The sequence below is a fragment of the Carcharhinus amblyrhynchos genome, chromosome 9 (assembly GCF_965287045.1).
Source record: "Carcharhinus amblyrhynchos chromosome 9, sCarAmb.v2.hapA, whole genome shotgun sequence".
In the NCBI taxonomy this organism is placed as follows: domain Eukaryota; kingdom Metazoa; phylum Chordata; class Chondrichthyes; order Carcharhiniformes; family Carcharhinidae; genus Carcharhinus; species Carcharhinus amblyrhynchos.
In genome coordinates, this window is record NC_137332.1 from 97,070,183 (window position 1) to 97,142,271 (window position 72,089).

At 42.0% G+C, this 72,089-nt stretch overlaps 2 protein-coding genes and 3 non-coding genes across 8 annotated transcripts; 4 read left to right on the forward strand and 1 right to left on the reverse strand.

Moving 5' to 3' along the window:
• Positions 1-8,932: 8,932 nt before the first annotated feature.
• On the reverse strand, positions 8,933-25,022 carry LOC145348126 (uncharacterized). 2 transcript variants are annotated; one of them, XM_080196272.1, is made up of 2 exons: positions 24,929-25,022; positions 8,933-10,061 (listed from the first exon to the last, which is right to left on the reverse strand). In XM_080196272.1, exon 2 carries the CDS (start codon positions 9,721-9,723, stop codon positions 9,049-9,051), a length of 675 nt encoding a protein of 224 aa, XP_080052398.1. In that variant the 5' UTR covers positions 9,724-10,061; positions 24,929-25,022; the 3' UTR covers positions 8,933-9,048. The 2 variants fall into 2 exon arrangements, with proteins under 2 accessions (XP_080052398.1, XP_080052399.1); XM_080196273.1 differs by having other exon boundaries at positions 24,824-24,933.
• Positions 24,978-39,149, forward strand: LOC145348127 (uncharacterized). 3 transcript variants are annotated; one of them, XM_080196274.1, is made up of 2 exons: positions 24,978-25,062; positions 34,503-39,149. In XM_080196274.1, exon 2 carries the CDS (start codon positions 34,863-34,865, stop codon positions 35,490-35,492), a length of 630 nt encoding a protein of 209 aa, XP_080052400.1. In that variant the 5' UTR covers positions 24,978-25,062; positions 34,503-34,862; the 3' UTR covers positions 35,493-39,149. The 3 variants fall into 3 exon arrangements, with proteins under 3 accessions (XP_080052400.1, XP_080052401.1, XP_080052403.1); XM_080196275.1 differs by lacking the exon at positions 24,978-25,062 and adding an exon at positions 32,139-32,221; XM_080196277.1 differs by lacking the exon at positions 24,978-25,062 and adding an exon at positions 34,210-34,243.
• Positions 39,150-43,047: 3,898 nt separating this feature from the next.
• trnas-aga (transfer RNA serine (anticodon AGA)) lies at positions 43,048-43,129 on the forward strand. Its single transcript has one exon. It is a non-coding gene; the product is annotated as a tRNA-Ser (tRNA).
• A 20,619-nt stretch (positions 43,130-63,748) lies between these two features.
• On the forward strand, positions 63,749-63,822 carry trnan-guu (transfer RNA asparagine (anticodon GUU)). The gene has a single exon. It is a non-coding gene; the product is annotated as a tRNA-Asn (tRNA).
• Positions 63,823-66,632: 2,810 nt separating this feature from the next.
• On the forward strand, positions 66,633-66,704 carry trnae-cuc (transfer RNA glutamic acid (anticodon CUC)). Its single transcript has one exon. It is a non-coding gene; the product is annotated as a tRNA-Glu (tRNA).
• Positions 66,705-72,089: the final 5,385 nt, after the last annotated feature.

Genomic DNA, 72,089 nt, shown 5'->3' on the forward strand with positions numbered 1-72,089 from the left:
CGATCTTCCGGCACTTCCCCGGAATCCAGCAAAGTTTGGCAAATAATCACTAAGGCATCCACTGTCATCTCTGCCATTTCCCTCAGAACCCTGGGATGCATTCCATCCGGTCCTGGGGACTTGTCCACCATTAGTTCCGCTAGTTGATCAAGCACCACCTCTCTAGTGATAGTAATCGCATTCAGGCCGTCAACTCCTACCATCCTTCTATCTTTAATATCCGGCAAACTATTCGCGTCCTCCTCCGTGAAGACCGAGGCAAAAAACTTATTTAAGGCCTCAGCCATTTCCTCATCTCCCACCACTAAATCCCCCTCTCATCCTCTAAGAGTCTAACATTCACTCTAGCCAGCCTCCTCCTCTTTATATATCTGTAAAAACTCTTACTGTCCTTTTTTATATTTTGCTAGTGTAGCTTCATAGCCTATCCTTTCTTTACCAACTTCTTAGTCATTCTTTGTCGATTTTTAAACCTCTCCCAATCTTCTACTCGCCCAATACTTTTAGTCACTCTAAACACTTCAGCTTTTAATTTAACACTCTCCTTTCTTTCCTTCGATAACAATGGCTGATTATCCCTTCTCCCGCATTCCTTCTTTACCACCGGAATATATTTCTGCTGAGCACCGAAAAACATTTCAATGTTTTTTTTAAAGAAAAGCACCATCGCGTTCATTCTGAATGCTTTTCGCATGACTCAAAACATCTCCTGAATCTCTCATTTTCCGACATTATGTTTATTGTCTCATTTATCCGCCATTCAATTCACTTGCACTTTTCAACAAATAAGATGAGCTGGACAATGCTCGATTTTATTTTCCAACCCAGGTTTCAGCGAATCGCTCCTGAATCCCAGCTGGCAACCTCCGGGTGCCATACAACATCTATCATGCAAGTTAATACTGACATACGAAGTTATGGGAAATACATTTCATGATTGACATCATGTGGAAGTTAGGAAAACTGGCAGAAAATATATCAAATAATGTTGATATTTTCTTTCCGATATTGTGTTTCATCCAGATAATGGTCGTTTTTCAGGATTAATTATGTCCGACTTGCTGCAAATTTTTTCAATCTAATTATATTGCAGCTTTCAGAATAAACGAAACATTCCGCATAATTGTGGAACTAAAATGCTGGAATGCTGTCCCTGGTTCCATAGGGCGCATGCCTTCTTGAAGATGTGTTCCCGTCAAATTCTGAACTGAATCCGGTTCAGAGTGAAACAAGCACATATAGATTGAAGACCGCCGGCAAATTCAACCCCATTTTAATAATTCACAATGGAAATGTTACTTAGTTAGTGGACAGGTGAACCTAAAGGGATTGCTGAACTGAGTTATTTTGCCTCTTTTCCTCTCGCTTCTGTACCTTCAATTATATACTTTATGAGTTGAACTGTAAAACGGTTGGAGATGTCATAAGAACATAAGAAATAGGAGCAGGAGTAGGCCATCTAGCCCTTCGACCCTGCCCCGCCATTCAATAAGATCATGGCTGATCTGTCGTGGCTCAGTTCCACATTCCCGCCCTCTCCCCATAACCTTTAATCCCCTCGCTTATCAAAAACCCATCAACCCGCGTCTTAAAAATATTTAGCGAGGCAGCCTCCACCACTTCAACGGGCAGAGAATTCCAGAGATTCACCACCCTTTGAGTGAAGAAGTTCCTCCTCAACTCCGTTCTAAACCGCCCCCCCCCCCTTTATCTTGAGGCTGTGCCCCCTAGTCCTACTGTCCTTTCTGAGCGGGAAGAGTCTCTCAACCTCTATCCTATCCATCCCATTCATCATCTTATACGTCTCAATGAGATCTCCCCTCATTCTTCTAAACTCTAACGAGTACAAGCCTAGTTTATTCAGCCTCTCCTCATAGCTCAACCCCCTCAGCTCCGGTATCAGCCTAGTAAACCTCCTCCACTGATACCGAAAAAAACATCAAACACAGCAGCTGACTCACAGAGAACCCAGCAGAATGAAAGAATCTGCTATTGTAATGCAGATTGTTCAATAACAAGAAAACAGATAAATCTTTCCGCTGTTCTTGAAAAGGCAGTTTGGAGATATTACATCTTCAGTCGAAGAAGGACGTTGGGTTCTTCCTGGAGCCTGATACCTCCAACCGACCAACATTCACTATTCACTGCTCTGAGTACCTGGCTCCGTTTTGCTGTCAAACACTAAAGTGAGACCACAGAGAACCGTCTGCTCTCTTTGCGTCGAAGCTGCTGTTTTCTGTTCGCAATTCCAAATATCCTTTGTCTGAATCACTTCGAACAAATTTGATTAATACTGACCCTCGCTCAAAATAATGCGGTGAACTGCGCGAAAGGCTTCATGTGCTATCGGGGAACCACTTGAATCCACTCGGGGTTCGAGTGGATCGAAACAAATATTATCTTCCAGTCGGTTAATTAAAAGTCGGTCACCGATCTGCTGGATGTTTCTAGTGTTTGCTGTGTCCATGGCAACGCGCCAAATACCTAACGGCTGCATTTCTTTCCTTGAGTCGTTATCTCACACAACAACATTCCTTGCATTTTCACACATCCACTTTAATATTTCTCTTTCCAGTGCATGTGTCACTGTGTTCACTGTAAAAGCTTTTCGCATGACAGAAAACTAAATCTCTTCTAAATCTCTCATTTCTTCCTGATTGCATTCTTTTTTTTCGTTCATCTGCCATTCAGCTCACTTGTCCAATTGAACAGATGAGATGATCTTAGAGCAGGTTCGACTTTGCTCACCTTTCCAATTTTAATCCAGTCACGCATAACCCCGATCATCTGAATGCTAAACACCACCTATTTTGCAAGCATAATGCAACTGTAATGTAAATTCCGCATTGCAATAAATGCAAAATAATGTGGGTGGTGGAAATCTGAAATGTAAAGAAAGTCAGTTCTGGGCACATGAGACTCGAAACAGTAGCTCGGTCTCTCTTCAGATTTTCTCAAAACAATATGTTGTTGCAGTACTTTGTCAGTCATTCGCGTTGACTGCATTAATATGTTACCAGTAAATTGATGTGATTGGCAGTGCACCGAGGTGCTTCCAGAACTTTGGCTATGAATCACAAAGATCGAAATGTTTCTCTTGCAGTCATTTGAAAGCACGCATCTACGTCAGTGTGAAAGGGCCGGTGTAACTCTGGAAACGGAGAAGGCAGCCAAAAAATTCCATGGTGTTAGTGAAAATGTGAGATATTGCATCGTCACAGGAACGTGAGGTTGAATAGAGGCAACGAACTAAAGGAGACCTGTGATTGTGCAAAGTGACGAGAGCTGCGTTTGAATTCTGGGGTTTCAGAGAGATTTTAAGGACAAGAAGGGAATATATATGCGATTGATTGAACGTTTCATCATCAAAATATGTTTCCGTCACAAAAGATTCTCTTCTGTTAATTAATGTCCATTGCATTGTTAGGGCATGAGCCGCAGGTAACCAAACATTTCAACTAGTCATTATTCCGACTCGATTTGAACAGAGGCTGCTGAGGTTACAAAACAGACAAATAATCATTTCATGATCACAGCGTCACCAGTGGCATGGTGCACCATTTGTTGTCTGATTAAAGTATTATGCCCACCCAGACCAGCAACTCAAGGACAACATTCTTTCGATCGGCCAGGTTATCACAATGGAATCGTTTCAGCTTTCAAACCGTTAGCTGCTGACTGACAGTTCGTCTTCCGAATGACCTGTTCGGATTGAATGCCATGTTTTTTTTTCTAACTCTCCACAAATCCTTTTAGGATTGTTTTGTTCTTGGAACAAAATCTGTTCTTATTGCATGTGACACACGACGTGGTTTTCATGTTCATTGCTTGCGGACCTCAGAGATAAAATTGTGTGTGTGTGCGCGTGTGTGTGTGGGGTGGCGGGCGTGGGGGGCGGGGAGGAACTAAATGTAGTTTACACTCACTTGTTTTGGCGATGTCACAAGACTGTAAGGTTTTAGTGGAAAGTGTAATTACTTCACTCTTTCCAATTTGGCATGTCCACTACGTGACTCACAACTTTTGCAGATGAACCATAGGAAGTACTCTTTCTTGTTGTATCACAGCTTGGAATGGCTTCTTCTCTGTCCAAGACTGCAAGAAACTACAAAATGTTATGAACGAAGCCCAGTCAATCACGCAAACCAGCCTCCCATTCATTGATGCTGTCTACACTTCCCGCTGCCTCGGAAAAGCAGCCAGCATAATGAAGGACCCCACTCACCTTGGACATTCTCTCTTCCCTTTTCTTCCGTTGGGAAAAAAATGGAGAAGTCTGAGGTCATGCACTAATTGATTCTTGAACAGTTCCTTCCCTACTGCCAAAGGACTTTTGAATGGCTTTATCTCCTTTTAAGTTATCTTTCTCTACACCCTAGCTAGCACCACCCGTCTTTACTGTAATGCTACGGGAACAATTGGGTTATATTTGCAAAATCGATGGTGCTTGACACTCAGAGGTTGTCAGCTGGGGTTCATGAACGATGGCCTGAAACCAAAACTGCTCAAAAGTGCTACTGAACTGAATGGCAAATTATTGAAACAATAAATAGAGTGACAGGAAGTGAGAAATTTTGAACAGGTTTTGCATTATGAGAAAAGACTTCAGAATGAACATTCCACCCAGCCCTGCAACTACTGGTGAACGTTTCAACCTGTTGGCCGGGTAACAACAGAATAATAGTTTGGTCTACAAACAGAGCGCTGCTGACTGAAATCCCGAATCAATTATGATCCGTTGAATTGGAGGCTTTTTTTTTAACTTTTCACATATACTTTCACAATTGTTCAGTACTTCCAGCATATTCTGTACATGTTACACATGAAGGGGTTTTTCTGTTCCCTGCCTGCCGACCTCAGCGCACAGAATTGAGTGAAGCATATCGTATTTTATAATTACGTACGTAAGTGATGCGAATAATTCTGCCTTTCCTGCATCCTTGTTATTAAGCTGGATGTTCAAAGTCCTTGGATCCGAGTCGGATTTCTCTCCCCATCCCCGCCCCCACGCCCCCGTGACCCCCCCCCCCCCTCAAAAAAATGTCATTTATCTTCCAGCTTAATTGGCACAATCTAATAAAGCACCGCAGATGTTGAAAATCTGAAATGAAAACAGAGACTGTTGAGGTGGACTGAAAGCCTGGCAGCAGATTTCGAAAGAGGAACAGCTTTCAGGAATTCCCTGACAACCAAGTTATTCGCCGCTTAACCACGAAGCCTTTCTTTTCACCAAGGAATCAGACTCAGATTTGTCTGTGATGTTAGCAAAAAAGGAAATCATCACCAATCGCCGTATCATCCATAGCATCCGGTGCTCAAATTCAAGACTGGTTTGAAAATGGAAGGGAGAGAAAAAGCAGGAAACAACGGGTCACCTAGACTAAAGTCTAGCATAAGGGGAATATTAGCAATCGTTACTTCGAAGTGTTATAGCGGAACACTTGCAAACGTTCAAGGCTAGCATGCCTTTTGTGAAAGTAGAAACATGTTTGACCAATTTATTGTCGTTACAGTTTCTGGAGATTAAGGGAATCTGTTGGATGTACCTTAGATTTCCAGAAGTCTTTTGATATAGCTTGTGGGTTGCGAGAAGTGCTCTAGGTAAACCTTATGGGGAAATGCATTTTATGGTAGGCGTCCTGCTGAAGTTCGCGGAAATGAAAGGTCAATAAAATGTGATGGCGATCGCTGCTGCCAAACGGCTTCATTTCCTTTCTGGAGTATTGATCTCTTAAAAGAGTATTCCGTACATTTTCTTACACTCCTGTTAATGTTTATCTTTCGAAAAACCACATCGTGCTCTGTTAGCGGGGTTTTCCATGACATGACAATTAGTTTCAGGAAACCAGCGGCACACTACAAAGCTAAAAAAATTATTAAAATCAATGATCAATGGGAGAACCCGGACCTCTTGGACAAATTCTGAAGTTATCAGTAAAAGTACGGAAGTTACGTATTTTCTTGATCAGATATTCCGTCCGTCATTAGTTTAAAATTAATTTCATCAATGCACACATCAATATTAATCTCTGTCAAGTACCTCAGCTAATTTCATTCACTCTCCAGCATGATGGTTTCTCGTGTATACTTTAAACTCGGATATTAACTCTCTTTTGGGGTAAAGCTACTTGCCCCTGGCTTGGTTACGGTGCATGCTACAGGGTCCAAGTGGATGTTCCCACCAGCTTGCTTCCAAGCTAAATAGACATGTGTTCCTGCATCCAGGGTCATATGTATTGTGTCCGGGCAGCGACTGAATCTATTCATCACTCCACCGAAATTTGCATTAGTAAAGAGGTAGCACTCGAAAAATTAATTGGATAAAAAGTTGACAAATCCAATTGACTAGATGGATCCACTGAGCATCCCAGAAAGTGAAAGTTTTGACTATAGAGATAATGGATGCTTTGGTGCTTTCCTTTCAAAATTCTGCAGATATTGGAAAGTTTCATGCAGACTCGAAAATAGCTAATTAACTCCTACTATTACAGAAGGAAGGGATCAATAACATTTAGATCTGTAGCCCTATCAGTTTGACGTTAGAAGTGGGTAAAAATTTCGTGTTTCTTATACAGGATGTGATTATCTGAACATAACTGGAACAATAATGATATGATTAGGCAGAGGCTACGTGTACTTACAAAAGGGAAATCATTTTTACAAACCAGTTAGTGCTGTTTGAAGATGTTACTTCTTGCGCAGATATAAGCTAACAAGTGGTTGCGGCATATTTGAACTGTCAAAAGACATTCGAAAATGTAGTACACAGCAAGTTGGTAAACAAATTCGCACAGGTTCCATTGGAATGAACATGCAATCTGACAGAACTCGAGCCCAACAGATCTAATTGACCCTATTTTATTGAATTGTGTAATCTTGTGCATTCCAACAAACAAATTCAGAGGGAACAAAGGATCAATTTGGGCAAGATTAAAATCAGTCGTTCAATAACAACTTTCAACTATTGAGAAATTTGGGCTAACCTTACAAATTAAGTAGCTGCAAGAGCAATACCACCTAGGATTTCTGTGGTAACTTACCTCCTGACTCCCCAAAGTCTGTTCACAATCCACAAGTCAGAAGGAAGAAATGTGGCAAACATACTCTAATTACCCTGATAATTGCAACTCCAGCAACAGCTATAGAAGTTCAAAGCATCCAGGACAAAGAGCCAATTTGAACATCTCATGCAATAATTTAATCTTTCATTGCCTCCAATGCAGCACTCGCTGGCACTATGTACACCATCTAAAAGATGCACTGCAGTAACTCAGCAAGGAGCAGGAAGGACATGTTCAGAAGTACCTGAAGTAATGAAATGCCTGCTGAGCTCAGGCACATCAGAAGATCCTACAGTGAAGGGAAACCTAGTGCCCATTCTGACCTGATTTGTTTCGCCTGTAGTGACCAGCACCACCTTCACCCCTCATATACAAATTGAATTTCAGCCTGATTGTTACATGTCATATCAACAACAGGGTGGAGAGAGTAATAATTGAAACTGACATGCTTATGTGATCAGCTCAGTTTTGAAATGACTGACACACACCTTTTTTAAAATTTGTGTCAGGTAATTCAAGATAGAGAGGGCTGTGTTAAAATTAAAAATCTGCATGCAGATTCTCTAATAGAAGAAACTGGTCAGTTTGCAACCCTGAAAGGCTGGGGGTGGGGGGCCGGTGGGGGCGGTGGATGAAATTGGCTCGGAATCTGAAAGACAGCCCTGGAAACTATTGAGAAAAGAGTCCTGGAATCCATGTTTTGTGCACTCAGGAACTTAGGTCACCCATTTTCCCTGATCAAGATGAGTCTCTACTCAGTTTGAAGTCACTGCCTTGTCCACAAATGAGATAAACTAGCAAAGGGAATCACACCTGCAGCAAAAGATGACTTGATTGTTTTAATATTCTTTTACGAGGGAAGAAATGTTCACAGAGGAAATTCCAAAGGATGGCGTCTCAGCAACTAAAGAGACAATCACGAATGGTGGAACAATTATAAATAAATTGTACACAAGGCCAGAATTCGGGATATTTGATGTCTGTGGCAAAGAAGGTTGCAGAGATAAGAACAGTTTAGTTTACCGATTTTCTGGATGTGGGCATCACTGCCTAGGTCAGCATTCATTATTCACTCCTGGTTGCCTTTCAAAAGATGATGATGAGCCGTCTTGTTCACAACAGCAATCACTGATATGTAGGTGGAGACAGCACAGTGGTTAGCACTGCTGACTCACAGCACCAAGGACTCAGGTTCGATTCTGGCCTTGAATGACTATCTGTGGAGAGTTTGCATATTCTCTTCCTGTCAGGTCCATAATGGGCACATTACCTGAATTGGCTGTGATAAATGCACAGGGTTAGGTGGATAGGATGTGATGGGTAAATTGTTCTTCTTTAAGAGTCGGTTCAGACTTGATGGGACGAAAGCCTCCTTCTACACTGTAGATTTTCTGTGCTTCTATGTATATCCACAGTGCTATAAGGGAGGAATTTCCAGGATTTTGACTCAGCAACAGTAAAGGAAAGTCAACATATTTCCAAGTCAGGAAGTAAGGACATGGCAGCAGTTGAAAACATGGGTGAAAATTTGAAACATGAGGTGCTGCTCAACTGCAGACGTGTTGGAAGTTTGCCTTGGGTGAAGTTTGACACACAAGTTAGGCAACTTGCAACTCTAAAATAGAAATGAAAATCAGCTAGAAATCCAAAAGAAGCAAATTTTCAATTTACTAAAGGAAGAGTCAGAGAATTAATGTAATTAGTATCTTTATAATTTTATCCACTCAATGAATTTAGATGACTGACCTTCTCCCGTAAACATGCATTTGGCTCTGATGGCTTTGCGTTTGTGAAATGAAATTTCCTGAATGAATAAAAGAAACCTGATTGTTTGATTAAACATTTATTTAAAATTATAAATGCAAGTCTAATCACAGGGGTTATTGATATCTGCAGACACAAAATATAAATGACAAAATTAACATGGTTCAGTCCTTTTTTGATTGTAATTAATAGCAACCACAACAACAAAGTCCAATCCCTGCTTTCACTTATGGATTTGTTGGTGTTTTAATAGGTTGGATGACTGGGTAAATCCCTTCCCACACAGCGAACAAGTGAATGGCCTCTCCCCAGTGTGAACTCGCTGGTGCGTCTTCAGGTTGGATAAGCGAGCAAAGCTTTTCACACAGTCAGAGCACTTGAAAGGTCTCTCCTTGGTATGAACTCGCTGATGTGTCAGCAGATGGAAGGACTGAGAGAATCCCTTCCCACACACAGAGCAGGTAAATGGCTTCTCCCCAGTGTGAACCCGCTGGTGTGTCAGTAGGTTAGAAGACTGACTGAATCCCTTCCGACAAACACAGCAAGTGAATGGCCTCTCCCCAGTGTGAACACGCTGGTGTTTCAGAAGGTTGGATGAACGGGTAAATGTCTTCATACAGTGAGAGCAACTGTATGGCCTCTCCCCAGTATGCATTCGTTGGTGTGTCAGCAGATGAGAGGACTGAGTAAATCCCTTCTCACACATGGAACAAGTAAACGGCTTCTCCCCAGTGTGAAGTTGCTGGTGTTTCTGCAGATTGGATGATTCCCTGAAAGCTTTCCCACATTGCGAGCAACTGAATGGTCTTTCCCCGGTGTGACTACGCTGATGAATCTCAAGCTGAGATGGGTAATTGAATCCCTTCCCACAGTCCCCACACTTCCACGGTTTCTCCATGTTAACCTTGTGACTCTCCAGGTTGGATGATCACAATGGAACTTTTGTCTCCTTGTTATAAATAATGTGATTTGTTTTAGGTTGTGGAACTGATGAAAGCTGGTTAAATTTGGTGAACTGGAAAGCTCTCCTAGTCTCACTTGGGTGCTTGTATCTCCATTCTTTTACATTCACATTGGTGCTTGTAACCTTTTCCCACAGACAGAGCAAACCAACATATCTCCTTTCACATTGAAAAGCTGATGATATTCGGGTGTTGGTGAATCAAGAGGATCTGTCAGATCTGGAAGTGATGGTCAGCTTGATTGTCCGGCATTCAAATCCTTCCTTTCAAGTACCTGTAAAAGGAGTTTATAGAAGTTATTGCACAAAAATCTGGGTAGAAATTTGGAATAGACAATTCTAGTTTCTAAGGAACATTCTTGTTCTCTTCCTTCTCCAAAGCAGCACAACCACACATTGTCCCTCCTTACCATGCCGATATCCAAACCCATCACAACATTTACATCAAGGGTTACAAACTGTGGGTTCATGATGGACTTCCAGAGTGTCTGCAGAGATGACAGTCACCATGGGATTGACAAACATAGTTTCGTAAGGAGCAACTGATCAATTTTGATAATAATTACAGCAACAAAATGGGCCAAATAGAGCAGCGCCTCTTGGAGCACTGGATGCTGATAGGCTAGTCAGCTGATCTCTCCATGGAGTGAAGTTGTTCTTCTCTGATTGGGCACTTCATTTATTCCATTTTATTGTTGTGGCAGAAGAGCCTGCGGGCAAGAGCAAGGCAAAATTTGATGGCGACAAGTGAGAGCAGAGTGCAGAGGGCTTGGCAGTGGCATGGAGATGTAGCAGAGAGGCCTTGGAGAGAGGTGAGTATATATGAGAGTAAGGGGATGTGCACGTGAGGGAGAGGGCAGGTGTGTGTGTGAGAAAGAAAGATATGAGAGTGAGGGATGAAAGTGGGTGAGAGAGTGTGCATGAATATCACAATGAGACATTATTATCTATGTGAGGAATAGAGATATGTCCAACATGAGAATCAGCTTCCCACCACGCTTTCACCCATTAAAATTTTCAAAAGATACAATTTAAAATTCTGTGAATCAGGTAACTTTTTAATTATTACCAGAATACCCACCACTAAAGAGGATACTATTTCCAGGGGTAAATATTAAGCAGCCATGGCAGGGTGACTTTGCCAGGAGTTAATGTGAGTGGACCATGGTGCTGGCAATTTATTTCTGATTATATGTTTCCTGCTAATTCTTAATATATGCATAGACATAGTTAGAAAGTGCTTGCTTACATTTGATTTCTGTGTTTGCAGCTTTTTGTGCCAAAAAAGATATGTCAACTTTGAGAATATTTGGATTCCCTTATGCTCTTAGGTGGTCTCTAGGATTCTGCAGTTTGAAAAGTTGAGGGAAATCGAAAGGATTCATTTCCTCCACTTCCACTTTAATTCCCCCTAATCTAGCCAGATTTATTTATCTGACCCATGTTGCGAAGTGAGAATAAAAACAATGACTTTCTCTGCTGCTCACTGGCAACCTGAAGCCCTACCTACTCTCTGCTCCATCAGCAAGGTGATTGTGTGTCTCCATGGCCTTATCCAGTCCAAAATGAAGCCAGTGACTCTACTCATCCCAAATTGTCACCATGCGACAACACGGGACTTGTGGGTGCTTTCTGGGGCCTCATGCCAACCCCAGCTGTTTACTCCTCATATTGTCCCCCTTATCTTTTACCCAAATGCTCACTTGTCAGTCCCCTTAACTTGATAGCTGCTTTAGCAACACTTTTTCGTCAATCATGTAAACCTGTCATAATCTGGTACAAGTCTGTCAAATGTCCGTTCAGTCTCCTTTGTTCCAGGGAGAGCAATTGCAGATGCTCCAGCAAAACCTTTCTGATAAATCTCATCTGCACCACCTCTCCAAATCTGTGAGGATACAAACTGGATACAAGACTCTAGTTGTGGTCACATTGGAGTTTTATGAATGTTTCGCATAGTTTTTGCACCCAATACCTTGATTTATGAAGTCAAAATCTCATATGCTTTTCTAACTAATTTCTCAATATGATGTCTTTAAAGATCCACCTCCATGAACCCTCAGTTACCTGGACCCATGAACACATTTCAGTACTGTGCCATTTAGTCTATATTGCCTCACCCTATCCCTTCTGGCACAATATATTGTCTCAAAGCTCTCTACGTTTCATGCCATCGACTAAATGTCCGTCCATGCCATTTACCTATTGATGCCCTCCTGCAGTTGATATCACCCTCACTGTCTGCCATATCTGAGTTAAAAGCAGTATTTTGAACACTGAGCTTTGCTATATACTGCTGGCTATCATCACCCAGGGTGAGAAGCAACTACCCAGCATAACATGCTGTCTTCAGTTCTTAGACAAATCTTTCACCCAGGCTAACACCAGCCATCCTATTGCATTTTTGTTAAGCAGCATACTACCTGATATTTGGATAATTATTTGTTTAATGTCCACATTGACATCTCCACTGTATTCCCTTATCAAACAATTAATACTTCACCAAAAAATTCAATGAGATCCGTCAGATAGGATCTGCTTTGCCAAAAACCAATATTGGTACTTTTTAATTAACTCAAACCTCTATTTGCTGAAGTCTTTTGAAAACATAACAGAAAAAGTTGATAAGGGAAATGCTGTCATTGTGGTGTATGTGCTTTCCAAAAGACATTCGATACACAAAGATTTGCTACACAACAAGCTTTCCAGGAAAATTTCAGCTCATGGAAAGTAGGCATTTGGATAAGTAAGTAATTGGCTGGTGGCAGGAAAGAGAGTGGTGCTAAATATTGTTTCTCAGAATGGAGGCAGGTTTGTCGTGGAAATTCCAGGGGCCAGTGCTGGGACTCTTGCTCTTCCTGATTTATGTTAATCACCAAGACAGTGGTGTGCAAGGCGTCATATCAAAATCTGCAGATGACACAAAGAATGGGAGTGTCAGCTGCGATGAAGATAGCCTTGAACTTCATAAGGACAATCATATTTGTGGATTGGGCAGTAAAGTGCTGGATGAAATTGAATGCAAAGAATTGTGAGGTGATTCGTTTTGGCAGGAAGAGCATGGAGAGATGGTACAAAGTAAAGAGAGAAACTCTGTGTACATGTACATAAGATACTGAAGGTTGAAAAGGAGATTCACCTGACTAATTACTGGGATAAGAGAGCTGTTCTATCAAGAGAGGCTAAATAGTCTGGGTCAGTATTCTTTGAGAGTTTAAAAGAGTGAGGGGTGATCTTATTCAAACATAAAGGACCCTGAGGTGGTTTGACAGGATCAAAGGTGAGATGTTTTCAATAGGGGAATTTTGAACAAGATAAAGGGCCAGTCATTTAGAACTGAGGCGTGTAGAAATTTCTTCTTGCAGAAAATGGTGAATCTCTGGAAATCTCTGCTCTAAAAGGGTGGTGGAGGCTGGATCATTAGAATTATTCAAAGCAGAGTTGGATAAATATTTGGTTGATCAAGGATTAAAGTGCAATGGGGAAATGGCACAGAAAAGGAGTTGAGGTTGGCTTAGAACAGCCATGATCACATTGAATGTTGGGGCAGGCTTAAACGGCCTTGTAGCCTACTCCTACTTCTATTTCTTGTGATACCAAGAAGTTACATAAACACTGTACAATACTTCCTCTGTTGCTTGCTTCCCTAAGAAGTCTGTCTCCCTTTCTTTTTTATGGATTTTCCTTAAAAACCTTTTCTTTGACCAAGCTTTTGGATATTGATCAGAATATCTCTTTTAGTGCCTTAGTATCAAAATTTAGTTCATGATGTTCCTGTGAAAATCTTTTTAAATTTAATATATTAAAGGGGCTATATAAATAGAAAGTGCTCCAGTCAACAATATTGTCATTCTTCATCAGCACTGTGTGAAAATTCTGAAACTCACGAGCTAACAGCAAACTGGAAGAATCTTCACCACATGGACTCTGAGCTTCAAGACAGCAAACCAGCACTTTTTTTAATTGTTCATGGGATGCAGGTGCTGCTGGCCAAATCAGCATTTATTGCCCATCCCTAATTGCCTCTGAGAAGGCTGTGGTGAACTGCAGTCAGTACACGCACAGTGCTGGAATTGTTACCTAATGACTGTGAAGGAATGCAATCTATTTCCTTGACATTCAGTGGCATTACCATTGCTGAATCCTCTAGTCAACATCCTGGGGCTTATCTTTGACCAGGAACTGAACAGCACTAACCCAAGTGCAAACTAATGTGACGGGAGAAGTTAAAAGGCTAGGAATTTTGTGGCAAGTAACTCACATTCTGACTCACCAAAGGCTGTCTACCATTTACAAGACACAAGTCAGTAGTTAATGGAATACTGTTCATATGCCTGGTTGAATGCAGCTCCAACAACAGTTATTTGGAGAATAACTTGCATGTTCTCATGCACCTACTACTCTCTTCCACTTAGTTGGCAGAGGGCACAGGATTGCAAGGTGTTACTGAAGGAGCATTGGTGAGCTGCTACAATTAATCTTGCAGGTGGTATATATGACTGCTACTGCATGTTGATGATGGAAGGAGCGAATGTTTAAGATAGTGAGAGGAGTGCCGATCCAATGGGCTGTTTATTCCCAGATGGTGTTGGGTTTTGAGCATTATTTGAACTTCACTCACTCAGGCAAATGGAAAGTATTCCATCTGTTAGACTTTGTTCGCTGAAGGTGGTGAGGGAACCAGCAAGAGGGGAAAAAAAACATGCTTAATCTAATCCAATCTTAATGCTTAATCTTAATCTAATCTGCACCAAGCAGCCTGACACAGATGTATCTGTCTATGACAGCATCATTAGGAATGACCACATCACAGTCCTTCGTGAGATATGGTCCTGCCTTGAGGATACCCTTCCCTGTTCTGCGGAACTATCACCATGCTAAATGGAATCGATTTCAAATAGATTTAGCAACTCAAGATTGGGAAACCATGAAGCAGTGTGGGCCATCATCATCAGCAGCAGAATTGTGGTCAAGCACAATGTGCATCTTCATGGCCTGTCATATCCCCAACTCCAACATTAAGATCAAGCCAGACGATCATGCCTGGTTCAATAAAGAGTGCAAGAGGGTGCACAAAGAGCAATGCCAGGCATTCATAAAAATGAGGTGTCAACCTGATGAAGTTGTAGCAGAATAAAATTTGCAAACCTTACAACACAACCAGCAAGCGACCACACAATGAAAGGAACCGATTTAAGCTCTGTAGACATCCCATACCAAGTTGTCAATAGTGTTGGAAACATAAACAAGTTGCTGGAGGAGGACCATCCACAAATATTTTCATCCTAATGATGGAAGATCACTGCAAACAATGCAAAAGATAAGACTACATCAATTAAAACAATTTTCAACTAGGAGTGCTGAGTGGGAAATCTAACTTGTCCTCCTCAATGTCTCCAGCATCACAGATACCAGTCTTCAGCCAATTAAATTCACCTCATGTGATGTCAAGAAACTGTTCAAGGCACTGAATACTATAACGGCTATGGGCTATGATGATATTCCAGCAACAGTTCAGAAAGCATTGGCTACAAAATATGATTCACCTCTTCTAAACTCTTCCAGTACAGGTCTAACACTGGCATCTGCTTGGAAACGTGGAAATTTGTCCAATATGTCCTATACACCAAAAGCAAGACTAATCCAACTTGGCTAAATTATCACTCTATTAGTCTACTCTCAGTCATCAGCAAAGGGATACCAGGGGTCATCAACAGTGATGTCAGGTGGCACATGTTTAGCAATAAGCTGAACATGTTCACGTTGAGTTCAGTCAGTATCACTCTGCTCTCAACCTCAGTACAACCTCACTTGAAACATGAACAAAACATCCAAATTCTGGAGACGAGATATATTGTGTTGTCTGTGGCTGGAGTGATGCAGAGATCAGTCCGATCCAATTGGTCCACAAGATTTGATAAAAATAGCAGGAGACTTTGTCATTAGTATGCATTAGGTAGACTCCCATCCCCAACTGTCAGTAGCCTGTGGAGGCCTTGATGATGTCATAGTGTGATCATGTGACCATTGTCTTAAAGGTACCATGCCACACAACAAGGTGAGATTGACTGCCCTTGGCATCAAGGCAGCTTTTGACCACATCACCTGTCCCATCAAGGAGCCCTAGCAAAACTGGAGTCAACAGGAACTGTTTGGATTCATAACTAGCACAAATGATGTTGGCTGTTTATTAGATGTCAGTCAACTCAGTTCCAGTACAAGGAGTTCCTCATGGTAGCGTCCAAAGTGCACGTTCAGGTGCTTCATCAGTGTCCTGCCATAACATCAGAAGTGGGGATGTTCACTGATGATTTCACAATGTTCAGCACATTCACAACTCCTCAGATGCTGAAGTAGTCCTTGTCCAAGTTCAGCAAGATCTGAACAACATCCAGGCTTGCACTGACAAGTGGGAAGTAGCATCCATACAACACAAGTGTCAGGTAAAGACAATTTCCAAAAAGAGAGAATTTAAGCATCAGCCCTTAACATTCAAAGGTATTTCTATGTTATCAACATCCTTGGGGAGTGCTGGGAGAGTTACTATTGAGCAGAACTGGAACAACCAGATAAGTACTGTGGTAGCAAGAGCAACTCAAAGGCTAGGAACCTTGCAGCAAGTAACTAACCTCCTGATTCCCTATGGCTTGTCCACTATCTACAAGTACAAGTCAGGCCTCTGATGGAATACACTCCACTTGTCTGGACAAGTGCATCTTCAATACTCGATGAGCTTGACACCATCCATGACAAAGCAGACCGCTTGATTGACACCTTATCCAGATACATTAATTCCCTCTACCACTGATGCACAATGGCAGCTGTGTGAACCATTCACAAAATAGTGCAGGAACTCACCAAGGATGGTTAAACAGTATTTTTAAACCCATGATCATCTGAAAGGTTAAATACAGCTGACACATCAGGGCTCGACCTCAAAGTTCCTTTTAAGCCTCTCACTATCCGGACTTGGAAATATATCACCGTTGTTTCACTGTTGCTGAGTCAAAATGCTGCAATTGCCTCTTTAGCATCACTTTGGATGTACCTATAACCACATAAAACTTAGTGACTCAAGAAGGCAGCTCACGTCCACCTCCTCAAGGTCAATTAGGGATGAGCAATAAATTACCATCTCTCCAGTGATGCCCACATCCTATGAATAAATAAAAACTCCTGACCTTGGGGACGGTGAACAAGTAGTGGGGAGTAATCTTGTTACAGAAGGTCTGGCTTCTGATCTACTTTTTCAGCAGGGTATTTAATGGGAATCTTTTTATGGTCAATTGGGCATTGGCAAAATATTCTGTACTTGCTAGTGATGCTTACAGCCCAAAAATGAAACAATAAAAAGAAACTCAATACACAAAGTAAACTTAAAGACTCCAAAGAAACCCTGGTTCCGAGGCATTACTAGTGTACGCTGCACGGTCAGTGCATGTTTCACAGACAAATGACCTCTAGAATCTAACTTCCTTTATTTGTTTGTTTATGGGATGTGAGAATTGTTGGCTTTCACAACATTTATTGCGATGTGGTTGGCTCTTAACTACCCTCTCAGATGGCTGAGCAAGCCACTCAGTTGTGTCAATCACTGCAAAGTCTCAAACAAGGAAATGAAACTGGCTCTGTTGACCCTGCAAAGTCTTCCTTACTAACATCTGGGGGCTAGTGCCAAAATTGGGAGAGCTGTCTCACAGGCGAGTCAAGCAACAGCCTGACATAATCATTCTCATACCTTACAGATAACACCCTAGTCTCCACCAGTACCGTCTTTGTGAAACGTCCTGTTCCACCAGCAGGACAGACCCAACAGAGGTGGCGGCACAGTGGTATACAGTCAGAAGGTAGTTGCCCTGGGAGTCCTTAACATTGACTCTGGACCCCAGTCTCAGGGTTTCAAGTTAAACGTGGGCAAGGAAACCTCTTACTAATTACCACTTACTATCCTCCTTTGGTGCATAAATCAGCATTCCGTGTTGAACAACACTTGGAGGAAGCACTGAGGGTGGCAAGGGTGCAAAATGTATTTGGGGTGTCGGATTTCAATATCCAGCACCAAGAGTAGCGTGCAGCAGCACTATTGATCAGGCCTTCGAGGATATAATGGGAATCTTCTTACGGCAGTGAAGCAACTAACAAGAGCGAAAAACATATTTTACTTCATCCTTAACAATCTGCTGGCTGCAGACGCATCTGTTCATGACAGTATCAATAAGAGTGACCACCATTCAGTCCTGTGGAGACGAAATCCCGGCTTCACATTGAGAATAAACTCCATTATGTTGTATGGCACTATCAATGTGCTAAGTGGGGCAGATTTAGAACCGATCTGGCAACTCAAGACTGGGCATCCATGAGGCGCTAAAGGCAGCACTGTACTCCTGTACAATCTGCAACATCATGGCCTGGCATATCCCTCACTCAACCATGACCATCAAGCCAGGGAATTCAATGAGAATACAGGAGGCATGACAGGAGCAGCACCAGACATATCTAAAAATGAGGTGTCAACCTGGTGACACTACTAAACAGGACATCTTGCATGCCAAATGGCAAAAAACGGCAAGTGATAGACAGAGCTGAGAAATCCCACAACCAACCGATCAGATCCAAATCTGCAATCCTCCCACATCCAGGCGTGACTGGTGGTGGACAGTTAAACAATTCACTGGAGGAGAAGGCTTCACCAATATCCCAATCCTCAATTATGGAGGAGCCAAGCACATAAAATGAAAAGATAAGGCTGAAGCATTTGCAGCAATCTTCAGTGAGAAGTGCCGAATGGATGATCCACCTCGGCTTCCTCCAATGGTCTCCAGCATCTCAGATACCAGTCTTCAGCTAATTCGATTCAGCTCACGTGATATCAAGACAAGTTTGGAGGCACTGGATACTGCAAAGGCAATGGACCCTGATAATATTCTGGCAATAGTACTGAAGACTTGTGCTCCAGAACTTGCTGCTCCCCTAGCCAAGCCTTCCAGCACAGCGACAGTACCTGCATGTTAGCTTTTTGTCATACTTCTATGATAACACAAATGTATTGTTGAATGTCAATATTCACAAGTTTCAAGTCTTTTAACAATATCTTGCTTTTCTATTGTTACAACCAAAGCAGAAGCTTTGACTTTTCCGCATTATACTCCTGCTATCTTATTGCCCAGTCACGTAACTGTCTACATATTTTTGCAGCCTCTGTGTTTTCTTCAGAGGTTGTATTCCACCTAACTCTAAACTTAAATCGATTACTGCATCTTTGTCTAAGATAATAGGATGTCAGCATTGATCATTGTGGCATTCAATAGTCACAGAATGCAGATTTGAAAATATTAAACTGATCCCTATTTTCTGCAATCTACACGTTAACCAATCTTCTGTACCTGCCAATATATCGCACTCAACTTCATGAATTCTTATCTTTCCTGATAGTTTTTTGTGTAGTGCCAAATAAAATGCTTTCTGTAAATCCCAGTATACAACATCTACTTGTTTTCCTTTGTCTAGCCTAACTATACCTTCAAGAAATTCAATCAAACCTGTCAAGTACAATTTCCCTTCCCAAAAACCATGTTGATTTGCTCTAATCATACTATATTTTCGACGTGCACTTTTTAATGTTCGATTCCAGCATTTTCGTGATGACTGATGTTAGGCTAACTCATCTGTAGTTTCGTGATTTCTCACCACCCCCTTCCTTTCCAGCAATGTTACATTTATTAACTGCTGTGGTCCTTTCAAAATCTCAGGAAATTTAGGCAGTCAAATAGCCAGTGTCCCTGCAGCTATGTAGAACCACACGATGCAGGCCATCAGAGCAAGGGATTTGTTGGATTTATTCCCTCGAGTTTCTTCACTACATATTCTCTGTCTATATTAATTATCTTAATCTCCTCACTCTTATTATCCCCTGACTAACCTTTTTCCTTGTAACTTTTGACTTCACCTGTGTCCAATATATGACCAATGCCAATTTATTTATTCTGCATGATAATTTTTCCTAACTCTGACTTTCAGAACAGACATTACATTAGATGCTGGCCTTCATAGCGAGGGGGATTGAATATAAGAGTAGGGAGGTCTTGCTGCAGCTGGAGTACTGTGTGCAGTTTTGGGCGCCACACCTGCGCAAAGATATTTTGGCCTTGGAGGGAGTGCAGAGGAGGTTTACTAGGCTGATACCGGAGTTGAGGGGGTTGAGCTATGAGGAGAGGCTGAATAAACAAGGCTTGTACTCGTTAGAGTTTAGAAGAATGAGGGGAGATCTCATTGAGACGTATAAGATGATGAATGGGATGGATAGGATAGCGGTGGAGAGACTCTTCCCGCTCAAAAAAGACAGTAGGACTAGGGGGCACAGCCTCAAGATGGAGGGGGGGGGGGGGGGGCGGCGGTTTAGAATGGAGTTGAGGAGGAACTTCTTCACTCAAAGGGTGGTGAATCTCTGGAATTCTCTGCCCGTTGAAGTCGTGGAGGCTGCCTCGCTAAATATTTTTAAGACGCGGGTTGATGGGTTTTTGACAAGAGAGGGGATTAAGGGTTATGGGGAGAGGGCGGGAAAGTGGAACTGAGCCACGACAGATCAGCCGTTATCTTATTGAATGGCGGGGCAGGCTCGAAGGGCTAGATGGCCTACTCCGGCTCCTATTTCTTATGTTTCTTATGTTCTTATGTTCTATTATCTTCTTTTTCATATGCTGGTAATATCTCTCAAATTTATTTCTACATTCTTGGCTAGTTTACTCATATATACTTTTTTTTCCTTTTTGGTGGCCATTTGTTTGTTTCTCAAACTTCACTCCAAAACTTCAGCTTTTACTGCTTTTTCCAACTAAGACTCTTTTAATCTCATGCTATACTTGAACACTCTCTTAAGCCATGGATGGATCTCTTCCTGAGAGTTTTTGTTTTGCTGCAGAGTGTATTTTTATTGAATACTGTTGAGATGTTTATCACAAACTTTAATTAAATGCTACAGCTTTAAGTCCATTTCCCAACTGTCAATAGTCAGCTCACCCTTATACCAATGGAATTGTCTCATTTCAATTTATGATTCCCGTTTGTAATTGGAGTCTGTCATTTCAAACTGAATGTGGACTTTAATCGTATGATGATCACTATTGGTCTCAGGGTCTTTTCCTTTTAATAATCCTAATAAACCTTCTTTCACTGCTTGATGCTCTACCCAAAGTAGCTTTACCATAGTTGATTGCACAACATATGTCACAGGAAACAGTCAAGAAAGCATTCTATAAAAATTAATCTTCCTGATCACCTTTGCCAACTTGACTGGTGCAGTCAATATGAAGATAGGATTTTGCACAATGAATACAATGCTTTTGTTACAATTCCATTGATTCTTGTTTAATGTTCTGTCAAATGGTAAACTCCAGGAAGGAGAAAATAAAATACACCCGCCAGAATTTTCTGGGTCCTTGCCACTCCTAAACTGGACTGATTTTAATTCCTGAATTTTGGAGTCACCATATTTCTCCCTGATGTCCTTGTAAAACCCTTCATTATCAGAGCTATCCTTAATCAATTTCTGTTTTGCCTGTATTTTCAATATAGTATATGGTTACATAACCTAGGTCACCGTGTAACCATGTTTCTGTAATGATGATCAGATCCATTTATCACTATGTGTGACATTTTATCTCCCTTATTATGGATATTCTGATATTCTGCACATTCAGGCAAACAGAATTTAAATTTGATTTTATGTCAATAATCTATGCATGGACCTTACTCTCTGGTGCAACAATACATTAAACCATCTAACGTTTCCTATCACACATGACTTTTTGTATTTAACACATCATTATACTTTCCAACTGTTTCAAATTTTACCTGCAAATCATTACGTCTCCCTTCTCCAGAAATCTCCTTTCCCTCTGTTAGTTTAGAGCCATTTTTCCCTTACTCTGATCATGTTTTAAGGACCACCCTTCCAGTCATATTCTAACTGCCACCACCTGCATTACTTATCCTGCCACTGACTTGTAACTTCTCTGAATTTCTAAATCTCCCCTAAGGTGAACCTTTAACCCCACTACTTAGTTTAAAGCACCGTCAACATCAATAATTATCATAGAAACCCACAGAAAACCTGCCATGCAGAAGAAGGCCGATCAGCCCATCAAGTCTGCACCAATAACAATCCCACCTAAGTGCCATCCCGTAAACCCACATATCTACCCCACTAATCCCTCCAACTGGTGTATCCTGGGACACAAAGGGGCAATTTAACATGGCCAATACACATAACTTGCACACCTTTGGATTGTGGGAGGAAACAGCAGTACCTGGAGGCAACACACACAGACAAGGGGAGAACATGCAAACTCCTCAGAGACAGCAACCCAAGCCAGGAATTGAACCCAGGCTCCTGGAGCTGTGAGGCAGCAGTGCTAACCATTGTGCCACCATGCTGCCCAGGTGCCGTTATTCAACTTGCCAGGACCTTGGAACTCACATGGTTCAAATGAAGAGAGTTCCCATGGTGCAGCTACCTCTTTCCCCAGAACTGGTACCTGTGTGCCCCTACTTCTCCACAAGTAATCTTTGTGGGGAAAGAAAAGCCTTGACCTTGTGATGTACTGGCATGATGTAGGAGCTAGTGCAACCCACTGTGGTTCGTGAACACTTCTGTATTAAGTGTTGGGTGCTTGAGCATTACAGTTGATGAGCTGGAATCCAAGTTCCAGATGCTGCAACACATTGGGGGGCGGGGATGGGATTATCTGCATGCCAATTTTCAGGAGGCAGTCACACCCCTTAGATTAACTAGCTTCAATTTGGCCACTGGTCAGGGACAGGAGGGTGTGACTGTGAGGTACATGGACCGATCCAGGAGGTAGGCTTGTAGGAGCCTCAATCCTGGTCCAACACACCTTGGTCCTTCTGTGAACAAGAGCAGGGTTTCAAGGGATGATGAGCAAACAGACCACAGCAGCATGATATAAGGAGCCATTAACATGGGAGAAAGTAATTGGGGATAATGTAGTTAGGGGCCTACACATTGTTCTCTGCAACCAGGATCTAGAGTCCTGTAGGTTGTGTTGCCTGCCTGGTACGAGGGTTTGGATATCTCATTTGGGCTACAAAGAAACTTTGAGTGGGAGAGTCAAGATTCAGTTGTGGTGATCCACGTAAGTCGCAGTGATATAGATTGAACAAGGAAAGAGGTAATTCTGAGAGATATGAGCAGCTAGGAGCCAAATTAAAAATCAGGTCCAAAAATGTAAACTCAAGATTACTACCTGAGCCATGGGCTTAGGGTCAATAAGATTAAAGAAGTAAACTTTGAGAGAAATGTGCTCGATTTCATGGATATTGGCACCAATACTGGGAAGAAGGGTGCTTTGTGATTGGAGAGGTCTTCACCACACTCATGCTGGGACCAGACCAGTGAATAACATACCTAGGGTTGTCAGTAGGGTTTCAAATTAAGTAGGGGGAAGAGAGAGAGTTCAGTTGTTTGGAAAATTTAAAAATCAAAATTAAAAGGAATGCAGCTCAGTGATGAGGTGAAATATCAAAATGCAATCCATCAGAGTCAGCTTGGTTTCCTGAAAGGTAAATCATGTTCAACAGTTTTGTAAAGATATTATGAGTAGAAAATGGTAATCCCATAGATGTACTATATCTGAACTTCAGGAAGGCATTTCTTAAGGTGAGAAAGATCACATGGGGTTGGGGGAATTTATTAGCTTGGATAGAAGACTAGCTACCTGACACAAGGCAGAGACTTGGGTAAAATGGGTCTTTTTCTGCTTGGCAAGATGTAATAGTGAGGTGTTACAAGGTTTTGTCTTGGACTCCAACTATACAATCTTGGATACTATAACAACTTGGATAGAGAGATAGAAAACACTATAGCCACATTTACAGATGACACTAAAATAAGTGGGACAGTAAATTGCAAAGAGGAAAGTAAGAAATTAACAACAGGTTATGGAAAGGTTCGGTGTTGGCCCAAAATGTGGCAGATGGTGATTAATGTAGATAATTGTGATGTTATCCATTTTGGTTGGAAAAAAGAAAAAACAGCTTATGATCTAACGGAGGGAGACTTCAGAGTGCTTCGGTGCAGGGGGATTTTGGTATCCTCATGCATGAGTTCAGTAAACTGGTAATAAGGCAATCAAATAGAATTTTGTCATTTCTCGCAAAAGGAATGGAATGTAAAGTAAGAAACTGTTGCTGCAACTATTCAAGGTTTTGGGAAATAGTACGTTATTTGAGCAAGGATGTAATGCCTTATCAAGGGAGATTGAGCAGTTTAGGCCTATACTCTGTGGAGTTTAGAAAAATAAGAGATACCGTCGACGTACAGATAATGATAAAAGGTATTAACAAAGTAGATGCACAGCCAATGCATACTCCTGTGGGGCAATCTAGAACAAGAGGTTATAGTTTTATCATAAGGGATAGCAGACTTAAAACAGAGATGAAGATAAACTACTTCTCTCAAAAGGTCATAACTCTGTGGAATTCAATGGCAGTTGGATGCGGGAACACTGAGTAAATTTAAGGAGGAGATGGATAGGCTTTTAATTAGTAGTAGGTTCCAGGGTTACGGAGAAGGGGTAGGAAAGTGGAATTGAGGCCGAGATGAGTTCAGCCAGTTTTATTGAATTACAGAACTGACTTGAGGGGCTGAATCGTCTACTCCTGCCCCTAGTCCTTATTTATTCTATCCTAGTTTGCTCAGAGCTTGGCAGTAATTCACTGATCATTGAATTAATACTCTTTAATTTAGCCACTGGCTGCTCCTACGCCCTTAGTAGGAGCTTTTCCCTCATCCTAAAATGTTGCTGGTTCCAAAGTACCAACAGGATCACCACTGGAACAAGATCTTCTCCCTCCCACTCCCTTTCTTCTCGCGTGATGATGTCCTGAACTCTGGCACGGGGCAAGCAATATAGCCTTCAGTGACTCACGCACTCGGCTGCAGAGAATAGTAGCTATGGTTATTTAAAAATAAAACGCTGGAAATATGCAAGACGTCAGGACCAGGTTGAAATTCATTACTTACTCTGAGTCAGTGAGCATTGTTGGCTGCGGCTCCCACAATTCCCTGCGCCCCAGAAACCGCCCTATTCAAAACGATCAGTCCCCTACCCCGAGTGCGCATGCTCACCAGGGCTAGACGCGGAGCATTCTGGACGATTTCTTTGTTTCGAGTCGCTCTCAGTAAGAAACGGCAAGAGGCGGCCAGATGAGGGAGGCGCTGCACCATCGGATTAAGCAGAACTGTAGTTCATCGATTTAACGGTAACGACCCCTTCCATCCGTGCAAAATCTCTTGCCGAGCTCGGCCGCTCCGACCTCGGGGCCTGCCATCCGCAAAGACCCCCACACCGCGTTCGTCTCGAGCCGCAGTACGCATGCTCGGTTCTCTCGATTGGGGGGGGGCGGAAACGGTGGGGACTTAGTGCGCGTGCGCACTACGTTCCTCTTGGAGCTCGGCCAAGCTTCCAAAGCCATCAGGCCATTCAGCCCCTCGAGCCTGCTCCACTATTCAACCAGATTATGGCTGATCTGTTTGCAGTCTCAGCCCCACGTTCCTGCTTATCCCCCCAGTAATCTTCCACTTTCCCGATAATCAGGAATCTATGTAGCTGAACCTTAAAAATATTCGAAGTGTCCATTTCCTCCTTAAATTTACTCAGTGTCCCCACATCCAACTGCAATTGAATTCCCCTGGATTTTGAGGAAGAGTGTTCCAAAGACTCCTGAACCCCTCAGAGGAAAATAAAATCTCACCTGTTTAAATGGGCGAAACCCTTACTTTTAAACAGTGACCTCCAAAAGCAGATATTGTCTCCACATCCACTCTGTCAATACCATTCTGCACCTTAAAGGTTTCAATCAAGTTGCCTCTCACTTTTCTGAATTCGAGTGGATCAAGCCTAACCTATCCAACTTTTCCTCCAAAGGCAACCCACCCATTCCAGGTATTAGACTTGTTTCAGTAAATCTTCTTGGAACTGCTTTGAATGCATTTACATATTTCCTTAAATAAGGAGACCAATACTGTATACAGGTGCCATAGTCACATAGTGCAGAAAAGGCTCTTTGGCCCATTGAATCTGTACTGACAATAACAGCCATAAAAGTGACGCTAATTCCATTTTCCAGCACTTGTCCCATATCCTTGAATTTACGATGTTTCAAGTGCTCATTCAGATACTCTTTAAAGATCGTAAGACTTTCGGCTTTCACTATCTTCCCTGGCAGTGTATTCTAGATTCCCACCCTCCCAATGGATTTATTTTTCTCAAATCTCTTCTGAACCTCATGCCACTTGATATCCCACTCATCATTAACCTCTTAACCAAGAAAAATGGCTGCTTCCTATTCTGCCTGTCCATACCCCTCATTCTCTTATACACCTCAATCATGCCACCCCTCAATAATGTCAGATCTGATGAAGGCTTATCCAGACTCGAAACATTGGCTTTATTCTCTCTCCACAGATGCTGTCAGACCTGCTGAAATTTTCCTGCATGTTCTGTACCTCCTCAGCTATCTCTGTTCCAAAGAAAACAATCCAAGCATAACCAGTCTCTCCTTATAGTTCACATGTCCCATCCCATTGCCTTTGCAGCCCCTCTAGTGCAATCACTGCCTTCATATAATGAGGTGACCAGAACTGCACACAGTTCTCCAGCTGTCGTTTAACCAACATTCTGTACAGTTCCAACATTACCTTCTTGTTGTTATAATTTGTGCCACAACTGATTAAAAACAACTGCCTATTTGCCTGCTCAATTATTCTATTCAGCTGCTCTGTCACTTTCAGGGATCTGTGAATAAGTGCCCTAAGATCTGTCTGTTCTTCTGAGCTTTCTGGCATCCTGCCATTCACTAAATACTCCCTTGTCTTGTTACTTCTTCCAAAGTGCATCACCTCTCACTTGTCATGGTTAAATACCATATGCCATTGCTCTGCCCATCTGACCAACCCATCCATACCTTCCTGTAAACCGTCTTCTTCACTATTAACCACCCTATATGTTCTTGGTGTCATTTGCAAATTTGCTTATCATTCCCCCTCACATTGTCATCCAAATCATTTATGTATGTAACAAACAACAATGGACCAAGCACCCAACCTTGCAGTACACCATTGGACACGGCCTCCGGTCACTCAAACAGCCGTCAACCACCACCATTTGTATCCTGTTACCATCCAGTTTCAGATCCAACTCGCCAAGTTTTCCTGAATTCCATGTGCTTCAACCATGTCAATCAGTCTCCCATGTGGGATCTTGTCAAAGGCTTTGCGAAAATCCAAATAAGCTACATCAACTACACTTCCTTCATCCACATACTCAATCATATTTTTGAATAATTATTTCAAATTCTTCTGACAAAACAATGCTAACCGTCCCTAATTAGCCCATGCTTTTCTAAGTTGAGATTAATTCTATCCTTCAGAATTTTCTCCAACAGTTTCCCTACCACTGATGTGAGACTCTCCGATCTGTAATTTCCTCTTTCATCTCTACCATCCTGCTTGAAAAGTGGAATCACGTTAGCCATCCTCCAGTCGTCTGACACTTCCCCCATGGCTAGAGAGTAATGGAAAATTTGTGTCAGAACTCCTGCAATTTCCTTCATCATTTCCCATCGCAGCCTGGGATGCAATTCATCTGGGCCTTGGGATTTGTCAATTTTTAAACCTATCAGGGACCCAGTACCAATGTCATTTCCTATATCAAACTGTTCAAGGTCCACACAATGCCTTTTCCTGAATTCTGTACTTATGTTCTTTTCCTGAGTGAATCCAATGAGAAGTATTCATTTAACACCCTTCCAGTGATCTTCAGCTTCACACATAGATTTGCCCCTTGGTCCCTAATGGGCCCTACTCTTTTCCTGACTTGCTGCTTCCCCTTAATGTATTCATGAAATATTTTGGGGCAGACCATATGACATAGGAGCAGAATTAGGCCACTCAGCCAATCGAGTCTTCTCCACCATTCACTCATGGCTTATATTTTTCTCACCCCATTCTCTTGCCTTTTCCTCACAACCCCTGATCCCCTTATTAATCAAAAACTATGTATCTCTGTCTTAAAACACTCAATGACCTGGCTCCACAGCCTTCTATGGCAATGAATTCCACAGATTTGCCACTCTCTGGCTGAAGAAATTCCTTATCATCTCTGTTTTAAAGGATTGTTCCTTTAGTCTGATGTTGTGCCCTCTGGTTCTAGTTTTTCAACGAATGGAAACATCCTGTCCACATTCACTTTATTCAGGTCTCGCAGTATCCTGTAAATTTCAAAAAGATCCCCCATCACCCTTCTAAGCTCCAAAGAGTACAGACCCAGAGTCCTCATACGACAAGCTCTTCATTCTAGGGATCAATCTTGTGAACCTCCTCTGGACCCTTTCCTAGACCAGCACAGCCTTCCTTAGTTATGGGGCCCTAAACCACTCACAGTACTCCAAATGGGGTCTGACCAGAGTATTAAACAGCCTCAGAAGTACATCCCTGCTCTTGTATCCTAGCCCTCTCGACATGAATGCTAACATTGCATTTGCCTTCCTCACTACCAACTGAACCTGCATGTTAGCCTTAAGAGAATCTTGAACAAGGATTCCCAAATTCCATTGTGCTTCTGATTTCCTTAGCGTTTCCCCATTTAGAAAAAAGTCTGTGCCTCCATTCCGCCTTCCAAACGGCATAACCTCACATTTTTCCACACTGTATTCCATCTGTCACTTCTTTGCCCAGTTTCCGAGCCTGTCCAAGTCATTCTGCGCAGCCACCCATTCCCCTCCCAGCTTCCTCAATACTACCTGTCCCTCTACATGTCTTTGTATCATTTGCAAACTTAGCAACAGTGCCTTCAGTTAGTTCTTCCAAATCGTTAATGTATATTGTGAAAAGTCGTGGTCCCAGCACTGACCCCTGAGCACACCACTAGTCACCGTCTACCATCCTGAAAAAAAGCCTTTTATCCCCACTCTCTGCCTTCTGCCAGTCAGCTAATCCTGTATCCATGCCAGGATCTTACCCTGAACACCATGGTCTCTTAACTTATTTAACAGTCTCCTATGTGGAACCTTATCAAAGGCCTTCTGGAAATCTAAATAAATCACATCCACTGGTTCTACTTTAACTTCCTTGTTACTCCCTCAAAGAACTCTAACAGATTTGTCAGACATGACCTCCCTTTGACAAAGCCATGCTGACTCAGTCCTATTTTATCATGCACTTGCAAGTACTCTGCGATCTCATCTTTCATAATGGTCTCTAAAATCTTGCCAATGACTGAAGTCAGGCTAAGCAGCCTATAACTTCCCATCTGCTGCCTCCCTCCCTTCTTAAGCACTGGTGTTACATTAGCTACTTTCCAGTCCTCTGGGAACTCCCCTGCCTCCAGTGTTTCCTGAAAGATCACCACCAATGCCTCCACAATTTCCTCTGCTATCTCTTTTAGAACCCTGGAGTATAGTCCATTGGTCCAGATGATTTATCTACCCTCAGACTTTTCAGTTTCCCCAGAACCTTCTCCTTTATGATGGTGCCTGGTGCTCCTGATTCTCCTGGAGCTCTGGCATCCCATGGTGTCTTCCACCGTGAAAACTGATGCAAATAACTATTCAGTTCTTCTGCCATTGATTTGTTTTCTATCAATATTTCTCCAGACTCATTTTCCAGTTGTCCAGTGTCAATTTGTTTCTCTCTCTTTTTATATATTGAAAAAGAAACTCTTCCTATCTTCTTTTATGTTACTAGCTAGATTACACTCATGTTTCATCTTCTCCCCCTTGTTGCTTTTTTTATTTGTCCTCTGCTCACTTTTAAAGGTTTCTCAATCCCCCAGCTTCCCACTAATTCCTATCAATTTATATGTTTTTTTGTTTGCTTTTATGTTGTCCTTGACTACCCTTATCAGCCATGGATGCCTCCTCCTCCCCTTAGCATGTTTTCTCCTCCTTAGGATGAATATCTGTTGTGCCACCTGAATAACCCCCAAAAGCTCCTGTCATTGTTGTTTCACTGCCTTCCCTGCTAGGCTCCTTTTCAAATCAACTCTGGCCAGCTCCTCCCTCATGACTTTGCAGTTACCTTTATTTAGTTGTAATGCCATTACATCTAATTCCAGCTTCTCCCTCTCAAACTGCAAGGTAAATTCTATCATATGGTGGTCACTGTTCGCCTTAAGTTTACTAACCAAGTCTGCCTCATTACACATCGTAAGAAGCCTCACAACGCCAGGTTAAAGTCCAACCAATTTATTTGATAGTAAACAAGCTTTCAGGGTTTGCCCCTTCGTCAGGTGAATGGAGAGTTCTGGCCTCAGACAGAGCATATAACAGTATGCACAGTTTACAGAATACTAATTAGAATGCAAGTCTTCACAGCTAACCTGCTATTCAAGTTTTAAAGATGCAGACAATATGAGTGGAGAGAGCATTAGGTTAAAGAGATGTGTATTGTCTCCAGACAGTACAGTAAGTGAGATTTTGCAAACCCAGGCAAATCATGGGGGTTACAGATAATGCGTCATGAACTCAAGATCCCGGATGAGACCGTTGTCATGTGCGTGGAACTTGGCTATCAGTCTCTGCTCAGCGACTCTGCGCTGTCGTGTGTTGTGAAGGACGCCTTGGAGAATGCTTACCTGAAGGTCAGAGACTGAATGCCCGTGACCACTGAAGTGTTTGCCAACAGGAAGGGAACACTCTTGCCTGGTGATTGTTGAGCGATCTTCGTTCTGGTAATGATGCCTACACTGACACAGGCTCCCTACTGCTGAGTTGTTTCCTAACAGTTTTGTCCTCCACTTGGACCTTACATGTCACAGGCCCTGTTTTTTCCAGGGACCAAATGAAATGTACTGAACCCGAACACCAGGCAGGCAACACAACGTTCAGGATTCTCGATCCTAATTACAGATATAACTATACTATTCCCAGTTACGACTACATTTCTTTTTTCTCCCCCGACTTGAATGGCTCCCTGGATGTTCCCTAATCTTCTTTGTGTCCTCTTCTATGCCTCCTTTTTGCTGTTCTAAATGTTTTCTTAAGTTACTTCTTGCTCTTCCTATATTCCCCTCGGGCCGCAGCTGGACATCACCCGTGGACTTGGTAAAGGCCTTTCTGTGAGATGAAACATAACCATCTTAATTTTGTAATCAGTTCTCCTCATGTAATAATCTCAGCAATGCCAGTATTCCATCATCATCACCCTTTATTTAGAATGTGCTCAAAGTCCTGCTCAGTAGCTACAGCCTACAACCTTTAAACTGCCAGCCTGAATACAGCCAGCTAGTTTTAAACCTTGCTGCTCTTTCCCTATTGGACGAGCTTCGAGTCGCCCCATACCAGAGCTCATATTCCTCATATTCTATGAATCCCACAGGGAGATCTATTGACGATCCTTCATGGCTATCATAACATCCTTCCCCACCTCCTGCCATGGGTTTCTTCCCCAACACCCCCACCATGGGAGGGCCTTTTCCATTACTTAGCAATTGACATGGGGTCGAGTGGAGGCAGGACAGGAGCAGGGGGTGTGAAACAGATTAAACACCATTGTGTCAGAATGGAGCATCATAAAGCCACTGACACTGGTTATTCCTGAGGTTATGCTTCAAATGGGGTGCTGGTCTCTTCTGCTTACATCTTGAAATTTGTGTGCTCATCACCTAGCGCAGCAGACATAGGGATGACTTCTACCCATGGCTTGATGCTGGTTGTGGTCCTCCCTATGGCTGGTAATGATGCCTGCACTGGTGCAGGCTCCCTACTGCTGAGTTGCTTCCTGATGTTTTTGTCCTCCACTTGGACCTTACATGACACGGGCCTTGTTTTTCTGTTATAATTCCATGGACCCAACTGAGGCTATTGCCGAAGTTGCTCACGTTCTTTCTGTCTTTGCAGAATCATACTTCTTCTTCTGGTTCTCTTTTGGGGACTCCACCCTCCCCACCTGATTTGGGAGCAGTTGGCTTAACCTTAAGCCTCCCGTTGCATTAACAATTCCATTGAGATAATTCCTGTTATTGTGTGAGGGGTAGTCCTTAAGTTGAATAAAAGCTGTGCCAGTCTGAACTCTGGATGCTGCGAGTGTTTCTTCATGTGCAGCATAAAACTCTACGCTGTCTGTTCAGCCATAGCCAATCCATTTGATGACAGGTGATGAGCTCATGTTTGATTTCATTGGAAAGGATGAAAGTCTGAAACTAGGTGTGTTTAAAGGCAGTACCATTATCAGGTACCAGCATTTCAGATATCTCTTGCATGCAGAAATTTTGTCATAGTTTCTCATTGGGAGCATGGGAAGAGATGGAGCTCATGTGATGTATCTCCAACCAATTGGAGTGCACGTTGACCTTAATTAAAAACATGGAATTCAAACAAGACCCGGCGAAGACCACCTGTACTCACATCCAGAAGCTACCAGGTGAGATGCTCTTCGAGATATACATAATTTGCCAGTAACAAGTCCCAACACTATATCTGGGCAGTCAATGACAGCATGGCCTTGTCATTAAAAAGTCCCAGCAATAACTTATGACCAATTAATATGATGAACTGTCTACAATAGACATTAATGGAATTTTATAATACTGGAGACAACCCCTCTTTATTAAACTGGAAACACCTCTGTATCTGCAAGGGTCCTAGATCCTTTTCCAATAGGCTTCTCTCTTCTATCTCTCCAGCAATCCAGGGCATCTATCAAGTTTAGAAACCCTATTGGCAGTAGACTTGTAGTCACTACAAAGTCAGATGGACTTATCTGGCTTAATGATAAGAATAACAGGTGCAGCCCATTCTATAAATTTTACAGGCCTTATCATACCCAACTTTTCCAGGTGTTCCAGTTCCTACTCTATTTTCTCCAATAAAGAGAGTAGAACTGGTCTCAGTGTAAAATGCTTAAACATAGCATCGGGGTTAATGTAGATCTTGGCTTTGGCTCCCCTTATTTTTCCAAGTCCTTTCTGGAAAACTTTGGGGGACTTGTTCATGACTTTGTATAGCCCATTCACACCCAGCCTGAAATCTTCCACCAGTTCAGTCTCACATGCTGGAGCCAACCTCCCCCTCCCTATTAGACCAGGTTCTTGTCCCCGTACAATGATGAGTGAAAATCAAGCTGAATGCTGCCAGTATGTCACTGGGGCTGCCATGGTGCCCTTTATCTGCAATCATTCCTCAATGTGGGTGGCCACCTGGTCTTGTGTATTCTAAGTACAAGAGCTGAACACCAGCTTGGCTGCAGCATTTGCATCTCCCAGGATGGGCTTGGTTAAGAGGTTCTTTCAGAGAGTCAGTGCAGATGTGATGCATCGAATGGCCTCCTGTGCTCCATAGTTTTTGTATGGATTTGGATTCCTAAGGGGCAATCTACTTGCCTACAAACCTTTAGACTGTGACAAGAAACCAGACCAAGATAATTTCCTTTTTTTATTCTTCCTGCCAAAATTGATCATTTCACAATTTTCCTACATTGTAGTCAATTTAGCATATCCTTGCTCATTCACTTAACCTATTCAAATCATTTTATAATCTCCTTCTGTCCTCTTGAGAAATACCTTTCTTTGTATAGTCAAAATTTTGCATTCATAACTTTGAGTCCCTTCCTCCAGGTCATTTATATAAATTGAGACCCAGCACTGATCCCTCTGGCACACCAATCAATATATCCTGGCAACCAGAAAAAGACTCGGTTAAACCAGTTTTCTGTTTCCTGTTCATTAGCCAATCTTCTATTCTGTTCTACTGTAATGATCCTTCTAGATTATTTCCTTTGCCATTGTTTAACAACAAAAACACTTAAAAATGTGCCATATGGCTAGACAGACAGTGTTTGCTCATTCTTCATGACATGAGATTCAGTATCTTTGAAGTATTTAAATGATTCCACTCTGCATGTTGGAAGACTGCTTAGTGTCATTTTTATCTGATGCTGGCTTTGTGAAAATCCTTGTAATGTTTTACTACATTAAGGCACCATTAAAATGCAACAAAAGAGCGGGAAACAAATTAGCCATGATCTAATTGTGCAATTGACTGAATAGCCTCTTTGTTCGTATGTTCCGACTTACAGTGGTGCTTGTTTGTAATCAGTATTTACATTTTTATCCATCTTTGATTGTGCCTCAGAAAGCAGGTTGAAATCTAGTAACTGTTACTTGGCTGTATTTTTCGGTGCTTTTACTTAGTGAGGCACTGGGCAAAAAGTCTAGTGACCTTGCCGAAAGTGCTTAAGGCATCAGAACAGGACGGTGGAAAAACCTGTAGACTCTTACTACACAAGCGGATTAAGAACAAGGTCTGACATGGAGACAAATAGTTAAGTATGGAACTGTATCGTTTCCAGGTTACCATCTTCAGGGGACGAAAGTGAATGAGAGTGAGGGAAACCAGTGTGTGTGGCCAAAACCCAGTCAAAGTCAACATCTTCAGGCAAGGAGAGGTAGGAGGTCCAATGAGTGTAGCACTGAACACAGATAGATATAGCAATGTCAGAGAAAGAGAAAAGGTGACACAATTTTTTTTAAAAAGTTTCACATGCTGCAAGTGATATGTTTCCAGAGGCGGGAGAGTGTATGGAATGGGGATTTACAGATTATGGTCAACAAGTGAGGAAAGAATGTTCTGTAGAAACTAAACTAATCTATTTTGAATTTCCATCCTGTAGTAACAATGATGATTTTTGTGAATGGCTTTTACAGGGTATTAGAAGGGGAACATTGCAGATGAAAAATTTGAACAAAACATCACATCATGATCTGACAGCATCACTCAATTCATCAGGAATTAAGCATCACCAGCCTTGGATTGTGGAAGCAGCAACGTTTGCCTGTTTTATATGTGCAAAAAGATTTCAGTCCTCAGTGTGACTGGAAAAGCACTGAGACACAGACACTCAAGTGAGTGCTCCACTGCACTGATTGTGGAAAAGGCATGAACCACGTATACTGCCTGAGAAAACATTGGACTGTTCACAGCGGAGAGAAACCGTACCTGTGTTCTTTGTGTGGACTGGGCTTCAAGTAATCATCCCTCCTGGAAAGCTATAAAATACCCACAGCATGGAGAAACCATGGAAATGTGGGGACTGTGGGAAGAGATTCAATTACCCATCCAAACTGGAACTTCATCAACGCAGCCACACCGGGAAGTGGCCATTTACCTGCTCCATGTGTGACAAAGGATTCAATTACCCATCTGAGCTCAGGAATCATCGACGCAGCCACATGGGGGAAAAGCCATTCATCTGTTCCGTATGCGGGAAGGGATTTGCTCGGTCTTCCATCCTCCAGACTCACCAGCGAGTTCACACTGATGAGAGACCATTCAGCTGTGCTCACTGTGGAAAGGGCTTCAGGCAGTCACACCATCTGATTGCGCACCAGCGAGTTCACACTGGGGAACGGCCTTTCACCTGCTCTGTTTGTGGGAAAAGATTCACTCACTCATCCCACCTGCTAACTCACCAGCGTGTTCATACTGGGGAGAGGCCATTCACCTGCTATGTGTGTAGGAAGGGTTTCACCCATTCATCCGAGCTTCTGACACACCAGCGCATTCACACTGGAGAAAAACCATTCATCTGCTCTGTGTGTCACAAGGGATTTAATCGATCATCAAACTTGCTGAGACACCAGCAAGTTCATGTGAGATTTGAATCTTCTGTTGCTGTCAATCATACCCAGGACTGAACAGTGTTATTCATATAGTGTTTTTTGCTCCATAACTGGCCCAGAATTTAATATTCTGGATGTATAACTTTGTTTTTCCCTCAGGTCTTCAGTGGTCCTTACAAAATCACTGTCTGTGATTTTTTTTTTCCCCTCAATTTACATCAGAAATTATTTCACAAGCAAATTGCACATATTACTGCTGTCCTAAAGTAATGTCTGGTACAATATTTATGTTAAAGTCTGACAAGTTCCACTAATTTACATACCCAGTTGATAGTGCTGATTAGTCCTTACTAACTTGCACATTTGCACATAGCAATATCCACCAGAAAGTAGGGGATGGGGTTGGAGAAACAAGAGTCCCCAAAAGACTTTGGCATTGGAAACATTGGGACAGTCCCCTTGGCATGAGAATGGAGACAAATCCAATGAAATTAATAGATCATATTTAAACTGTATGAGGTTTTAGGGTTGGTTTATATGATGCAGGATTGAGTGATGACACTGATATGGGTTATGTTTATATCAAAGAACAAAGAAAATTACAGAACAGGAGCAGGGCCCCTCGGCATTCCACGCCTGCACTGACCATGCTGACAGGCTGAATTAAAGCCCCCTACTCTTCTGGGACCACATCCCTCTATTCCCATCCTATTCATGTATTTGTCAAGACATCCCTTAAATGTCATCATATCTGCTTCCATTACCTCCTCCGGCAGCGAATTCCAGGCACCCACCACTCTCTGTGTAAAAAAAAAAAATTGCCTCATATGTCTCCTTTAAACCTTGCCCCTCGCACCTTAAAGCTATGCCCCTGAATAATTGACTCTTCCACCCTGGAAAAAGCTTCTGACTATCCACTCTGCCTATGCCCCTCATAATCTTGTAGATTTCTATCAGGTCACCCCTCAACTCCGTCATTCCAATGAGAACAAACCAACTTTCTCCAACCCCTCCTCGTAGCTAATGTCCTTCATACCAGGCAACATCCTGGTAAATCTTTTCTGTTCCCTTTCCAAAGCATCCACAGCCTTCTGGTAGTGTGGTGACCAGAATTGAACACTGTATTCCAAGTGTGGCCTAACTAAGATCCTATAAAGCTGAATTGTGACTTGCCAATTTTTAAACTCAGTGCTCTGGCCAATGAAGGTAAGCACGCCATATGCTTTCTTGACTACCTTCTTCACCTGCTTTGCCGCTTTCAGTGACCAGTATACCTGAACACCTAGATCCCTCTGCATATCAATACTCTTAAGGGCTCTACCATTTGCTGCATGTTTCCCATCTGTATTAGACCTTCCAAAATGCATTACCTCATGTTTGTCAGGATTCCATCTGCCACCTCTCCACCCAAGTCTCCAACCGATATATATCCTGCTATTTCCTCTGATGGTCTCATCGCTATCTGCGATTCCACAACCTTTATGTCATCCAGGAACTTACTAAGTTACAAACCAGTTACATTTCCCTTCAAATCATTTATATATAATAAAACAGCGAAGGTCCCAGCACTGATCCCTGATGAACGCCACTTGTTACAGCCCTGCGTTTATAAATGGACCCTTCCATTGCTACCATCTGTCATCTGTGACTGAGCCAGTTCTGTATCCATCTTGCCAGCTCACCTCTGATCCCGTGCAACTTCACCTTCTGCACCAGTCTGCCATGAGGGACCTTGTCAAAGGTCTTGCTGAAGTCCATGTGGACAACATCTACAGCTCTACCTTCATCAATCATTTTTGTCACTTCCTCAAAAATTTGATCAAGTTAGCAAGACATTCAAATTCCACCAGCTGCGGTGGCAGGATTCAAATTTGGATCTCCAGAACATTGGTAAGTTTCTCTTAACAGTCTGCTCTATTATCAGACTGGAGGACACAGGTATGACTGTGAAATTGGTTTGTATCAGACAAGAGGAGATTAGTGTCAGTGATTCTGAGGTTGGTTTATGTTAGACAGGATCAACTAATCAAAGCTGAGGAGCAGGTTTAGTGCACATATTAGGGTTCATTTACATAGACTAAAACACAGACTTGAGGGGCAATCATCAAAACATTGATTTCCAAAATTTCCAGCATTTGGTAAAAAGATTACAGAATTATTAAAGGTGTTTACAAAGGCCCATTGTATATTTGTTACTGTTCATTGTTATGCCCACAATGGGACTGAACATACATTTAAATTCCAAGATGTGTAACATTTTTAATTATCAGTTTCTCTCAAAGGAGGACAAAGATTATTTCAATCTTTCTACATTTTTTCCCACTGATGATCCCTCTGAAAATAGATGCCTGCCAGGTTGACAGCGACACCATGGCCTGCTGCCGGAGTCTGACTATCCCAGTCCCCCAGTCCCAGCATGCTAGCCAAGAACATATGTGAAGCACCAGCCCAGTAGGGATCATCTTATTCTTCCAGTGTATGCAAAGATATCTAGGGCCTTCACTCCATTTCTCTCTGTGCTGCAATACTGAGATACAGGAATCAGTGAAGTCAGACATTGACCATTTGTGCTCCCATTGGATTACACATTCAAAACACCTTTTGCTTGCAGTGATCTATGAATGGGAGGAAAGTCTATGAAAGAGGAATCCAAACACTTTGACTTCATCAACCTCTAAGCTACTTATCCTGGAATCCATAGCTTCCTTGTAAAATGCTGTAAAGGCAAATCCAATTACCATTCACACGCAACACCCAGCTGTTCTGATCCAAGGGTTTCTAAAATCCTTATCTGTTATTAATGCTTTGGCACTTCTTTTTTAACTCACTGTCCCCACTTTGATGTGACATCCTCCCTCCAGCTGTAAATTTTGCACAGCCACCCCTCCCCCTTCTGTCCAATTACCAAGAAACAATACTTTTCACTGTATCCCAATGTATGTGACAATAATAATTCAATTCAATTTCATACAGACACTTGCCCCAGTTTCCTGTTTCACACCTCTACCCCCAACCCCCAAGATCATTCTGGCATTTTCCTGCTGTCATCATAGTTTTTGTCCTTCAGTGCCTCCACCATTTCTGCTGATGATATGGTTTAAGTGACTGAATGCAACTACATACTGTCAGAAGGAATTCTTGCATACAGAGTGCATTTATGTTTAATCACTTGATATAGCAGTAACAGCATGCAGGAAGCTGCAACTGCATGAGAAGAGAAGGGCAGTGAGAGAACAGGATCTGTGCTGAGAGGCTGAGAACTATCTAGAAATTCGTGAACATATGTGGGCATGAGAGCAGATGGGTGAAATCTGAACCCATTTGATCATCCTGAGTCACAGAGAAAAATATTTCCATTAGAACCCTTTCTAATCGCTAATGTTTAAATGTGAAATATTAGGGAGGAATTTTCCCTTCCTCTGTCCCCCAATGTCCCCGGACCCCAAGTGAGAATTGTGCAAAGAACTAACAATGGGACCTGCAGAATTCAGAAGCAATAGAAACAACATTGGGAGACAGGAAACACTCATTGTTAAAATTGTTGGAACAGATTTGCCTTCAAGACAATCAGCTGCAAGATATTTGACTAAATAAAAATGTTGTGATTTATACAAGCATTAAATGTGCAATTCACTTAAATTATAGTCCTAAATTTAACAATAGCAAACAATCTGCTATTGAACAACTATAAGGACATCACACAATGTTATGCAAGAGCCTAATGTTAATAAAATGTGCACATTTCCAATTCTACTGTGTGGAATTTTTCCTGTTTGGGTGTTCAAAATTAAGACAAAGTTCAGAAATGTCAGTAATCAGCCATGTGTTGCTGAAAAAGAGTCATCAGTCAGAGTTCACTTGCCTACCAAACAGCACTCGTTTCTCACACAGTATAGATTTTTTTTTTCCCCACCTTTAGATATAGTATTTTTGAATGCATCTTGATGAGTAAAAGACAAAATATGTCTCTTTTTTAGCAACGTGCACACTGTCAACACTCCTATGGAAGGCTTTAGGATGGTTTTGCTATTGTTAAGATGCTAGATCAATACAAGTTTCTAATTTTGACTGTGGGATGTGTTTGACTTCTCCAACTGGAAATTCATTGATACATTGTAGAAAGGCTGCTCACCAGCTGTATGTTGAAATTGATTCATTCTGTCAGCTCAATTATGACCAACAGAACATTCATGCCAGAGAGTTACCATTCTTCTCTTCATATGCACAAAGAGGTTACTTTTTTTTCCCCTGCTGAATATAACTCCAACTTTAAAATGTGAAAAAGATGCACAATTGACACAACACAATTGGTTGTGTTCTGTGTGTGGGAAAGGGTTCACTCGGTCACTCTGCCTCCTTGCACACTAGTGAATTCAGATCTCACAGTTGAGCATTATTCTATTGCTGCTGTTAATTGTTACGTTTATAAGTAACAAAGCATGGGTGACAGATTTAGCAGCAGATGACCTCAAGCAATGATGTAGTCAAGTAATCTTACAGAAATTGAAAAAGGTACGTTTGGAATGTTTGCCTGAAACAAAAGACCAAGATTGCAAAATGCCTGGGCTTCCCCACTGTCAGTGTTGTCAGGGAGAGGGACAGAGGTGATAGTTAGGGCCCTAAGTTTGGAGTGGGGATGAAAAACAACATTTTCAGTCATCCCACTACTAAACTAATTTCTGCTCACCAGTATTTGTATCACTGAATCGAACAGCATTTAGGACATCCCGAAATGTCCTTGTGAAGGTCGTTGTGAGCAGCATTATTGAAGTCCTGCAGTTCCATTGAAATGACATCCACACTGTTATTAAGTGGTGAATACCAGGGTATGGACACAGCGGCAGTGTAGGCACAGTGGTATCTTTCCAAGATAGAATGGTGAGTAGAGAGGAAAGGAATGTTGAAGGTGGGAGGGTGATTTGGAAGGATAGTGGGTTGAGTTGAGGGGGTTGAGCTATGAGGAGAGGCTGAATAAACTAGGCTTGTACTCGTTAGAGTTTAGAAGAATAAGGGGAGATCTCATTGAGACATATAAGATGATGAATGGGATGGATAGGATAGAGGTGGAGAGACTCTTCCCACTCAGAAAGGACAGTAGGACTAGGGGGCACAGCCTCAAGATAAAGGGGGGGGGGCGGTTTAGAACGGAGTTGAGGAGGAACTTCTTCAAAGAGTGGTGAATCTCTGGAATTCTCTGTCCGTTGAAGTGGTGGAGGCTGCAGATGGGTTTTTGATAAGCAAAGGGGTGAAGGGTTATGGGGAGAGGGCGGGAGTGTGCAACTGAGCTACGACAGATCAGCCATGATCTTATTGAATGGCGGGGCAGGCTCGAAGGGCTAGATGGCCTACTCCTGCTCCTATTTCTTATGTTCTTATGTCATTTCTTTTATTCGGGCTTGGCTGATGGCGACAAATTTGATAGCGAGTTTGAGTATGGAGAAGTCTTCATAATGTCAGCCTGTGGGGCCAGCGTTGGGTGGTCATCCGTTTACTGGTAACTGTCCATGGAGCAAAACGTTTTGCAAAACGGACCAAATGAGCTTAATGAAGACATGAAGAGAGAAATGACTGTAAAATGCCCATTCCAAGTACAATACTGAAAGGGCTCAAACTTGTGCAAGTCCCAGAGCCATGTATAAAATCAGCAGCACACTAAATAAACAATAATACGTAAAGCCAGAACTGCAGTGCAATATACTTGATTGCATTGATAGGGCACATAAAAAGGAAAGAATTCCTCTTGGGGGTAGGCTAGAAGGAGGGAGCATATGTCAGGAAGCACCTCTTCATTCAAAAGGCAATCTGCAACATTTTCCCTCAAAACTGCCCTTGAGACTGCGGATGAATTAACTTCCAAAACTGGAACAGACACGTTCTTATGATTCAAGGCTGTTAATTTTCTGGAGCCATTACCGTCTATGGAGGAACAGAAATGTTGAATTGAATGGTGGTATCGGCGCTGGGTGTCCTGCTTCTGCCGCTATGGACGTCAGCGCACTCAGCCACTGTGACCTCACAAAGCTCAGCGTCACCACCAGGAGTGGCTGTCGCTCCGGCCGCCCTCACAGCATCAGTCCCAAGCTGGGGGCCCACTGAGCTGAATGCTGGAAACGCTCACCAGATCCAGCACATCTCCGAAGAGAGAAATATTTCAGCACCTTCCTACTTCACTCTCTCTGTCGTTCACGCCCTCTCCCAGCGACCAATTCCGCCGTCAATCATCGGTCCTCAGGCTCAGGCTGGGCATGTTGTTATGGTAACGCTGCTGAGTGAACAGCAAAATAAAGAGTTGCATGCAACGCCATGGGATGCAGAAACAGACAGAGAAAAAAAGACATCTGTCAAGGAAGCCTTTGCAACGGGTTTCCAGAATGTCTTCCAGGTGCATAATCTGTAATATTTTGCAATGTGAATAAAGATGATCGGAATAAAGGGGGGAAAAGTAATACATTTGAAAATATCTGCGGAAAAGAATATAACATAAATGAATATATCAATTACAAACGTAAACAGACGTTTTTAATCATTCAAGTGGTGTGAACTTCGCTGACTGGGACAATATTTATTGTTCATCCCTAATTTCCATTGAGGAGGTGGTGAGAAACTGTAAAATGAAAAAAAAACGCCATTTTTTCAGCCGGAACTGCAAGGATCCTCCCACCATTGTTAGTGGCCGATGATTTATCCTCCCTTCGTGATATCAATAAGCAAAATGTCTGGATCAAACTTTATGGTTGGATGTGATTTTATTGTTCTACTCAGAAAGTGCGGGATGATTAGAATGAAAAGGCAAGACAGGCAGAGGGATCTAATTGCAGCATCAAATTCAGAGATGTGTCCAAATACTTAAGAGGAGGAATGAGTGTGTGTCAACCTGGAAGTTGAGATCTTAAAAAATGTTTCCTACATTTCCATTAGCAGTTCGTGGGTTTGTACCACTGGGCCCAAATACCTTTGATCCTCCACAGTCCGCCGGTTCTCACTACCGAGAAACCTCACCCATTTTTCATTTTTTTGTCTATGTTTTTCATGAAACTGCACATCTTTACTTACTGCCTCTGCATCTACTGTTCATTGCCTTCCAATGTAGTATTCTGCATACACGCATCAATTTATTGCATTCTATCCAATGGAATCCACATGATAATTTTCAAAGGTAATTTCTCAAAACTAAAAGCAGAATGAATGCTGCAAATGATAGAATAATACAAAAGTTCTTCTACTCTAGACAAATATTTGCATTCCTATAGCACCATCAACATAGTTATTGTAGGTACTGGATGACAACAGGCTCTAAATATATGAATATTTCTCATTAATATTCTGATGCTTGCATTTGGATTTTAGTGTGCATACCAGTGTGATAGCTGTGAATAAATATGTTATCTCTCTTGCATTTGTGCGGATCCGTGTTGTTTATGAACGCATTTTGGAACGATTGAAAATCAGATAAAAATAGACAACAAAAACAATATTGATTAAATGAAATTCATCAGAAATGGAGTAAAAATCCAGACCATGAAACCAGTAGGTTGAATGATATTAACATGCAGCACCAAAATATTAAATAACGAAAACACATTTTGGGCATTCTTTTTAGTGGAGTGTGAGTTCATACTTACTAACTCTTGTAGTCGTGGCCGAGTGGTTAAGGCGATGGACTAGAAATCCATTGGGGTTTCCCCGCGCAGGTTCGAATCCTGCCGACTACGTGTTCACTCTTCCTCACAAAGTAAGAGATTCTCTGTATTCAGTCATGTCTTCGGTGGGATGTTCTGCCAAATTTTTCTACAACATAGGTTAATTTTGTCATTCTCATTCATTTGCATTTATTCACCAAATTTATATGCCTGAATGTGAACACGTATTCATGCATTTTGTGTTCGATTTTCTGCTTGCAACTGTGTGTGAATTTTTTGTTCATTGTCTTAGTAAGATATTCATCTTCAATTAAATTCAAAATTCTCTTTTAAAATTATGCATAAAATTATATTCTGCCATATTTAAGACTAAGCTTTCCCATTCCACCAATTTCGAGTGAAAAGGGTGTCTCTGATTATGTTCTGTATGCCTTCTGTCAGTAAGTATGCTCCACCAACCTGAGTTGTTGACGTACATGCAGAGAACAGGCGGTTGAACTCCCTCCAAGCCTTTCTTAATCTGGAAAACCAATTCTAAATTATGTAATTGTCCCACCTTGAAGTACAACAGCACGAACTTCCAAATAATTCATCACAATGAACTAGTTAATTCTTGACAGCCTCTCAGTGAACGTCAGTTGTGCTCTTTATCGTGTCTGTGTTGAAAAGTAGCGAGCAAGTTTAAACGTGAGGTTTCCTACGAAGGTACAGCCATATAAGTAATGTTCCCTCTGGTATAAGGAAAAATAATCAATATGATTTTCCAGCTTGAAAGTTGTGTAAGTGTAAACCAAGTCATCTTCCAAAATCACAGTTTCCAAAAATCATGCCTTTATCATTCATCCACTTTTCATATTAGTCTTCCCAAAGTTCATGATGTCCCTCCCAAAATCCTCGAATCTAATTGTATCTATACTTAATGGGTATTCCTATTTGAGCACGCTTTGCTCTGTCCTGCTTTCTTTATCTGATTCTTTTTGAATGTCCGCCGTTTGGTCATACTATTTCCCTTCAAGCTTTTCGGTGCCCCATGTCAACACTATAGATAAGAAAGCCCAGCAACGCCTCTATTTTCTGAGGGGACTAAGGAAATTTGGCATGTCCGCTAGGATTCTCACTAACTTTTACAGATTCCCCCCTAGAACCATTATTTCTGGTTGAATCACAGCTAGGTATGGCTTCTACCCTGCCCAAGTCCAAAAGAAACGACAAAGAGTTATGAATAAAGCACAGTCCATCGCGCTAACCTTCCTCCTTCCATTGATACTATCTACACTTCCCGTTCCCTCGGAAAAGCAGCCAACATAATCAAGGACCCCACGCTGTCCGGACAATCTCTCTTCCACCTTGTCCGTCGGGCAAAAGAGACAAAAGTCTGAAGTCACCTACCAACCGACTCACGAATGGTTCTTTCTCTGTTGCCATCGGACGTTTGAATGAGCCTACTTCACACCAAGTTGATCTTTCTTCACAACTTAGCTATGCCTGTAACACTACATTCTGCCCTCTCTCCATTCCTCTTCAATGAACGCTGTGCCTTTTCTGTATCGCGTGCAAGAAACAACATTTTTCGCTGCATATAAATACGTGTGACAATAATGAGTCAAAGCAAATCTAATCAAAATGTATTTGTAGCCCCTAAAATTAAAATTGCATAAGAAATATGGAATATAAATCGAATCAGCTGGCGTTTCCAAAAGCTATAACTGAATTTATTTGGCGCCTATTATGTAGCAGTTTGGGCGTCTCGGGATTGTGGTACAATGTAAAATAGCTCGAATGTATATAATATTTGTATAATATTGTGATAATTGCACAGCGATTGTGGATTTATCAGTGCATTGTTTCGGAGAGATGGGTGTGTTATTATGTGGTATTTGCCGATATTTTTCTATTTCAGTGGTATGGAAATGTAAGAGGGCCAAAAAAACCGAATAAGGTCAAATTCAGGCAAGCTACAACGCAAAGAACAGATGTAAACCTGAACAAGACGGACAACAGCAGAATCATGAACCCAATCTGCATGCACCTTCAGAGGAACTGAAACGTATTGGAATGTACTCTGTTGGATTCAGTCGTTTCATTTATTGAAGTCACTAATCCCTGATGGTCTAGTGGTTGATTCGGGTTCAATTCCTGGTCAGAAAAGCCTTGTTACTTCTCGTGTCCTACTGATGTTGATCTTTCTTATTTAAGGTTTGCTGATTTTTTTTGTGCGCGTGTATTTCACCGTGTGACGCACTGCCAATTGATTTCATGATCCCGATGTAAAACTGACTTGTTCACATACATATTTGTTCTTTGCTCAGTTAATTGCCTGACTTTGACCTCGCTTGTTTTTGTTTTGGCCGATACATTCCTATCTTACAGTCGATAGTGCTAAAAAGAGTAAAAAAATACGTCGCGAAACAATGCATAGATACACCCAACTCTCCAGAATGAAAATACGCTGAAAAAGTGCAAATATCTCAATAGTTTTTTTTTTCATTGTTCCACAAATATTGTGCATTGTAAAACAATCCTGAGACGCCAAAACTGCTATATAAAAGGGGATACGTATATATTCCCGAAATTCTGGGCAGAGGAAACATGGCGACAGAGAGGGGACAGAGTTGTAGTGGGGACAAAAGACCATAATATCAGTCTTCCCAGTACTTACTGATAACGATTTATTTCCCATCAGTACCGTTTGTCTATTCATCCATGGAATGTGTTTGTCACTGCATTTATTGGTCATCCTTATTCATTTTTGTGAAAACAGTGTTGCGTAGCTTTCTTGAACCACATCAGATCGTGTAGCGACATCCACGTTGCAGTTAGTGATAGAGTTCCTGTGTATTGTGTTTGTTAAAGTGCAGCAACAGTGATGTCTCTCCAAGTCAGAGTGGTTAGAAAATAAACAAGGAATGTTGAAGGTGGGATTGTGGGTTGCAAGGATTTTATTTTATTATTTGGCGCGTGGCTGATAGCGACAGTTTTGATCAAGGGCTTAAGAGCATGGAAAGAGAATTGTTTACAATATCAACCTGCGAGACCAGGGAGAGGTTTTGGATGTCCAGCAGTTTGCTGGTTATTATCCAGGGAGCAACCTAAGTGAATCGTAGACCAATGAAGGCAGGACGGCAGATGAGATCTGTCAAATCCTTCAGGACTGCAAGCTTCAGCATTCAAAGTACCAAATGGGCGCATTGCCTCAGAGATCAGTACAAACTCAGCAGGACCATATAAAGACGGACCTGCACTGCAATATTGCTGATCGTATTGGCAGGCAACGTGCAAAGGAACAAATTCCTCTGCTGGTCAGTCCCCCTTGAGGGGCGTAATCCCTCCTCCCACCATCATTTTCCCAAATGGTTCCAACAAGCAGAATGATGAAAGACATTAATCTTCAGGACCAAAGACCAAACAATTAAATTCTCTTTTGAGAATGCTTTTGCACAAAGAGTGATTGGGAAAAATATCGTTAGCTGTCGTCGTGACCGAGTGGTTGAAGTGATGGGCTAGAAATCCATTGGTTCTGCCCACTCAGTTTCGAGCTCTTCTGTCAAGGTGTATTACTTTTCACATGAAATTTAACTACGTTCCTTTGCCCTGTATAATCTCTTACCCGGAATAATGTCCCAAAGCTTTTTTCTAGATGTTTACTCTTCTGACAGTGTTTTCGAAATGTCTAACAAAATTAAAGAAACGATCTGTCTTCTTCCTGGATCTCACCGCTTTTATCTGAATTACTTATGTCCAATTACAGATACATTCGAGTGTGTGCGTAGGTGTAGTCGTGCATGTCCGTGTATGAATTTGCGCTTATTCCTATGAGTGGTATTTTTATTCATTGACTCTGTAAGATCCTCGTCATAAGATAAGAGAATTAGAATTTTTTTAAATTATGCATGAAATATATATTCCAACACTCTTAAAGCATAGCGTCGAGTTTCTACCACTCTGAGTGAAAATGGTGTCTCTGACCGCCGTCTATATTTTCTTTCAACAAACTTGAATCCACGATCCTTCGATATTGACTCACAAGCAGAGGACAGGTATTCGGTCTTAACATTCTCCAAATCCATCCTCATCTGGAAAAGCACTTGCTTGTCATCTTCTAATCGTCAGTGCTTGAACGACAATTCCTCGTAACTGAAGTGCTTCATTTTTTAGAGCCTCGGTCAGCGTACCTTGAGCCGTTTCCCGTGTCTGTGGTGAAGGGCGATGAACACCATTAACCATGACGCATGGGTGGGATGCTCTTTCGGAAAGTCCTGGAGACTCGATGGGCTGAATGGCCGCTTTGTGCTCTGCAGGGATTCTACGTTTCCAAGGTTCTATAGAATGGTAACACATCTGAAAGTATTTGGGAATTTTCTGATTCTGTTGGGGTGATTGATTGATAAAATCCGTTTGCCGTTTTTGCTGTGGGAAGTCTTTGAGTTTCCCATCCTGGCTAGAAGTTCGTGTGTACACATACGGAAGATATGCTGCTTACCAGCTGATCATTAAAATAGATTCATTTAGTCATCCATTTTACAAGCAGCAGAATATTCAGAACGGAGAGAGACAATTCAGACCCTACCTGTGTGTAAAGATGTGTAGGTTTTTCTTGATTGAATTATCCACTGCTTTAAATGGTGAAAATAACTTTGTCGGCCTTACCAATTTACAAACCAGTTTAATGACACAGTTAGGTCAAGGCACCCAAGGCTCTGTTGGCTTTGAGCATTCCAATACCACTCTGAAGTTACAATGCATTGGACAGATCGATTATACGTTCTCAAATTTACATTTTCCCCTTATGATTGGTACGAGCCAATCATTTTGAATACAAATCAGTCATTGTTGTCATATACTTTAGCTAATTTCATTTTGCCCTCTGACATCATGAGATTTCATTGGTCCGTAGAATTCGGATGCTTCCTACCCCCTATTCCTAGCAACACCTGACAATTAACTACAAAAGACAAAGTTAATATTCTCACCGGCTCTTGCTTGGTCAATGGCCGAACCAGGCAGATTTACATTCTTACGTCTAAGAAGACCTGCTTTATCTGGAAAGTGTGTCCAGATGCCTGTTATATGGTTGTCATGTGAAGAACAGTTGAGGACTCTGGGTCTGTATTCGTTGGAGATTAGAAGGATGAGGGGGATCTTTTTGAAACTTAGAGAGTATTGGGAGGCCTGGATAGAGTGGACATAGAGAGGATGTCACAATAGTAGGAAATACTAGAACCAGAAGGCACAACTTCAGGCTAAAGGGACAATCGTTTTCAACAGCGATGAGGAGGAATTTCCTTAGCCAAAGAGTGGTGAACCTGTGGAATTCCTTGCCACAGAAGGCTGTGGAGGTCAGATCATTGTGTGTCTTTAAGACAGAGATAGATAGGTTCTTGATTAATATGAGGATCCGGGGATTTGGGGAAAAGGCAGGGGAATTGGGATGCAAAAAAAAATCAGCAATAATTGAATGGTGGAGCAGACGCGATAGGCCGAGTGGCCTAATTCTGTTCCGATGTCTTGTGGTCTTATGGTAGGAATAACCCAATTCAGAAAGTCGCTGTGGGAGCCTTACTGCTTATAGTTTTTGCTGATAAGAACTTGCACATTCTGTGTTTTCATTTTTCTAAAAAGTGTGGTTCATCTCAATATGAAGCTTGTCTCATTAGACTTCGTGGTAACCTGCTTTTGGCTAAAGTGTACAGATTGTTTTTACATGCACCAACGTACGTTTTAACAATCCAAAATACAGCTTTAAATCAGAAATATATGTTGAAATATAGCTATGTTTAAATCTTTATATTCACACTGTCCTTGCCAGTATGTAAGATTGATTTCGAGTAATTTTGCTCCCTGCTAATCAGTGTTTAATGTCTCAATTCCTTGATATTTTAACATTTTTCTGAGCTACTATAAGTTTCTCCAATCATCCTTCTGAGGTAAAGTACAGATCCAGTGTTCTCAAAGGCTCCTTTTGCATCAAGCTTTTCATTGCAAGGATCATTCTGATGAACCACCTCAGGCCGTCTCCACGGCGAGAACATCCTTTCTTTACGGGGCTCAAAATTGTTCACAATATTCCAAATGTGGCTAGCAAGTGACAACTTATGGGTGAACGGTTTATCAGCAGAGTACCTCCAGCAGGCGTTCAGTAAAGCAATATTATCGCCGTTGAAATTTTTTTAAAAGGTTCGGAATTTTCTCATGAAACATGACACCGGAATTTCAACATGTATGGCCCTCTACATAGTCAGAGTATTTCTCGGCAGAGGGGCAATGGCGATAGATAGGGGACGAAATTTGGATTGTGGACGAAAAACCACATTTTCAGTGTTCCGAACACTTAAATGTCAACATTTTACTTTCATCAGTGCGGTTGTTCTCTTCACTCATGTAATGTGTTTGTCACTGGCTTCACCAGCATTTATTATCCATCTCTTTTCGCCCTTGAAAAGCCGTGTTGGACAGCAGTGCAGTTAGTGACAGAGATCCAGCGTGTTGAGTTTGCGACGGTGGGATAACAATGGCATGTCTTCACGTCAGAGTGTTTAGAATATAGGCAATGAATGTTGAAGTTGGGATTGTTATTTGCAAGAATTGACTTTTATTCAGGGCGTGGCTGATAGCCGCAATGTTGTTCGAGAGTTTGCAATATCAGCCTGTGGCGCCAACTTTGCGTCCAACGGTTAACTGGCCATAGTCCACGGAGCAAAATTCTCTGCCGGTCTGACAGCAATCGTGGAGAGAAAAAAACGTAGTTTATATTTTGGTCTCTGAACTTTCATTAGAACACAGTTACATTCCAGGTAATGTGGAACTGTTCGGGTGGAACAGCAAACGCCAGAACATGCTGGCGGTATTGTTTACACACCCCAACCAGTAGCTATACCACTGGACAGAACATTATGGAATAAGTAACCCAAAGTTATAAAAAATGCAATATAATTGCAGGAAATGTTATTATTCATTTCGGTTGGACAAATCAACGGTAATATGCCCTGGCAGATTGGTTTATGAAATGCTTTCATTGAGTTTCCTTACACAGCGAGTTGTGAAACAAATTTTGGATGATGTTAGTTTTTAATCTAGAGTTGTGTAAAGAAGGAGGGTTAAGCCATAATTTCAGAGCAAAAGGTCTGATGGGGAAAAAATGACCACAATACAGTTGACATCCATACTACTTTTGAAAGTAACAGACTTGATCCAAGCAAGAATCTTAAAGTTATCAACTACATCGCTTTGAGGGGAGACCTACAATAGATAGACTAAAAAGACCAAAACGTCTGGCAGTAAAAAGTAGCAATTTTTTCTGACAAGTCAGAAAACAAAGAATCGAAAGTAAAATCGATCCTGGTTTTATTATGTACGTTAAGAATACTATTACAAAAGACTTATAATTTAATAACCAATAAATAATCTTAGATAACAGCAATAAAACAACGAGTGTTATAAAATGGGAAAACGAACATGACAATAAATTAGTCAGGAATATATTTCAAATATTAATGTAATGCAATTGAAAAAAAACAATATTTTGTAAACATACAAAATGAAAACAGTGGCTAAAAAAAATCGCCTCTTTGAGGCAGAGGCATTGAAAATTTTCATGAGGAACGAGTAAACAGCAGACATTGAAACATATATTGTGCGGAAATTCCTCAGATAACATCTCAAGTCACACGGCGCGAAAATGGGAGGTTTTCTCTCCCGACTTTCTGCCAAGCTCTGTGACAATAGCTTACGGCACTCTGTGCAATACCGTCAGCCGGAAGAGTGGCATAAACTATTCACGCCAAGAAGCAGACTGCAGATTGCTAGGGACGCCATTGTGCAGGCGACCCGATCACCTGGTATTATATGTACACAGTCGATATAGCATACTGGGAGATCTGCCAACCTCCACCCACTCCTCCCACCTGCCTCCCTCCCCGCCATGGACCACTGTTCCCATTGCTGCCCCTGAATCCCTAATTGCCAAACTCGACCATTGGTTGCCAACCCGGAACTTCAAATGCAGGCCCCGAACCCCGAATCCAAGCTCCACCCATCAGTCCCCAACCCCCGTTGCAGCTTAGTGTGTGAAATTCTTTCACTGCGATTTCCAGGCTGGACAGGTTGTGAAATTAATGAAGTATGTGCAAAGCGAGCGTCTTAAGTAGTAACTTCAGAGTAAAAGATCCACTCAGAGACGTACACTCACCCCGACATACTCACAGTTTCTCACACACTCACTCAGTCTCTCCCGCCCGCCGCCACACACTCAAACAGTCTCTCACATTCATCCTCACACACATACTCAGTGTCTCATATTCATCCTCACACACTCACTCAAACTCGCACACTAACGCCACCCCCCACCCCCCCACACACACACACACACACACACTCGCTCAGTCTCTCACACTCACCCACACACACTCACTCAGAGACACACAGGCTCAAGAAAAAATGGATAGACTTAATCTGTTTTCTTTCGAGCAGAGAAGACTAATGGGAACATGATTAAGGTGTATAAGAATATGAGGGGAATGGACAGAGTGAGAAGGGAGCAGCTGTTCCCCTTGGTTGAGGAGCCAGTCAAAAGTTACATAGTTTTTTGTTAAGAGCCAGGGGATTCAGTGGGGATTTGAGAAAAAAAACACTGACAGAGGGATGAGAGACGGGAATGCACTGCTTGAAAGGGAGTGGAACCTGGAAATTTTATAAACCTTTAGAAATATTTGGATGAGCACCTGAAACATCATAACATTCAAGGATATGTGGCAAGTGCTGGAAAATAGGATTAGCGCGAATTTCGGGCCTTTTCTACACTGTACGTATCCATGAATTCATGATTCTAAAAGCGGCTCATAATACAACTGATATCCACATTATGTTTGCAAGTTACATATCCAATCCAAGCAAGAATTTTCAAGTTACCAAATACTATGGCATGAGGGAAGAGCTGGCTACAATTGATAGGTCAAACAGACCAAACAATCTGGCAACAAATTTTGGCAAGAATGCTTTGCTGGTCTCCTAAATATTTCTCTCAGTGACAACTGCCCTGCATTCCTCCATTGCCTCTGCTCCTTCTGATCCCGAAGCCTCATGCCCCGACCCATTGACCCTCCCACTTGGCAATGTCTGGTGCCTGGTGGGCAGTGTCATGGTGCAATACAAGAAGTGCCAGGGTGTCCAGTGGGCACAGGCAGGGTGCCAGGCTGGCACTGCGATGATGCCAAGGGGTTGTCAGGCAGGCACTGCAGTGTCCCAGGCTGCCATGCTGGCACTTCACCATGGGTACTGTCTGGCGTTTGCCAACTACTCAAGGGCTGCTAAGTGTGTCACTAGTATTGCAATCAACTTCACACCCTTCCTGGTCGTGACGCTGATCTTACTGTCAGAATGTGGCCAACAAAATTGTGGAGGCGGGAAACCAAGTTCTGGTCTCTCCCTCATATTTGCTGCCCAGCTGCATTGCTTGATCAGCGCAACAGCATAAAACTTCGTTTGCCATTGTGCTTTTTTTTCGAATTAGAGAACATAAATTGCACACCGCAAGTAGAAAGAAATACAGGGAGAATTAACATGAGTAGTTTAAGGTGACTGCTGTCAGTTGGATTATTGAAGGAACGAATTTCGAGCAAATCCATAGGACTTGATGTCCTTCATCCAAGGATTCTCATAAAGGTTGCTGCAAAACCCATTTAAAGCTGTGATTACGCCCCGATCAGAGTTTTTGTATAATTCTGTGCTTTCGGGAAAATGTGAAGTTCATTGAGAGTGTTCAAATCTTTTGCAAGAATGGCAGAAATTTGTGGGTGGGACATGGGTGGGTTCCACTTTCAAAATTAGTTTGGAAAGACTGGTAGTGTACTCCATGGAGCAAATGAGATCAGGGAAGTTTTAATAGAGGTGTATTGGATAATAATTGTCTTGGATCAGGTAGACAAGGAGTAAACTCTTCCCATCGACTATTGGACTTTGTTGTAGATTTCAGATTTTGGGCAAGAGATGCAGAGAGATTGAGGTGCAGAATGTTTTGAAACACAGATTTGTAATGGCTTGGATACTGTCACTCATACAGTTTTGAAATCGAATTCAATGATTTCAAAAAGAAAATTGGATGAACTTAAATAAAATAAAATTGTTCACACATGAAGCTAGATTGGAGAATGGTAATGACTTCGTTAAGGAGGAGGTGAGGGCTTGGAACTGCTATGTTGAATGTCCTTCCCTTCTTGGCCATAAACATGCAAGATAAGGGCTCATTTATTTTGGGGAAATGAATTAGCATGAATAGGTTCACAGAAAGTAAACAAAGCACAGGGATAAATAGAATTTTTCTGTCAGTAAGCTGTAACTATTGGAATCTCTCAAGGATCAGTGCTATGACCTGAGCTGTTTGCAATCCATACTAATGACTTGGCCGAAGATTCTGAGAGTGTGAATCCAAGTTGTCTGATGATGCAAACAACAGGGAATGCAAGCCACGAGGAAGACACAGGGGCCACAAGAAGGAAGGGAGCGATTGAGTCAGCGTATTTGGCGACCAATCAACTATTTGTAAATGGGATTAGGATGGAAACATCTCTATAGCCAAAATGGAAGGAATGGCCGCTTTCTGTGCTGTAAGGTTCTGTGAGTCTAACTGAGATACAAAGAAATATTATCTTTGTTTTTTTTTTATTTCAAATGGAAATTTGCTGAAATGCAGCCGATGCGAGATTGAAGAAAATAGCTCACTTTTTTTGGAAGTGTGGGATTCTACTCCACTTAAGTCAATACTAATTCCAAAAACACTTAATGATATGCTCATACTAATTGCTGCGAAAAGAGGCAGTCTTCCCATCAGTACATTGAATCTCCATTAATTTTCATTGCATCACTATAAGCATTCGGCCATGACAACAGGCTGATTGTCCTTTGACATGGTTGTTCGTGAAATTCGTATTGATGAATTTCCACATTTGCCCGAAAGAAAGCTTCTTCCCTTTGTAGATTTTCAAACCCTCCGTGCTTTGTGGCAGTTGCTTTAAATGTGAACACTCGTCTCCTAAGTCAATTGCAGCTGTTTAGAAAGGAAAAGAATCTCCCCTCCGGGGAATTGAACCCCGGTGTCCCACGTAACAGGCGGGGATATTAACCACTATACTAGCGAGGAATTGACAGCGGTACTGTTGTAACTTACCTTAACACTTCAGTGAAGGGTGTCAGATCAATAAAGCAGGCAAAAAGGGAAGATTCAAAAGGAATCGATAGAGATACAAACACACAGAGAAAAAAGATAGATGAAGATTGAATCGTGTTAAGAGATTTCACAACGCCATCTATTTGCTAATTGTCAATAAAGAAACGTATAACACGTCCGGACATCCCAACGGATTTTACAGCCACGTAAGTACTTCTGACATAGAATGCACGACAGAGATAGACATATTGCAGATTTATCAGTTAAACTGTCGTGTAAACAGTTGCACCTAGATATGAAATGTTAATTTGTAAATGTAAATAACTCCTTATGTTTTGATGCGAATTCACCTAACATTATAGTGTTAACTTTGAAACAGCTGCTCAGTTAAAATCTCTTTCGTTCGCCGGTCAACAACAGAGCAGTAATATGTATTAGCTTTGAAAATTATCTGCAATCAATAAAGTTCTGAACACTAAATGGTATTTGCCTCACGTTCCCAGGGAAAACCTTAAAATCACATATAATCGCGTCAAAATGTGTCTTGCTATCTTCGCATCATTGTTGTCGGGATTATAACTGCTAATCCTATCTCATATCTGTTGGGGATATTCAGTAATCTATTGAGGATGAACTCGTCCGCTGTCAATTGAGAGTGCAAATTGCGTTTCCCGTTTTAGCACAATTTTGGAATCACTTATTTGATTGCATTCTGTTTAACGTTTTATCAACTAGATTTCAATGAAAGGAACATAAACAGCTAATTAGGTCTGCATCAGTGCAGACACACAGGCAAATATAGAGGTCTGCAACCAAACGCAGACGTATAATTCATAAAACCATGCGCCGGAGCACAAGTGGAAAGCTGGGATTATTAAATTATGCCCAGAGTAACAAGATGCAATGATCAGTAGAAAATAGGAGTGATAAGAAAAGATACCTTAATGCAAATACGTGAGGCGAAAAAACATAAACATAATCAGCTAAAGTAATGGGCTTATGTTCCGAAACATGTACACACAGAGCGACACAAAGAACAGAGGCGCATACGCAAAGACAAATAAATCGTGCATAGAAAAATGTGTTCAGGCACAATAACGAAAGCCAGTGATGTTTCATGCATTTGAAAGATTGTCATGTATCGCAGGAATTTGTTGAAAACAATGGAACATATCCTTCGTGTATGCAATTGCGTGTTTACTTTGTAAATTTATTTGTAAAGAAATCACTTCACCTGGCCCACATTCCTTTTACGCGGCGCTTCAATGGTTACGTATCGGCGCTCTTATCACTCTGACTGGGGTCTATTCTCGGTTAGAAAACTTCCTTTTATACGAGTGAACGTGCCGCATTTCCTCATATTAGTGGTCAGTGAAAACATAAAGGTCAGATTCCATATTTTCATCAGTTTTAAACAACAACATGTTGATGCACGCTGAACGAATTACTTCTTTTGCGACCATATCGGGTGAAACCAGCAACTATTGTAATCAAACGAGTCGGTGCTGGAGAAACCCAGCAGGACTGGCAGCAACTTTGGCGAAATTCCGGAGTTCGCTATGACTAATGAAAAAAATCTAGTAATTCGTAACAAGAACTGGTGACTCCGACTAAAAGCTCTGGCCTCAGTTTGGGTAAGGAGAAATTTGGATTTATATGTATGACAATTTTGATTAATACCTTTGCACCCAATACGTTTGTACATATTCTCAGTGATTGGAGGTACTATTTGGATGGCTTGTACGATGACGTGGGATGGAATTTTGGAGGGGATTTTTCTTCATTTAATTTGAGGTCAATAGTCTTAAAATAACTGCATGGAATAATATTGGATAACAAGAGAACTATCAATGTTTGGGAACATTCGAAGTCAGCCAGAAGACACTAGACAAAGCTCTATGTGAAAGCCATATAAAGAGAAAAAAAATGAGAAGTTTGTTGAGATGGATCATCAAGATAATCGATTGCGCCAACGAGAATGCAATGATACAGCTTGCAAAAATACAGCTTTGGATGATTGTGTCAGATGTATGGAAAATATATGGGACAGATGATGGTAGATAAACAGAAAACTTAGAGCGGCTTTATCAGGTTGCAGATGAGCAGATGCTTCCAATCGCAGGGCATCGAGTATAAACGTAAAACGTCTCTCATTCACGACAGACTTAAAGTGGCATAACAAACCATTGTGAGCCTTTGTTTATACCCAGAGGGCAGAGAAGGCTGGGTCTTTTTATACTCAGGATCGTTACATAGATTTTTGATTGACATCGGAGTGTAAAGTGATGGGAGACAGGTAAGAATATAAAGTTAAGGCCACAGTCTTAGCCAGACCAGCCAGGATCTTGTCGAACCGGAGAGTCCTTAAAATCGCACCAGGAGTGGGTCATTCAGATCTTTGAAACTGCAGTTGAATAAAACAATGGCTCATCATCTTTCCCTAAGCCATGTCCCTGCACTTTGTAGTTTACCCCTTAAAGTTTTAGAAATCTATGTTTCCCTGTCAAGTATATTCAGTCATTCTGACATCTGGGGAGTGAATTCCACAGTTTCGCCACCCTCTGGATGAAGATGTTTCTCCTCATCTCTATCCTAATTGGCCCATTCCTAGTCTGAGAATGTGTGCACCTTTCTCGAGTCCCACTTTGGTACCCTCAGTTAAAGCATTCTCTCCCTGTTTCTCGGAACAACATGCTCCACCCATTCACCGCCATCATTTTAAAACAGTGACAGTAAATCCCCAGTAAATGATTTTGACCCTGCCTTCAAATATAACAAATCCGGCTCCGTCTTCTCCTGTGTGTCAGAAAATCGTCATTCGCAGACTCGAAGAAAGGTAAATTTTGCTTGGAAAAGTTCTTCCATCTGACGGGCGGAAAAACTGTTTGGAAACAAATCAGAAATGTCAGGGTCGAGCTTCGCGAATCCTGCGAATTTAATTTGCGCAATAGCAGGTACAACAAATTATTGGTTGAAAGGCAATCCTAATATTGGCGTTAAATCGAAAAAAAAAGATTTTTTGCAAGTATTTGGCAAGCGAGGCAGCTAATATGGAGAAATGTAAGTTGAATGTTGCAGGCCAAGATAAGCTTCGACTTATCGTCAGTATTTTGCTTTTTCATGCCCGAATGTTTGGTGACAGACGAAGGATTAAAATATTCAAGCGACACAGCCGATGTTCGAGAAGAATCTAGGCAATGTGATTGAATGTATGCGCCGGAAAGAACATCTGCCTTCATGCAAATCTTTATTTGAACATCACTGATTTGCCCATCCAGTCTCTGTGGCGCAATCGGTTAGAGCTGGCGGCGATTCAGCGCCAAGTTGGTGATTCGAGCTCTCTCAGAGGTGAGTTTTTGGAGTGAGCCCGAAAGTCGTCCGGGCTGTGAAGCTTTCGGTTATGTACATTGTCTCTAGGAAACTACTTCGCGAACTCTGCTGCTGCACATTCATCTCGCAACCAAATATTTTACAAAGAATCATGTAAAATAAGCATTTAAAAATTGTTCTTGTATCCCATCTGATAAAATTGTATAGTCACGTGATTCCAATAAACTGATATCCTGATCTGTAGACCAGCAAAACTGAAACTTTGTCTAAAACCTAATTGGTGTGTGCGTGTGTATGTGTGTGTGTGTGTGTGGGGGGGGGGGGGGGGGGGGGGCGGGGGCGGTGGTGCTGGTGGTGGGGAGGGGGTGGGGTGGGGGGGGGCAGGGGTAGTCAAAAGGTAAAATGTCCTCGATGGAAATTATGTACAGCCCCTCAAACAGTCGTTAGCATGTGGGCACAGAATACACCAGGAGAAAATAAAGTCGTGCAAGAAAGGTAATGTTACAGTCATCGTCAGTGACTCCACTCTGCAGGTGGGCTGGGAAAACCAGGTTGGTATTATAATAGAGTTCACACTGCAGTTTGAGAGAGAGAATCTGCAAACAAATCTAACGGTATCAGAGTTAAGACAACTACAGAGGAATGATTGAGGAGGTGACCAGAGTTGGAAGCGAAAAAGTCGGTGGAACAGCAATGACACGAGTTTCTGGGAGAAAGCCTGGAGACGCAACATAATTTCATCCCAAAGAAGGAGAGGCATACTAAAAGGCATACGAGGAAACTGTGGCTGTGAAGGGAAGTCAGGGGCAGCACAAAAGCAAAAGGAAAATCCTACAGTGTGGTGAAGGTTAGTGAGAATCCAAGTGACTAGAAAGCTTTTAAAAGCCAACAGAGGAGAACTAAAAATGCAACCAGGGAGAGATGGTTAAATCCAAGGGTAAGTTAGTCACTGATATGGAAGACTTTTTTTAGATATATGAAAGGTAAGAGAGAGGCAAGACTCTACAGTGTACTGCTAGAACATGATGCTGGAGTTGTGGTAATGCAGGAAAAATGTGGCGGAGCTTGAAAAGCTACTTTGCATCAATCTTCCTGTTGGAAGACATTATGACTATCCCAGAAAATCAGGTGCATCAGTTGGCAGAAATGAATGCGATGTTTGTTACTAAGGAGTATGTACTAGGGAAGCTGAAGGCTGAAGGTGGCTAAATCACCAGAAGCAGATGAACTACAATCCAGGGTTTTGATGTAGTAAGCCAGTGAGAGTGTTTAGTCATTAGTGATGATTTTTCCAGTGCCACTGGAGTCAAGGAGGGCCATGAAGGACTGGAAAATTTCTAGTATAGTTTAGGAAGGGAGGAAGGCAAAATACAGGAAATAACAGGCCTCAGTGGTTGGTAAATTTTTAGAGTCTATTATTCAGGGTGAGATTTCAGAATATTTGGAAGTGCACCACAAATTGGGGGAAGATAGCATAGTTCCGTCATCATGAGAAATGCTTTTCAGGATGCCACTGATGACAAGTGAAGTTCCACAGGAGGCGAATTTTGTGACAACAACTTTTCACTTTATACATCAATGATCTAAATTAAAGAATTGGGGACATTGTGGCTATGTTTGCAGATGGCACAAAGATAAGTGGAGAGACAAGCAATTGTAGGTGTTGGGGAGGCTGCAGAATTCTTAGACAGCTTAGAAGATTGGACAAAGAAGTGGCAGATGGAATATAACGCTGGGAAGTGTGAATGTATGCACTTTTGTGTAAAAAATACACGTGTAGACTGTTTTCTAAATGGGGAGATTTCAGAAATAGAAATACGATGGGACTTGGGAGGGCTAGTTCGGATTTTTTTGCACTTTCGAAGATTGGGTTGGCAGTGAGACGTTCTTGGCCACATTTAAAATCGTTCAGCTCTAACAAGCGAAACTGCTCAGGGACACGCAGGAAGTCGCATCAATTGATCGGCATGCACAGCGAGAGCACAGCAGAAAACCATTGTCCAGGGATTATCACAGTTGGAGAAAGATATCCAGAGATTCCGATTTTCAAACAAGGAGCAAATGCAATTAGTTATAAGGTAACAAAAACCATCACTAATTGCTTCAACTTTTTCGCCATAGTTCCCCATCATCAATAACACCTTGCCACCGCCACATAAATGCCATGTTTAAATTCCATCAGGTACAGATGGAATACAGCACACTGTCCTTCATCAGTCAGGGCACTGAGTGTGGCAGTTAGTACATCATGTTACAGTCGTATAAATCGTTGGTCAGACGCGCTTGGAGTATTATACACAGTTTTGGTCGTCTTGTTAGAGAAAGACATTGATAAACTAAAAAGAGTGCAGAGAAAATTTACGATGATTCTGCCAGGACAAGTGTGCCTACGTTATAGGGAGCGGTTGGCTAGGCTTTATTCCTTGGAACGTAGGAGAATAAAGGTGACCTTATTGAGGCGTATAAAATCATGATGGGCAAAGATAGGATAAATACACGGGTTTTTTTTGTCCACGGGGAACGGGAATTGAAAACTAGAGATCATGGTTTTTAGGTGAGAGCGGAAATCTTAAAATGGGGCGTAATGGGCAACTTCTTCTCGCAGAGAGTGGTGCATGTATGAAATTATCTGGCAAAGTGGTTGAGTCAGATTCAATAGCAGCATTTAAAAAGCATTTCGTTAAGTGCATGGATGGCAAAGAATTAGAAGGATATGAGCAAAATACAGGCAACGGGGTCTTGCTGAAATAGCGCCATGTTCGGCATGGACTGATTGGGTTAAAGGGCCTGTTTCCTGGATAAATGCATGGATGGCAAAGCATTCGAGGGATATGGGCCAAACATGGACAACGAAGACGGCTGAAGTAGTGCCATGGTTTTCATGGACGGGTTGGGCCAATGGGCCTGTTTCCTTGCTGTATTGCCGTACGACTCTATGGCTCTACATAATTGTTCCTAATATATGGAAAAGATATTATTGAAATCTCAGAAACATAAAAATTGCAGCAGGAGTAGTTCATTAAGATCTTTGAAACTGGTCCGCCATTTAATGTAATCATGGCTTACCTTCTTTCTCTGCACCACGTAGCGTTGTTTTCTGCCCCTTAGAGTTTTAGAAATCTATAGGTTCGCTCCTCAAGTATATTCAGTCATTCCAACATCTGCGGTAACGAATTCCACGGGTTCGCCACCATCTGAATTAATGCCTCATCATCTCTGTCCCAAATTGTCGGTCACTCGCCTGAGAACTTGTGTGTTTTTTCTAGTCCCACTTTGGCATCGTCAGTGAAAACGTTCTCTCCCGATTTCTCGGATCGAAGTGCTACACCCACACTTCACCATCATTTTGAACACTGACAATAAATACACAGTAAACTATTTCCCTCCAAATATAACAAACCCGTCTCTATTTTCAAACAAAACAGAAAATACTGTAAAACCTGAGCAGATCTGACAGCATCTGCCGGGAGTGAATAGAACCAAAGTTTTGATTCCAGTTGACCCTTCGTCAAAGCGTAGAACAAAGAGAATCAGCGGAGATTTATAATTTGATGATGCGGGAGAGGTGATAATGAGACAAAGGGAACGTAAGCGAGGATACATACGGCTGAGAACGTGCTAAAAAGTGCCCATTAAGTGATCAGAATGCACGAATGGTAGGACAGTGGTGTAGATTGTAAAAAGACTGCCTAAAGAAAGTGACTGTTCGTCTCAGAGGTTTTGGGATGGGGAGTGGGGAATGGGAGTGGGCAGCAAGATGGAGAGCTCGAATGGAAACTGGAAAAATGGAGGTGAGGAAGAAGAATAATAAAATGAATGAACGGGATGAAATAAAATAAAATAAATAGAAATGAGGCGATGGAGAAGGGGAGAGTTCCTGTGCTGAGGTCCCTGAATTCAATATTCAGCCAGAAGGCTCTAAAGTGCCCAATCAGAAGATGAGGTGCTGTTCCTCCATTTTGCGTTGAGGTTCCTTAAAAAGTTACAAAAGGTGGATGCGTGGACAAGAGGACAGGATAGTGTGTTGAAGAGAAAAGAGGGAGTCATGGCCCTGCTTGCAGTTGGACCGAAGTTATTCAGCAAAATGATCACCCAGTCTACACTAAGCCTCTCCAATATAGAGTAGACCAAATTGGAAGCAGCGTATTCAATAGAATGGATAGAACGATGTGCATGTGAAGCACTGTTTCAACTGAAAAGAGTGTTTGGGACCTGGGACGGTGAGCAGAGAGGAGGTAAAGGGGCAGGTTTTGCACCTTCTATAGTTGCACGAGAAGGTGCCCTTGTCAGGGGGTAAGGTGTTGGGTGTGAGGGAGGAATAGTCCAGGGTGTGCTAGAATATATGTTCCCTACAGAATGCAGGCAGGGGAGTGAAGTGAAAATATGTAGAATTGTGATTTCATGCTGGAGTTGACGGAAATGGTGGAGCATGGCCCTTTGAATACAAAAACTGGTTTGGTGAAAAGTGGGGACCTGTCTTTGTTCGAGGAGAGAGGGGAGGGGTGAATACTCTGGCATGAGGATATGCTGGATGCGGTTGAGAGCCCTGTCAAGCACAGTGGGTCGAAAGCCACGATTAAGGAAGAAGAAAGAAATGTCAGGAGTGCTGTTTTGGAAAGTGATTTTAGCAGAGCATATGCGTCAGAGGCAAATGAATTGAGAGAATGGAATGGAAACCTTACAAGATGTGGGATGTGAAGAGCTGTAGTGAAGGTAGTTGTGGGAGTCGGTGGTCTTGTTTTGGATACTTGTGGAAAGTTCACGAGAAATGCAGACAGAAAGGTTAAGGACGGAAAGAGAAATGTCAGGGATGACCATGTAAAGGTGATAGGCAGGTGGAAATTAGAATCAAATTTGAATCTTTTTCGAGGTCCAAATGAGAGCATGAACTGGCACGAAAATACTTCGTGACGTATTGACAAAGGTGTTGAGGTAGGGGGCCAGATTAGGACTGGAACAGGGAATGCTCCACGTAACCCATAAAGAGACAAGCATCATTGGGACCCATGTTGATGCCCATAGCCACACCTTTTACTTATAGGAAGTGAGACGAGTTAGAGGAGAAATTGTTGAGTTAGAGAGCCAGTTCAGACAGATGGAGGAAAGTGGTGTTGTACAGGAATTGTTCAGACCTCTTTTTGAAGAGGAACCAAAGAGCTTTGAGGGCAACGTGGTAGGGAACGGAACTGTAGAGGAATTGGATATCCATGGTGAAGAGGAGGCGGTTTGGGCCAGGAAACTCAAAGTCATTGATATGACATGGGACATCGAAGGCATCATGGATGTAGGTGAGAAGGGCCTGGGCATGAAAGAAAATGGAGTCAAGATAGGAGGAAATGAGTTCAATGGGGCAGGAACAGGGTGACACCATGGGACTACCAGTGATAGGAAGAAATAGTTTAGTGGGGGCAGGGACAGGGTGACACCATGGGTCTACCAGGGCTGCCATGTTTGTGGATTTTGGGAAGGAGGTAGAAACGGGCTGCCTGGGTTTGGGGGGCTATGAAGTTGGAGGTCGTGGAGGGAAGATCTCCAGATAAGCATTGGCAGTCCTGCAAACAGTGGCTTGATGTTTGTTAGTGGATCGTGGTCTGTTCTCTCCTGCATGTCAGATTGCAGACTCTCCCTCTCAAACTGCAGGGTGCGTACTATCATAATACCAACCAAATTTTCCCAGTCCACCTGCATTGTGAAGTCACCCATGATCATTGCTGTGTTCTCTCCTTCAGGACAGAAATTTCTCATTTGCAAACATGAAGCAAAGCACATTTTACTTGAAGAAGTGCTTCCACTTGACTGTCGGAAAACACTAATCGGAAACAAATCAGAAATGTCAGTTTCAAGCTTGGTGAATTTTGTGAATTTATTTGTGCGCATGAGCAGGTACACCATACTATTGGCCTAAGAGCATTCCGAATATTTGCGATAAATCGAAAAAAGGGACTTGCAAATACTTGTCATGCAAGACGGGTAATATGGCGAAAAGCAAATTGAATGGTTCAGGCCAGGATAAGCTTTCAATGATCGTCAGTATTTCGCTTTTTCATGTCGAATATGTGGTGACAGACGACGCAAAAAACAAACGCTTAATGGACACAGCCGCGGTTCGCGGAGAACTTCGGTAGTGTGAATGAATGTACCTGCAGTAGAGTAGCTATCTTTATGAAAGTCTTTATTCATACATTAATTCGAAACAATTTCAAGTCTCTGTGGCGCAATCGGTTAGCGCGTTCGGCTGTTAACCGAAAGGTTGGTGGTTCGAGCCCACCCAGGGACGAATTTTTGGACTGAGCTCGAAAATCTACCGGACCACGAAGCTTTGAATGATAGACATTGTCTCTGAAAACTCTGCTACAGTCCAACAATCTCGCGCCTAAGTTCATTACGATGAATCATTTAAAGTGAATAATTTTAAAAATTCCTCCTGTATCCCAACGATTAAAATGTTATTCAGGCATGTGATCCCAATAGGTGGAGATGCCGGCGTTGGACTGAAGTGGGCACAGTTAGAAGTCTCAGAACATCAGGATTGACTCCAACAGGTTTATTTGGTATCTCAGGCTTTCGGAGCGCTGTTCCTTCATTAGGTGAATCCAGCAGCTAACTATCCAGCCTTCAGCGGAACAGCACACAACCCTGCCAGAACAGCCTCTGCAAGACGTGCCAGATCATCCGCACGGAGACATCGTCACGCGTGAGAACACCATCCACTAGTTACATGATAGATACTCATGTGACTTGGCCAACGTTGCCTACCTCATACGCTGCGGGAAAGGATGTCCAGAGGCATGGTGCATCGGAGTGACCATACAGATGCTATGACAACAAATGGACGCACACCTCTCGACAAGGTAGGAATGTTCCCTTCCTGTCCGGGAACACTTCAACAGTCAAGAGCATTCAGCTTCCAATCTTTGGGTAAGTGTTCTCCAAGGCGGCCTTCAAGGCAGGCGACAACACATAATCGCTGAGATGAAACTAATAACCAAGCACCTCACACATGAGGACTGCCTCAACCGAAATATTGGGATCATGTCACACTCCGTGAAATCCCCCACCATTTGTCCTGGATTTGCAAAATCCTAATAACTGTCCTGGCTTGAGACAATTCACACTTCTTTAGCCTATGATTATACCTCTCTCCACTCGCATTGCCTCTACCTGTAAAGATTTGATTACCTGTAAAGACTCGCATTCCAATATTCACTTGATAAAGGAGCAGTGCTCCGAAAGCTTTAACTGGTTTTGTGAAGCTTCTTACTGTGATTTCAATAAACTGTTCGAGATGATTACCTGTCACGATGCATAGTTCAACAACAGGTGGGCTGCAACCGATGGTGTGCGTGTGTTTTGGGACTGGTGCTGGGGCGGGGGGCGGATGTGAAAGGTAAAACGTTCTTGATGATTGTTATGTACAGGCCTTCAAGAAGTGGTCAGGATGCGGGGCACAAACGACAGCAGGAGATAGGAAGTCGTGTAAGAAAGGTACATGTACATATTTAAACTACCCATGTACAGTGTTCATGGGTAGTTTCCATATGAAGATGGACTGGGAAAATCGGGTTGTTATTATGAAAGAGTGCATCCTGCAGTTTGGGAGGATAAACCATTAAAGTTCGGACTCTATATGGTATTTGCCTCACCTTCCCAGGGAAGACCTTAAAACGACACGTACTCTCGTAAAAACGTGGCTTGCTATCTTCGCATCGTCGTTGTCGGGGCCACAACTCTAACTCCCGTATGACATGATTTGGGGATATTCGATAATAGATTGATAAGGAACGCGTTGTCTGCCTCCGTCAGCACCGGATTCGCTTTCTTTTAGCTTCATTAAAGCTTTGAAAGCATTTATTTGCAGTCAATCTGTTTAACATCCTGTCGGCTACGTTTTGTAAGCTTGCAATTCATACGTCCGTGTCACTGCGATCGGGAGAATGCGAGGATTAAAATCGGACTCCGACAACTGCAGAATATGGGAAATGCAGAAACATAAACAGCTGAATAGACAGGCATCAGTGCAGGTATATTGACACACAGACAATACGGAGGCATATATCCAAAGGCTGACACATCATTCGGGAAAAAAAACATCTGCGGATTCACAAAAAGGAAAGCTAGGGTGATTTTTTTAAGCCCAGAGTAATCAGATGTGGCGAACGGGAGAGAATGGGAGTGTTAAAAAAACGACACCTAAAAATGCCGAAAATGTGAGGCGCAAGAAGCATGAACATGAATATTTCAATACACAGTCAAACGTGTCGAAAAATGTACACAGAGGGACGCATAAAACGGAGACACATACCCAAAGGCAGATATATGGTGCATAAAAACACGTGTTCAGGCACATAAACGAAAGTGAGGTTTCATACATATGAACGTTTTTCATTCACCAAATGATTATGTGATTGTTGGAAATCACGAAATCGCTCCTTCAGTGTATACAACTGTTTCTTGACTTCTTAAAGGTTTAGTCAGTTCTACTAGTCCATGTGACTGCACTGTAGTTTAACTCTGGTGGTCTAGTGGTTAGCACTTGCCCCCGCTCATCGCCACGACCCGGGTTCGGTTCCCGGTTAGGGAATGTTGCTTTTATACATATGAGCATGCCTCATTTCCACGGATGAGCTATCAAAGAAACCCTGAAAGTCGACCTGCTTATTTTAATCTTGTTTAAACAAACAGAGTTTTGAAGCACGTAAATAAATATTTATTACGCGTTCCAGGACATGTCGCATGTCAGATGAAACTGGTAATGCTATAATCAGAACAGAAGGCGCTGGAGAATCTCAGCAAATATGGCAGCTCCTGTGGAGAGAGAAACGGCTGCATTTCGAAGTCCGTTGAAAAACCAAATGATTAGTCGCAAGAACTGTTAAAATTTACTGAAGTAAAACATCTAAAAGTCTGGCCTCAGTTCGGAGAAACTGATAAGGAAGAAGCATCTGACCTATTTTTCATGCATCAAGTGATTATGTGATTGTTGGAAATCACGAAACGTCTCCTGAAATGCATACAGCTACCGGTTTACTTCTTTGCAAGATGTAATCAGTTCATCTGGTCCACATTAGCTACTGAATGTCTTATCACTCCCTGGTGGTCTAGTGGTTAGGATTCGGCGCTCTCACCGCCGCGGCCCGGGTTCGATTCCCGGTCAGGGAACGTTAGTTTTATACACACGAGCATTTCCACGGCTGAACTGCCAGAAAAACCCTGAATGTCAGCATGCTCATTCTTTTACCATTTTAAAGCGAACAGTGTTTTGAACCACACTGAAGTAAATATTTACTATGTTATGTGGGATGATTCGCTTGTCAGATGAAGCTGGTATCTGCAAGAATCAGAACAGAAGCTGCTGGAGAAACTCAGCATATATGACAACACCTGTAGAGAGTGAAACTGTTACATTTCGAAGTCCGTTAAAAAAAAAATTGAATTGATACAAGGACTGTTAAAGCTTATAGGGGATAAACATCTGAAAATCTGGCCCCACGTTGGAGAAGCTGTTAAGGAAGAGGCTAGAAATATCCTCACTCATTTTTACAAATATCTCACTATTTGGAACCACTCAAGTGACAATGTAAATATCCATTAAAAATCGATAAATTCCAGTAGGAGCTTTTGGAGTTTCATCTATTAGTATACCGAATCAGTTGACTCTCGTGAGGATCCAATTGCCTCTAATTTCCCAGAAGACTAAGGAAATTTGGCATGTCAGCCAAGACTCTCACCAATTTGTACAGATGCACCACACAAAGCATTCTTTCTCGTTTTGTCACAGTTAGTATGGCTCCTGTCGTGCACAACACCGCAAGAAACCTCAAATAGTCATGAATGTAGCCCAATCCATCACGCAAACCAGCCTTCCATCCATTGACTCAGTCTACACATCCCGCTGCGTCGGCAAAGCAGCCAACATCATTAAGGACCCCACATATCTCCGACATTCTCTCTTACACCGTCTTCTGTCGGGAAAAAAATAACAAAAATCTGACGTCACGTCCCAACTGACTCAAGGACAGCTTCTTCCCTGCTGCTTTAGAATGGGCTTACCTTGCACCAAGTTGATCTTTCACTACACCCTAGCTATGACTGTAACACTACAGTCTACAATCTCTTGTTTTCTTCTCTATGAACGATATGCTTTGTCTGTATAGTGTGCAAGAAACAATACTTGTCACTGTATGTTAATGCATGTGACAATAATAAATCAAATCAAATTGTGCGACTGCAGCAATTTTTGCTTGGAGGCTTTGTGTTGTCACAACACTGAATCATAAAATCGCTGTTCCATGGTGAAACGTTCATAGCTACATTCAAAGTATTTCAGCTCTGACAAGCGAAATTGGCCTGGTGCACGCAGGAAGTTGTAGTGATGGTATGGGCATTGATAGTAAAGCTATTCACCTGTATGCAGGGACTAGCATAGCTGGGGGCAGATAGCCAGACATTTTAATTTTCAATCAGCACACTGAAGTATTTGATGGCAACAAAAAATTCACTAGAATGTTTATACTTTCACATAATTGGTGCCCTTCAGCAATACCACCTTTACCACAGCCACATAAATACTGTGTTTGCCTTTGATAATTAATAGACAGGGTAATAGCTGAATATAAACATGTAGACTATAATTTACCATTAGGTCTGATGCACCCATATATATGTATATATATATATATATATATACACCTCTTTCCAATTGATTGGACACACTATTTGGATGATTCGTGGGAGTGACATATGATGGAAATTTAGATTTTTTTCTCCTTTGATTTGCAATTAATATTCATAAAATAACTGCATGGAACATACTGGATAATACGAGAGCTGTTAATGTACAGGAATGTTTTATGGCAGCCAGAAGACACAAGAAAAAATATGTATGATAAAGATGCATAACAAGGGGAAAAAAGATGTCTTGAATTAGGATTGATCCACTGACCTTACCATGGATGTCATGATTCAGCTTGCCAAATTAAAGCGACAAATAATTTTTCTAGATGAGATGGGAAGAATCTTATTGAAATATGAAATTTGGGATGGTTTGGCAGTTTGGATGATGTAAAGGTGTTTCCATCGTAGGGTAATCTGGTTTAAATGTAAGCGGTCTCCCACTCATGCCAGAGTTCAGGAGGCATATTAAACATTATTAAACTTTGAAATTATCTCCTCCCAGAGGGTCAAGGTGACTGGGTCATTGTGATAACCAAGATTATTATATAGATTATTGATTGATGACTGAGTGAAAAATAATTGGAGGCACGTACGAATAGACGTAAGACTATCAGATTAGGCAGGACCTTGTTGAAACTAGATACATATAAAATGGGAGCAGGAGTAAGTCATTAAGTCAAGTGAAACTGCTCCGCCATTCAACGTAATCATGGCTCATCTACTACGTCAATGTTATGTTCCTGTGCTTTGTATTCTACCCCTCCTAGTGTTTAGAAATCTGTTTCATTCTCAGATATGTTCAGCGATTTCACCTCCTATGGTAGAGAACTCCACAGGTTTGTCCACCTGTGGAAAGATGCTTCTCCTCCTCTCAATGCCAAGTGGCCTACCCATATTTTCAGATTGTGCATAAATGTTTTAGAGTATAGAAATCTATCTGCTTCCTTCTGAGATATATTCAGTTATTTGGCATCCACAGCCACGTGTGGTAGAGAATTCCACAGTTTTGCCACTCTCTGAATGAAGTTGTCTCTTTTCATCTCAGCCCAAATGCCCTACCCTATGACTGTGCCCTTTGTTCAAAGCCCAGAGGCAGAGGTAACAATATCTGTGCATCGAGTCCTGTCAAAATTTGTTATGTTTCAATGCGATCCCCTGCCATTCTTCTAAATTCCAATACAATACTCCTTGTTCACCTAATGTCTCCCATATGACAATCCTGCTATCCAAGGAATCAGTCTTGTGAACTTACCCTGTATTGCTTATGGCAATAAATGTGCCTGGAATCATGCTGGATTTGAACCCGATACCTCTCGCATATTCCCAATATGACAACTATAGCCCTAGGCTGACAAACACACACACAAAACTGAATGTCCGCCTCCTGGTCCTATTCCCATTTCTGAAGTGCGTGTCAGTGAAAAAAAAATATACATTCAGGGTTGCAGATACTTGGTCTCCTTTTCTTTGCAATTGAGTGGTTGGATAATTAAGAAAACAATTTTCATCTTCCTGAAAAGTTAATCATCATCTTTTATGGTGAACACATGCTGAGTTTTTTTAAATATGTGGCTCAAAATGCATTTTATTCAATTATTTTTACAAGTTTAATAATTATCACATTCAAACTGTTGCACAAAGAGGAGTGCAAATTCATTTCTTTTCATACATGGCAAGGAAAAATGAGCTGTCTCACCACACTTAAAATTCATATTTAAAATATTTACAGGCCATACTAACATTTACTATCATTTCAAACATTCCCTGTAATATAAAGAACCAAGGTTTTACAGGGGCTCCAACTCCTCAGTATGCTATTGTAATGAAGCATAGACACCAGTCTTTCCCCATTTAATTTTCAGGTGGCTTCCCCAAGATTTTGTCAGCAGCATTTAACATCAGTAATTTTAGCTCATGTCTGCAGCCAGTTTCCACCTCCAAAAAAATCACCCATCTACCAGATAACCAAAACTTGGAAATCTGAAATAAAAACAAAAGCCCTTATGTCATCCCTTGTTATCAGGGATACTTATTTTCTCTGTTGTCTGTCTTTCTGAAATACATCATCTTTTCTCTTCTCGTGCAGTATAAATTACTCTGCTCTTTGCAGTTTGGTATTCATGTGAATTTTCATGAAGTGTGTTAGATGAAAAGCTTTGACAGTATTCTTTTTAAGCAATATTCAATTATGTGTTACCAAAATGCTATCTCAAATATTCAGCAAGTCTGGCAGCATCTGTGGAGAAAGAGAGAAAACAACAATATTCATATTTTGGTCTCTGAGCTTTGAGTACAACAGGGACAGTAGCATTGAGTAGGGTGGAAGAGCATGAGTCAGAAAATACTGGTGTGCAGAATTTACAGAACCTCAAACTGCAACTATACTGATGGTAAGATGCCTCACAACACCAGGTTAAAGTCCAACAGGTTTATTTGGTAGGAAAAGCCACTAGATTTTGGAATGCTGCCCCTTCGTCAGGTGAGTGAGAGTTCTATTCACGAACAGGGCATATAACGACACAAACGCAATTTACAAACTAACGATCGGAATGCAAGTCTTTACAGGTAATCAAGTCTTAAAAGGTACAGACAATGTGTGTGTAGACAGCGCTAAGCACAGGTTAAACAGATGTGTATTGTCTCCAGACAGGACAGTTAGTGAGATTTTGCAAGTCCAGGCAAGTCGTGGGGTTACAGATAGTGTGACATGAACCCAAGATCCCGATTGAGGCTGAGCTCATGTGTGTAGAACTTGGCAATCAGTCTCTGCTCAGCGACTCTGCACTGTCATGTGTCATGAAGACTGCCTTGGAGAATGCTCACCTGAAGATCAGAGACCGAATGCCCATGAGCGCTGGAGTGTTCCCAACAAGAAGAGAACACCCTTGCCTGGTGATGGTTGAGCGGTGTTGAAAATGAACATCTCACCAAGGCCATCTCCACGTACCCACTTCTTGCCTTCAAACAATCGCACAACCTCAAATAGACCATTGTCTGCAGCAAACTGCCCAGCCATCAGGAAAGCAGTGACCATGGCACTACACAACCCTGCCACAGCAACCTCTGCAAGACATGCCAGATCATCAACATGGATGCCATCATCTCACATGACAACACCATCCAACAAGTACACGATACATACTGTTGCAACATGGCCAACGTTGTCTACCTGACACGCTGCAGGAAAGGATTTCCCAAGACATGGTACACTGGGGAGACCATCATCTCTCCCATTTCTTTCAGAACCCTGGGATGCATTCCATCCAGTCCTGGGGACTTGTCTACCTTCAGTCCCATTAGTCTATCAAGCACTATCTCTCTAGTGACAGTAATCGCATCAAGGCCCTCATCTCCTACCATCCTTCTATCTTTAATATTCGGCAAACTATTTGTGTCGGGCTCTGTGAATTTCGAGGCAAAAAACTTATCTAAAGCCATTTAAATAACCATTTCCTCATCGCCCACTGCTAAATCCCTCCTCTTATCCTCCAAGTGCCCAACATTCACTCTAGCCAGTCTCCTCTTCTTTATATACTTGTAAAAAACTTTTACTATCATTTTTTTTACATTTAGAGCTAGTTTAGCTTCATACTCTATCTTTCCTTTCTTTATCACTTTCTTAGTCATTCTTGTTGATTTTTAAATCTTTCCCAATCTTCTAATCGCCCACTATTTTTAGCCACTCTGAACACATCAGCTTTTAATTTAATACTTTCCTTTATTTCCTTCGGTAACCATGGCTGGTTATCTCTTCTCCTACAGTCCTTCTTTACCATCGGAATATATTTTTGCTGAGTATCGAAAAAGATCTCCTTAAAAATCCTCCTCTGTTCCTCAGCCGTCCTACCAACCAATCTGCGTCCCCAATCT

What these genes read in the sequence shown, in the direction of transcription:
- LOC145348126 (XM_080196272.1), bottom strand. Translation starts at nt 9,723, where the DNA reads ATGGAGAAACCGTGGAAGTGTGGGGACTGTGGGAAGGGATTCAATTAC.
- LOC145348127 (XM_080196274.1), top strand. Translation starts at nt 34,863, where the DNA reads ATGGAGAAACCATGGAAATGTGGGGACTGTGGGAAGAGATTCAATTAC.